This window comes from Mercenaria mercenaria, unplaced genomic scaffold (genome assembly GCF_021730395.1).
Source record: "Mercenaria mercenaria strain notata unplaced genomic scaffold, MADL_Memer_1 contig_4446, whole genome shotgun sequence".
Classification (NCBI taxonomy): domain Eukaryota; kingdom Metazoa; phylum Mollusca; class Bivalvia; order Venerida; family Veneridae; genus Mercenaria; species Mercenaria mercenaria.
This window is the reverse complement of record NW_026462674.1, coordinates 12,117-73,930: the sequence shown is the minus strand read 5'-3', so window position 1 is coordinate 73,930 and position 61,814 is coordinate 12,117. Positions and strand designations below refer to the sequence as shown.

Sequence of the window (61,814 nt, the reverse complement as noted above, 5' to 3'; positions counted from 1 at the left end):
ATTCTTTCCATTACAACGTTAAGAAAACATTCCACGTCCTATATTAGTCCAACCCATGACGTAATTATAACTTTCATTTCATTTCAGTCTGATAAATTACTTCGTGCATGTATCTTATAGGTCAGATTAATCAAAGTGTAAAAGTAAACAAAATGTTGCATCAATTACAAATTAAACAAACACACAATAGCAACCTAAAGAAACGAGATCCGCAATGGACGGACCGTCAGGGGAGGTAACTAGAGTCGCGGATTGGGACTAGTCCGATATGAAAGCGTTCAACGTCATGATATGGAAAATATTGCACGATCGCGGTCCTTTGAAACCCAATGGAAAACAATTTTAGGTATGTAATAATCATTTTTATTTCCTCTCTTGTATGATTTACAATCGTGCATTGTATACTGACTATACTGACATAATGTTTTATATAAAACCTAAATATCTGGAGCAACATTAACGAGTTTTTATATTGTTCACATTGTTTTATCGTTTTATTATTTTTTATTGGTAATCGCTCTAATATGCATGCGATGATTATATTAATTGAAATGTTCTTTTTATTTAATTTTCATTTTTTCATTTTTAAAACCTCGTAAAATTCCTGCCCTTTCGGACAGTTGGTATCAAAATGCACGAAAAAAAAACGATCATAATTACGGATAAATTGAATGAGCGGATTAAAAGAAGTAAGGTTCATTCTAATGTTTGAAATCTCAAGGAATTTTAATCGAACTTCAACTTCGTACGTTAACTTCGCAATAGACGTTGAAGGGGAAGGCGAAGGTTCAAATCTCAAACTCTCTAATTTAAAGCATTAAAACAATAAGAGTATTTATTGTTATCGTTTTTATCTTTTCACAGGTGTTTTAAATAGTTGGCCAAAACTTATATATACTCAATGTTGGTATTAAGGCAGTCTAGTTCTTCACTGTTACTGTCTTATCGGGCACGTTTTAACAAGTCCAACAGATTTTGTCCTACGGCGGACTGTCTCGAATTTCCGTCGATACCAAATGAAATTTAGCCTTAACGAAAATGTTTTATTTTTGCCTCAGATGCCAGTCTAACCCGCCATATCGCAAGTTGATGTTACACTTTAAACTCACACATATTTGTGCCCTTCAAAGTTCTTGTAATTCTCTCCATACAAACATATGAACGTGTAATTTTCTGTTAGCAAAATAATAAGTTATATTTCTTCGTTAATATCAAGTAACTTTAAGATTACTGAAAAAATAATGCGAATACAACTCAAGATTTCAAATACTAAACCTTTGCTCCATTCTTGCAACAGCAACAACATGTTTGCAAGAGTTGAAACAACCCAACGTCTTCTTTGTTTGAAAAATTCATCGAATGACTCTGGACAATGTGTGCTATTCTCAGATGCCGCGCAGTATTCAATACGTCTTCCGGTTTGGACCTTTGTACAAAGGATGTTTTTTACATTATACATTTACTGATATGGTAAATGAAGCTCTTATATTCCTTTTGGAACAAATATTAATTGGTAATCGTGTGGCAAATTGTTACCTATACCGATTTAGAAATATTAATAACTAAACTTTAATATACTTATTGGCTTATACTGAAAGAGAAGAACAACACAAGCGATTTAAAATGAGTGTTAAAGAGGAGACTTAATTGAATATAGATTATAGCTCTACTATTCAAGGAATTGGTAGAGCTATTGGATAAAAAGGATTTAAAATTACCAAGACAACACATTCTTTACTAATTTCGACTTTCATTACTTCGTCGTTGTGTTGTTGTCGGAAAAACAACGTACAATACAAAGCTATTGGTCTCACCTAAGCCTCGGCGTCTGCATCCAAACTTCATACACTGATTCACTGTATTAACTGACACTGCACAGGTATCTCTATTACTTACAAATTTAAGCAACCTTTTTCATCGTTTTTGTATGTAAACTGTAATCTCAGTACACACTGATGGAAAGGATTGAAACTTCTTACACTAGTGTATTGTCATGATGTGACATGCAGTACATTTGTAATTAAGATGCATAACTCTACTATGCACTTTTAAAAAAATGCCCCGTTTTGAATTAGCAGTTTTTGGTTAAGGTTTTTGTATGGAAGCTTATATCTTTTTACCCACTGATGGGAATGAATTGAAACTTCACACAATTGGCGATTGTCAGGAGCTGATATGCGTTGTTCAATAGCCCTGGTTTGCCGTTTTAAAAAAAGTTATGTCTCTTTTTTTACTTTAACATTCATTCAATTGATACGACTGTTGAACAGTCAAGCGTTGCTGTTCTTCGACAGCCCTTGTTTAATAATTAGTGAAACAATTATGCCATCAACTGCATAGTCGTATTGAAAATACTTCAACGCGTTCAGTAAGATTCCGTTAAGTTCTGAACCGGTGTACATTGCTTATCAAGAAAAAGTAAACAAACTGGCACAATCTAATTTAAAGAAACTAGTCTTTGTCTAGACTAAGTACAACAGTAATATCTCGACATTATAACCAACGAAAATTTCCGAAGATGAGCACGATTAATTTGTTACTTGTTTGATATTTGTTTTATTAGATTCAACTAAATTGTTCGAATTCATTTAAGCTTGAATTCACTTGTTTCAGAAATATCCAGTCGGAGTCCCTTACATTTTTTATACAGAACCTTTATTTTCCTACTTGCAAATTTTAAAGGCAAATGAACAAGGTTTCATACCAAACTAATATTTCCAAATATTTATTTTATTCTTGTATGATCTAGACTTTTATCTGCAAGAAAAAATATATTTATGGAGCAAAACATGTGTTTATATTGTGCTCTACATCTTGAAAAGTGCACAGGTCTCAGCAGGAAAGTATATTTGTTTGTATAAAGGGAAGATGATATTTCAAAAAGAAACATAAATCGTAGTGGGTCATTCAGACACATTCTTGTAGATTTTGGTCAAAGTTTATGATTTGGGGCATTTTTTCTATTTTTATTACCTCCCCTTGATGCTCTTCATTAAGGAAATCACAAAGAGCTTATCTAAGTTTACTTCATGGCTTATGCTGAATTCAGATTACTACTCGGATTTTGCAAATGTTTAGTATATTGATACAATGACAGTCAGAGATTTTATGCTAAATGGGCATGTGATGCTTGGATGTGTCCCTTCTAACCAAGTCCACGTTTAAAATTTGCTGAATAGCGACATTGTTTGGGAAAAATACTCTGGCAAAAAAGAGTCAAAGTGTGTATAGACATCAGTCTGACATTCTGTCTGTTTATTTCCATAAGTGAAGTTTGTATCAACTGACTAAAGGATCAGTGTTGAAGGATAACACTACAATGAAAACAGGTGAGTCTCACAATATTTTGTTTTAATATGACATGTAAAAAGTCCAAGCTATACAAGATATGTGCTCACTTCCTTCAACTATTCAACAGATTCAAAGGTCATACAGAGGTTATTTTCTTAAATATTGGACAGACATTTCGTATTATTTTACCAAGATAAAACTTACAGGCATTTTTCCATCATTTTGGGAATACCATGCACCAACAACAGTGGAATTGGGAAAATGCATTCAGAAATTGTCTAATGTGGAAATGTCAAAATTACCAAAATCTATGTAAAGATATTTTTTTTTTGTGTGTAAATTAAGCAACACTATAAATATTGTTGTTATAACCTAAATATAGATATATACAAAATTTCAAAACCATTTTAAAACATCAAACACCCATATAAGGTAACACATTTGGGAATTTCGTATTCAGACTGAGGCAGAAACATACTGTTTTCTTTGGGATTACCTCCTTTTATTGGAGATTGATTTATAATGGAAAAAGCCCTGATTTTAATTGTAAATGACCATTAGAATGCTTTTTATGTTATTTCTAAAAAGCAGATAGCAGATTTCAAAATGTATTATATTTTTGTAAATTTATTTGTTTTGTTTTTCAGCTGTGAGTTGTTTCTCTTGAAAATGACTGCTTGATGATAAAGTTTCAAACAACTATGTTCTGGAGAGGTAATCATAATTTAGTCATTTGCAACAGTGTATGTGTTTGCCAAAGTACCTGCAGAAATATAGACTTACTGAAGTAAAAACTCACTGAATGCTGAAAAATGAAAACATTTAACTGCATCCATTGCTACACATACGTCAGCATGTTTTAATCTGCACATGCCTGTTTTACAAGTACACATTGAATGTAAATGGTTTGTGTCTAAGTTAATGTGTTTTTTATATATATATACACATCAGAGGCCTACATGTATTTAAATAAAGAATAAAGTCCCCCACATGCCCATATTCATACAAGTATGAAATCTTGACCTCTCAGTCTATGATACAAGAATAGCTAGTAGGACTTCATATAACTTAAATTGACATACATTTGTATTGTGACTATAAATATTGATAAGTTTTAAAATTTTAGAATATACCCTTTTTCAGAAAAGGACCCTCTGCACATATATGAGAAACAGATTTTACTTTTAAAGTGGCCCATATAATGTTGAAAAGGATAAAATCCTGTATCTGTCAAAATGTAACAACAGTAACAACCATTTTAGTTTGATTTGTGTTTATTCCAGACTGATTCTTCAAAGAATGAATGATCATCATCATGCTTATATTGGAATAAAAGGAAGGAAGGTACTACATTTTATTTATAGTTTGTCTTAGTGTCTGATCAGGTCTGATTTCAGATCTCTATAAATGCTTGATGGAATGTTATATTTTTGACAGAATATTAATGAACTTTGTTTAGAATTTCATGTATCTTAAATTTAATCAAAGTGTAGCAAAGTCAAAAGTATTTAATGTATTTCATACAATTGTTCCTTTTAAAATCATTTCAAGGAGGGGGAAGTCTATGTGATAAATTATTTCCATGAAAAGAATAAAGGAGAGATGTATATATTATACATTGTCTTATACAAAATTTATTAAATGACTGAAATAGTGTATGTAATTTTTTTTTCATGTACAAATTTGTGAGAAAAAAACTCCAGCTGGCTTGTAGAAGATAAGTAGTTCTACCCAGTAACATGATGTCACAAATATTTTAACTGGAGAGCCCATCCCCATCCCATCACCACCCATAGTCAAATGAAAGACATACAGATTGTTATTCTCTCACATCTCTATTTTTCACTGACAGCTACAGTCAGGGTAAAAGTAAATGCAGTCAGATGTCCTCTGATATCATCTTAAGAGCCAGCCTTCTCAAGATTCTGTATCAAAAAACAATAACAAGGACTACTAAAAAGACATTTTAAAACTTGCAAATGTGCAGTCTGTGACATAACTGTCTGATCAAGGTAGTTCAGTGTTGACAGGATGTCATTTCATCTCTATAGTAGTGGACACAAGTTTGAACTGCAGTATGATATTGTGAAGGCAAAATGTTTATGAAAATAGTGTGTGTGTGTGTTTCCCAAATAGAGAGGCTGAAAGTGGGGAATCATCAATTGGTGTTTTTGAAATAAGTTATGGACATCTGAATAGTAAAGATCTGCCCCTTTTTAGGATTGCCACAAACCAAAATAATGATTGGTGCCTTTGACATAAATAGAAGAACTCATACTAGACACATGGAGATGGAATTACAAGAATGTATATTGTTTGCATTAATGTTTCTTTTTCAGATTTATGGGGGAAAAAATAGAATGTCATTTCTTAAAAATGTTGATAGTTGTTTAACTAAAGGCCCTTTAATTGAACAAATCTTTATTCTTGACTTTATATTAAACTAAAAAAAATCTGATACTGTTTGATTACTTTTGCATGTCTAACATTAAATTTGTTATTATCTTAAATTTGATAAAATTTAATGTATTTTGAAAAAGATGCACTTGAACATATCTAAATGGAATAAACACATGACAGTCTTTGAATATCTGTAAAAAAGCACATGTTTTGCAGGTCTCATCAGGTTTGGTTACCAATTTACAGCATAATTATACAAGAAGGCGTATTACTCAAACATATGCAGATCTAATTGTATATTTTCTACCATAGATAATTTTATTTCATATAGATCTTTTAAATCTTTAAAAAATACTGAGAAAATATAGCAAAACAATGGCTGAATTAGTATACTTGATTTTGTGAGACTGTTGAAATATTACAATTCTTTTTCCCTTTTAAGCATGTATCATAAAATCATATTTACTGATGAAATTTATTTTTAGCTCACCTGTCACAAAGTGACAAGGTGAGCTTTTGTAATTGCGTGGCGTCCGTCGTCCGTGCGTGCGTCCGTCCGTAAACTTTTGCTTGTGACCATTCTAGAGGTCACATTTTTCATTAGATCTTCATGAAAGTTAGCCAGAATGTACACCTTGTTGATATCTAGATCACTTGCCAACAGAAACTAGGTCGGGAGGTCAAATAATAGAAAAACCTTGTGACCTCTCTAGAGGCCATATTTTTCATGGGATCTGCATGAATGTTGGTCTGAATGTTTATCTTGATGATATCTAGGTCAGGTTTGAAACTGAGTCAGCTGCGGTCAAAAACTAGCTCAGTAGGTCTAAAAATAGAAAAACCTTGTGACCTCTCTATGGCCCATAATTTTAAATGGATCTTTATGAAAATTAGCCAGAATGTTCACCTTGATGATATCTAGGTCAAGTTTGAAACTGGGTTACGTGCTGAGAGAAAAACTAGGTCAAATAATAAAAAAACCTTGTGACCACTCTAGACGCCATATTTTTCAATAGATCTTCAAGACAATTGGTCTGAATGTTCATCTTGATGATATCTAGATAAAGTGTGAAACTGGGTCACGTGTGGTCAAAACTAGGTCAGTAGGTATAAAAAAAGAAAAACCTTGTGACCTCTCTAGAAGCCATACTCTTCATGAGATCTCCATGAAAATTGGTGAGAATGTTCACCTTAATGATATCTAGGTCAAGTTCAAAACTGGGTCTTTTGCCTTCAAAAACTAGGACATTAGGTCAGATAAGAGAAAAATCTTGTGACTTCTCTAGAGGCCACATTTTTCAATGGATCATCATAAAAATTGGGTCATGTGGGGACTGGTGAGCGATTCAGGACCATCATGGTCCTCTTGTTTAAGAATGCTACAATGCAGATTTTAATGAAAATTCATACATTTGTAAAGTTATATATATTGTGTTAGGTAATAACTTAAGTCCTATATACTAACTGGCCAATGATTAAAGAGAACATCTGAGTTTCTAGCTGACTTACTTACTAATTTAAGACCTCATTCATGTAACAACATCTATTAATCGTCAGTAATCCAGTAAAATTGTCATCTGTAAAACAGGTTTAATTTTAAGATATACAAGGCATATAACATTCTGTTTTACCAGTATGTATTTACTTTAATAAATAAAGCAGATTTAGTTTTTTGTATTTTGATAAATTTTGGAAAAAGCATCAGGAGATTTTTCTGCAACTGCAGTTTGTACTAACTAAGTATTTACTGGCACTGGAATGTGCATGATCAGGGTTTTTCTGAATAAACTTAGTAAAGTCTTAAATCTACATTATATAAAGCTATTTGTAAAAAGTCTAGCCATTGTCTTGAGAGTTTGAAAGAATTAAATACATTTGAGCCGCATCATGAGAAAACCAACATAGTGGCTTTGCGATCAGTACAGATCCAGAGCAGCCCGCACAGTACGGTCAGGATCCATCCTGTTCGCTTTCAAAGCATATTGCAATTAGAGAAACTGTTAGTGAACAGCATGGATCCTGACCAGGCTGCACTGATGAACAGGCTGGTATGGATCCATTCTGGTCGCAAACGCACTATGTTGGTTCTCTCATGGCGTGGCTCATTTAAAGTTGTATCTAGCAAAATATTGACTGAACTGTTCTGTAGACAATTTGATTTAATTTGATTGTTAAAGGAAGAATGTGCATCATGACTGTTATAACATGAACATACTGTATTATTTTTAAATATCATGATATTTTTCTGTCTTTGATTACACTGTTATTTGTTCATAATTTTGAATTGTATTTAAAATGTATATATTAAATCAAATGGCGAAGTAGACATGATTTTGCTTTTACTACTATTTGTTTCCCTGGTAACAAAATGATTTCCAAAGGTGAAAGGACACTGTTTTTACACAAACACACATAGATATTTTTTATGCCGATTCTTCTCCTTAAATTCCTCGATTTCTCTCTAAATCCTGTGGAGGGAGAAGTCATTTCTCCCTAAAATTTTGACGTAGGATGATCCTTGATTTTAATGCAAAAATAATGTCGTAACCATGGCAACTTGAAAAAAATTGGACAGTCATGATTAGTAACCATACACTACTTTAAAGACCAGTGTCAGTTGGTTATGAGTATTTCCAACTGCTTTGAAACTCAAAATTAGTTTACCCAAAAGAAAAAAAAGTGCATATAATGTAGTAGAGAATTGACCTTGTGACAATGCTATAAGTTTCATAGATCGTGATTATGGTTGTATCCTTCTTAATTCTGCCCAGAATGTGCTTCAGGTGCGTTAGATGCATTGACAGTTTGCACATGAACTTTTTCTCGTTTCATAGAATACAAAATTGATACAGAAAGTGCTTTAAAAAGGTCTGAATTATAGTTTTCAAGTACGTTGCCATGGTAACGGAACATTCTTTTTAATTTCTAGACAAAGTGTTAGACAGTATAACTTTGTAAAATAATTTTACATGAAATACTTATGTTTTGCTACAATTCTGTATCTGGCAATGTAATATTATTTCAGGTTATTCTGTAATTTAGGCATAAATGAGTTTGCTGAAAACTAATTATTTGTCAATTTTCAAATTTCTGTAAAAAGCTCAAATATGAATGACCCACTAAAATTCCTCCTTAAATTAAAATGGGTATCATAGCTGTGCTGAATCCATACAAGTATTATATTCAGATGCGTGCACATTTTTTCCTATTAGAAGTTGAAAAATATACATGCAGACCAATTTTTAAAGATAATGTAAAATCTTAAAAGGTGGTATTTATAAAATTGTTTCTTCTTAAACTGTGAAAATATTGAAAGACAATATTTGTTTTCAATAATTACTTCAGGTATGTATTTCAGGCAAAAAGGAAAATTAGTGCTCTATTACAGACATAGAGACCACTATGTGTAAAGAAAATTGCAATATTTTAGTAAAATTTGACTCTCAGAAATTGCCATTTTTCGCAAAAAGTATAATGTTCCCGTTCCCGTTTCCATGGTAACCAGAACTGATTCATATATTTTCACCCTTGATTCTTCATATATGGCTTGAATACTAAAAAGGGTGCAAATATGAAGTAATTCTGAGACCATGAGTTTACAGAGAATTGGTATCTTAGTACCACGTTTACATTAATTGAGTTTGTATACCCATTTTTATTCCTCATTTCCGCTATTGGTATATACCAATACCCTAAGCAAAGCCTTGAAATATCTGATGGTTGCGGGTTTTTAGTAGATTTTTTTTTCTGTTTTAAATGCCAGTCTATGAATATACATGAATGAGGAACAAACCCAAATTCAATGTGTCTCATATCTAAGATGAACTCTGCTTGACCTCGCATGTGATGTATCCATGGGCTGGAATACCTTATCATTGATAGATCTTATATAATCTAAATGGTCAATGTGAGTGAATACAGGTTGAATAAGAACTGCTTATTCATTGATAATTCATCCGCATTGTTCATGAATGGGACTACTTTGTGTAGCACATGAACATCCTTTGGATGTGATTTGGAATAAAATATAGATGCTGTGATTGTCAGAAATACACTTTAACTTTGGTAGCGGGATCAACCCGCAACCAAAAATGGGAAACGTTGTAATTGAATCGTATAATATCAAATTTTGTGCATACAAATTTAAAACTTAGTACATGAAGGTCATACACTGCAAACAAACTAAACAAAACAAAATCAGTTTCTAAGTCAAACAGAAACGGTAATTTAAATAAAGTTTGCAAACATCATGGTTCTTGAAAGATACTTTTGTGGCTGTTTGCATCGAAATACTTCTTTCATAACTGCGAAAACAATCTCTACGAATAAAAAATGGAAAACGCTCTATCGCTTTCGGTTTAAAAAAAAATGTTTTGAAAAGTAAGAATACAACAATTTTTTTAATCAATAATTCTTTGATGTTTGATGATTCTAGCTAAATGCTTTGGAATTATAACCAATTTCATCTTTTTAAACAAAGCAAAACAATAAAATCTATGCTTTTACTTTAATAGTCCATGGGACTAATACTTCATGTGAGCAAAGACAATGTACTAATTAATAATTATGTGAATTCATGTGAGCAAAGACCATGTACTAATTAATAGTTATGTGAGGTTTTGTGGTTCTAGCTGAATGACTTTTAGAATTATGTGCATTGATAATCGCGGACGGTTATATGCACGGACGCACGCACAGCCGGGCGGGAATCGCCAAATAATATTCCTACGCGTCTGGTGGGAAAAATTAAACACATCTGATGAAAAGACAGTCAAAGTTGACATTAACTTACTACCTTACTTTTTTCTTACTATATATATATATATATATATATATCTATATATCTATATATATCTATATATCTATATATATATATATATATATATATATATATAAGCTGTCTATACCATTAGTGTACAAAGCCATCTATCTTCTCCCATATCCTTTGTAAGAAAGTCAAATGCATGCTCTACATCTGATGCGTAGGCAGGTAGAATTTCCCGTAATGCTTTACATCTATACACGCTAAAACATCCAGGCGAACAAAGAACCGAGCCAATTACATGTTCAGCAGCCTAAAACAGGTTCAGTCAAGTTTGCACTGATTTCCCAATTTTGCCGAAAGTTCGACATCAAATTATACACATAAAACTACACACGTGCACTTTTTATATCAATTTCAGCTTGAATAATGGTCATAATATATAGCAGTACTTGCCTTGGATATTTAAAATCATAGTCAAATTATTCTGAGAATCGTGTTTCCGGTACCGTCCGTGATAAAGCGCATCATAATGTGGTAAACAGTGTACCTAAAATTCTATTGCCTGTACTGTTTTAATACATGTTTAGAAGAAAACATTCTTATACACTGTACTCAATAAACATGTAAATACACGGACAGCTAACAGACATACACGCTTTTATCTTTCTTTTGATGAAATGAAACTATACTCAAAATAAAATAACCTTTTGAAACCAATGACCAATGGCGTACTCAAAGGCTTGATACCAAACGATTGGACCATGCCCTAGAGGATAGGTCCTTGCACAAACTGCACCAACTGTGTCGTCACGTGCCATCAAATCAAGAAGGTATGCGATGGAATCCGGTGTAAACTTTACATCAGCGTCCGTTGTTAGGATGAATACGTCTTCGTCAGTTGCTATAACAAAATTAGGTTCATTATTATTGCATATAAAAAAGTTAGTTTCATATCATCGCATATATAACAAAATCAGTGTGATAATTATTGCATATATAACAAAGTTAGTTTCATAATCTTCGCATATAACAAAGTTAGTTTCATAATTACTAGTATTGCATATCGATAACACACGACATTTTGATTGAAAATTACATCAATAGTCAACAAACTATATACAGGCTGAACAAAAAAACTACCGGTCATCAATAATCCAGCCAAGTAGCTTCCTTACAGAAAGAATTTTACATCCAAGCAAGGTTAGTCAGAAGTTGTTAGAAGACATTGACCTTAACCACTCGGCAACAGAGGTCCCTTGTTAAACAAGAACTGTCCGTAAGACAGCGCGTGATTTTTCTCAGTGCTTGACTCTGAATTTGAGCTTTGCCAGTAAAAAAAAAATCCAAGTTAAAAAGGGGCATAACTCTGTTCAAATTCAAATTATAGTTATGAGAATTGTGTCTCCAGGTGTAGACTTTGATAGTAAATAAATATTTTGAGTTTCAAGTCAAAAGCTTTGATAGTAACAGAGATAATTGATTTTATCAAAAAATTTAACAAAAAAATCTAAGTTAAAAGGGGCATAATTCTGTCAAAATTCAATCAGAGTTATGGGGATTGTTTCTCCTGGTGTACACTTTGATGGTAAATAAGTATTTTAAGTTTCAAGTCAAAAGCTTTGATAGTAACAGAGATATTTGACATTATAAAAAACTTTAACTAAAAATTCTAAGTTATAAAGGGGCATAATTCTGTCCAAATTTAAACCAGAGTTATAAGAATTGTGTCTCCTGGTATAGATTTTGATAGTAAATAACTTTTTTGTGTTTCAAGTCAAAAGCTTTAATAGAAACAGAGATATTTGACTTTATCAAAAAATTTAACAAAATTTATAAGTTAAAAAGGGGCATAATTCTGTCAAAATTCAATCAAGTGTTATGGGGATTGTTTCTCCTGGTGTACACTTTGATGGTAGATAAGTAATTTTAAGTTTCAAGTCAAAAGCTTTGATAGTAACAGAGATATTTGACTTTATCAAAAACTTTAACCAAAAATTCTTAGCTAAAAACGGGCATAATTCTGTCAAAATTCAAATCAGAGTTATGGGGATTATTTCTCCTGGTGTAGACTTTGATAGTAAATAACTATTTTAAGTTTCAATTCAATAGCTTTGATAGTAACAGAGATATTTTACTTTATCAAAAGCTTTAACCAACGGCGACGCCGACGCCGACGCCGGCACCGACGCCGACGGCGACGCTAGGGCGAGTGCAATAGCTCTACATTTTCTTCGAAAAGTCGGGCTAAAAACGTATACTATTTGTTGCCTACGAAATAACATGTAGAAAAGAAGGACAATTATCAAAGAGGAACAATTATATTAAAATTTTTAAGCTTCATGTACACAGAGAATGCTAATTAGATATTTACTGTATCATCATTGCGAACATTTGTAGCTGAATTTGACATATGGTTTTCTTTTATTTTGTCTCATGCTATTGTTTCGAATTAATCACAATAAAAATATTGCTGTTTACCTTTTAGCTCCTTTAGAAGTACATCTAATACATAAGACATATACATCACTTGACTCCATCTTTTTTTGTTTTTTACCTATCCAAAATGAAAGGGTTTTATATATCAAAATATACATATAACGTCCACATGCGGCCTTTATAAATGACAAAAAAACGTAATGCTACGAGAAGTAATATTTACAAAATGTTTTCGTAAATTTACACTGCAGTTACATGTAAAAGATTGCAAGATTGTAACATAGATACTTACCTTCGTGTTGTCTTTCAAGTGAATGGTCAGATCCATTTTATTTTCATCATTTTTTACGTTGTCTTTATAGAGAGTCCATTTCAGAGACTTCCCATATGGTGTCTCAGTCTTGGTACACTCAGCATTGTTAACACGAACTCCTAGAAGCAAAATCAAAAACCCGAATATGTTTCTTTGTAGGAACGGACGTATGCTTAATTAAGATACAAGCACTTTACCAGTTTTAAGAAGCATGTAATGGCAGTTTAGAAAGAATTAAGACCTAAATCAGCTCCTTTTTAACAAATGTTACATCTACAGTGACAGACATATTCCATATGGGATCTATATTTTAAAGAGTAAGGTTTCAGCATGTATAAACTTAGAAGAATATATATAAAGATATATAATTTCAATAAGAGATAATGTATATTCAGATCTATTTATCATTCTGTTAAGTGTTGTTTTGTTTAAAATGAAACACATCTTCTTATACGACTGTAATGAAAATGCACCGTTTGAATATTGAAAGTTTTTTTCAAAAAACATATACATATTAAGCTACCCAAAACATCTTCTACAAGATATAACAGCTGTAAGGCATATTCTGTCGGCTCATTACACTTTACGGCATCGTCAAATATTATATGGGACTCAAAATGTTTCTCCTTTTTGGTTTGTACAACACTGCGTATTGATTCAAGGAGTTGTTTCATTTCGTGTGCATCCTGAAACGTAAACGTTGAATAGGATATGTATTTTTGTAGTTAATAAGGTGTGTTAGAGCGTGTTGTCATTCAAAAACTTCAATGAACGTCATCCATACAAATTACCAACCCACTCATGCAAGATTTCCGTTATCACAAACTTTGTCTTGGGACTAATTCTAATGATCTTTGAAAAATCCAGTATCGGCATAATTTGTGGCCTTCCGTTTCGATTTGATTTTCCTTAATATGCTAAATCAAATTTGTCATATCCATTGTATGATTAATGTATCTTTTGTCCTAACTATGATTAAAAACGAAATTTCCAACTGTATTTGGGAAATAACTAAAACGTTTAATTATAACCCGACCATTTTTGGACACACCGCGTGTTAAGTGATCACCTTTCACATTAGGACCCTTCACTTTTCTCTACGACTGTATGAAGCTCATTCGTCGCCGTTCGCGTCCGTGTCTGCGTCGTAGTTTATGTTGGTGTCCAGATTTGGTCAAATTGTTGTTTGAAAGCTAATATCTCAGTACCCGCTAATGGCAGTAGATTGAAATTTCATTCCAGAAAAAAAAATCATGACAACAAAATTATGTAAAGGGCATATTAGAATCGAAATAATGAATAGCAAAATCGTGTTTTACCTAAACTAATAGCTCAAAATCGGTTATGAGCCGCTAGAATAACTCACTCCATGCCCTTTCGAAATTAACCTGCTGACGTATAACCTCTTTCCGTTTATTAATGACGTTAAAACACTGTTTTTTCTATACATCTTTTTCTTAAATAGAACAAACTGTGCACACTAGTTATGATTTTCAGTATTTAGTGCCTATTTCCAAACATAATAATTGTTTCTTATATAACTTTATTCTAACCTCTGCACGAGTGTTCTTATAAATCAACTGTGAAACAAATTTCATGTCTGGAATTAGTTTGATTTTCATTCATTACTTTCTCGTTATAGTTACCTCTCTGTACATCGTTGTGCAAATAATGACTTTAGCATGATTTGTTTTTATCACTCTCTTGTGATACTCTTTGTCACCAAACTCGCTCCTTCTTATCAACATAAGCCATTGTTCAAGTAATGCTGGTGTATAAACTGGCAGCCAAAACAACTAAGCAGAAAGGAAAAAGGCATTTGATTAACAAAAGTAATAAATATTTCTATGATTTAAATTTCCTTTCAGTCAATATGAAATTAAGGAATAGGGAATGATATTCAGACGGATACAATTTTATATCGCTTTTAACTGCAATATCTTCAACAATAAATTTACTATATCATAATTATTGCTTTGTTAGCATGTATATAGAGGATATTCATATATTTCACAATAATGCCACATTTTCATCAAGGCAAAGGGAGACAACCAATATTGTTTTCGACGCAATAGTTACAGGTCACTTGCTTATCAGCGGAACATAATATAGGTAGGGCAGCAGTGAACAAATTGTATCTATTCTATATCAAAGTATCACTTTTCTGAGATACATAGCTAGGCCATTTTAAAATAGAACAGCTGTATGTTCATGAATGACTCATAAACCTCAAAAATTGCTAAGAAAATTTATTGAAAAAATGTTGTTGTTTTTTACTTTGACATTTGAGGTGCGCACTTTTCATGTTTTTGCTAACCTGACCTACGTTCCTTAAAATGATTTTAACCAAACAATAGAATTACAACAAACTTCTGATAAAAATAAAACACTTTTGTAAGAACGCTCTTTAAATTTTGTAAAAAATAACAGTTGTTTTTATTGTTGCTGAAAGAATCTAGACTTGAATCAGATAAATTTGATTACGTCGTGTGCCAATGTATCAGTTTTAGATATTTTGCAAAATTTGTTTTTAACAAACTTCTCCTTACTTTTATCTCATCACATAATATATTTTGGTTGAAATATGTCGTCTAAACAGTATATATTTACATACTTGTTCAGCCTTCAGCTTGATCAGTGAACCATTCTCCCAGATTTGACGTAAAGAGAACATCACTTGTGCTATCAAAAGGCAGCTTCCAGCAACAATAAGGACCACTTGCTCATCTAAGCTGCTCTGGGTACTGCATATAGGATAATGCGTACCGTTTGTCCCTAAAAGGTTACATGACGTAATTGACATAACTTATCTTGTGAAAATAACTGTTTCATTAAATATTTTGTTTGCAAACCTTAACATTGTTTTTACATATGTTTCATCAAATTAATGGTAAAAAAATATACAGCTTTGGTATTTTGAAGACTGTCATTTATGACTCAATTAAGATAAGTTGACCATGATGGTCACAGATCACTCACTTACTTTCTTGAACAGGTTTGATATATGGTTATATAAGAAAAATGTCTCTGAAACTATAAATAGTCCAGTTGATCTGGCCAAGAACACGCCCCACCCCCTGCTCCCCTGCCAATACCCCGTCCAGTCGTACGGCAATGTATTGACGAATCTTCGTAGAAGGTCATACAAGGTCCATCCGTATGAAAATATTCGAAACCGGGCAAGCAATTTCATACATGTACAAGAATCTTTAAAGGTTCGAACATACCTGATAGGAAAACATGACCACACTCCTGGACTTACACACAAATCATTTACAATTCAGAAAAAATGAACAATTTTCAGAGAGGGTCACCAAATGAACATTAATGTACAATTATTATAAATTTGGGTCTGCTGTTTCTGACAAGGAAATGTCTGAAAATTACTAAATATATATTCCCAAATACATGTAGGAAACCTCTTGCGGCCATTTTGTTCCGGATCGAAATAAAGTGAACATTTTTTTTTAGGTTTAAGGTCACATAAGAACCATTTATATGCCATTATTTTAAAATCGAGCCAGCAGTTTCACGCGTGTATATTTTTAAGCTTCTACTATATACATATTTGGAAAGTGCTATCCTTGAAACAAGAGACGATATCCAGTGTGTGCCACTTTATCATTGTGAAATTTCCAGTGGTTTTGCTTTAACAATTTTCCATCAAGGCTAAACGTTCTTTACGCATCAGCAAGCTTGTTTTGACATCATGCAATCCAGGGTTAGAGGAAGACCAAAGCATTGCTTTAAACTGTTTATATTCATGTCTAAGCTGATACATGTACTAGTATTATTAAAAGGTGGTAACACTCAAATATACTTACTATTAGTATTCAACAGCAATGCTTCGCATGTTTCTGGTACTGTTAAAAGTACCAATGACGGAATCATAGTTGATACCAAGGGTAAGGCAAATGCTCCAATTTGCATACAAGTCGAGCAAGCTATATACCCGATATAATAGCCTATACAAGGAAAAACATATCAGACACGCATTATCTTTTTTGCATATAAAATATGTGAACCGTTCCTTGACAAACAGTAAACCAAAATTAAGATAACAACATATTTATGAAAAAAATAATTCTAATTTTTCTTTTCAATTCTACGAATATTAAGGAATTCCCTTCACTATTATATAGTTACAGTAAATCAACGAAGGCATTTAGGGAAGAAGCGTCATGAAAGTAATGGAAGTAGTATAACGTCGTCGTGCAATGCGTGTATATGTCTTTTCCTAAATATGCGACAAATTATGTATTGCACTTAACTTGTATTTATACATTTGAATATCTAAAGATATGTGAAAACATCTTACGGAATTTCAACTTAACGGTTTACGCTTTATTCCATGATCACAGGTCATTTAGTCAATACCCATGTCTTTTCATGGTACATGTACATTAATGTTTTGTACACACAAAAATGTCGGAAAAGTCTTCCCGTACTTGGATTCAGTGTTGTTGTTTTTTTTCTGGCCCTTTGTGATCATGGAGTCCTTTCAGCATATGTGTGATAGAGTTCCGCTTAAGCCGGCACTAGGGGGCGTGAGAGGTGTTGCACATCTCATTACCTCAAAACGAGTCTGCTATAAATCTTATTGGTTGTATTCTTTACTTCCAAAGGATCTTTTTACAAATTTTATTGTAATTTCGGTTATCGCGGAAACACCCGTTTTAAACATAATAGACTTAACTTGTTTTAGACACTAAATTAAGTCCAAATCACACTGTAAGACAAATAAGGGTTAATTATAGGTGCGTTTCCCACCACTACATACTTCAAAGTTTAGGCCCAATGTATTTACACTATAAGTAAGGAGTTTCATAGATTTCTAGTAAGTTCACATTACGTTTCAAAAAGTATTGCCTAGTCTGGTTACGTTTTACAAAGAATGGCTCAGTCTGGTTACGTTTTAAAAAGTTTTGCCTGGTCTGTTTACGATTTACAAAGTTTTGCTTAGTTTGTTTACGTTTTGCAAAGTATTGCCTAGTCTGGTTACGTTTTACAAAGTATTGCCCAGTCTGGTTACGTTTTACAAAGTTTTGCCTAGTCTTGTTACGTTAAACAAAGTATTGCCTAGGGTATATAACATAGGAGGCATTGAGTGACAAATGTACAACCGGACATAAAACGTTTGTCTTCCAAGAATTGGGATATGATTATATGTATTACTAAATAGAAACACATCCACTCATTAAACTACTGCATATGAACAACGAATGACAGATTGAAAACCGAAGTAAAACAATTTGCCTCCCAAGCATGAGGACATAATGATAAGTAAATAGAATATGTAAATAGAAACACATCTACTTATCAAACTACTGCAGATATGGACACCGAAGTAGTAGAGTTCCTGATGCATCGAATCATCCCAAAATGTCCAGCCACTGGAATAATCATAATCGCCAATACTAACTGAAAACAAGCATAAAATGAAATTAATAAACACATTGAATCAAATTACCGGTCGATAATAGTGTTTTGAATACTTTCTAATTATTTCAAATCATAATCATTTCAATTTGAACTTGATGATTTAAAACATTCGATTCGTTTTCGGAGGTTTAACGCTAATATTTTTTAATATAAGCAAATGTCCAGTTTTTACAGTACTTGTGTAATTTAGGAACAACTAATTTTGAAGGTACAATGTAATGCAAACTATAGACATAGTACTAGAGAACAATCGATGACATATATAATAATCCTAACCTACATTTACATGTACACCTCTATGACACAAGTTAAAAGAAAAAAACGAAGTAAGTATATGGTTAAAAACTTAAAAGATAAGTCATTTTATTGTAATGTTAGATTCCATAGAAATAATTAAAGAGCTTTTTCTTGGTTTTACATACGATGTGTGATATGATACAAATAACATTATAACTAAATTTCAGTTTAAATAGCTGATCTGAAATTATTCTGTTGGACATTTTCTGATTCCATATATCTTAAAGCAAATATCAGGTAAATTGGTGTTTCAATATCTATCAATGACTATAAGGTAAGACAATCTGCAACAGAAGCTACATAGAATAAGAAGTTTCAGAAAATTTGAAAAGAAATGCTTCGAAATTATCAAATTATGATTGGTTTTGAATGTTTAAATGTTACATATACGCAACCAATATTTTTTATTGTTTTCGCTAGTTCAAAACTTGTAGGTACTATCTCCACAGACTATGAATTTTTAATGATTTTAGTCAAATCCAGAAATTAGGCCTAAATTCTTTGTTTCGGGTAACATGCAAACAAAAATAGGGTAGGTAGGTCGAATTGTTTTGTTATTTTGTGAGACTTTACGGAAATTATTTTTGTGTCAGATATGATAACAAATAAAAGGGCTGTTCCTTTAGTGCATCAGTAAGTTGATTTCTAACATCGCTGACGATGTTTAAAGCACAATGGTGCAGTTTTGCAACTTTGTGTTAAAAATACTTCTCAAGGTTCTAATACATTAAGGATCGGGTCAAACTTTAGGGTAGGTCGAGATTCCGGAAACAAGCAGTTTTTACATCTAAAAGAGAAGCCAGAAATATAGCATTTTACTTAAAAGTGGTTGCGTAAAGCAATGGCCGTTGTAGTATATTATGATCTAAACATGCACTGTTTATATCGTTTAATGTATGATTCTTCTTTTCCGTAAGAAGGTGTTCATTAATTCCCTTGGAGAATAAGACGAATGCATTCAAATTGTTTTACAGCATTTGGAAAGCTGTAGTTGTTTCATGTTGCGTATATTATGTGCATCCAGTACTTTGTCCGTGTCCCTTCGGTTTCATGTATTGTACTCTTTGTATGCTATCGTGCAGCGTGTGATTGAACGGATACGAAATTACTTAAAAAATCCGTGTGCCAAAGCTAGGATTAGTCATATAATTTTGCCTAAAGTATAAGTATATGTCATTAAAGCCGAGTAAAACAACTTCGACAACAGGAATGTTTGCACTAATTAGGAAGTTTTTTACTCAGTGTTACATGTGAAGTAGGCCAAATGTGAAATAGTCAAAAATGTAGTACAATTTGTTGATGAAAAACATAATGGGTTATTTAGAGTTGAGGGAGTTATATTTTTGGCTTAGTAAATCTAGAACATTTAGTTGGGAACTTCTATGTTTTAATATTCTTCGTTAAAAGTGTCTACATACGCCTAATTGCTCAACAGCAAATTTCATGGGAGCAGTGTCAGAGATTATTGCATTCAAAACACATTATTTTCTGATATGTAGCATAACATTTCAATGTATATATATTTTAATTTTGGTAGTAAGAAATACTGTAAAATCATTTAATTTCGTCGGCACGATATTTCGTGATTTGGTCAAATCATAATTTCCACAGGAATAGATCTACTAGTACTTCTGTCCTAACATGTGAAACCAACACGTGTCATACAGCGCTACCGTGGTAACCGAATTAGCAATCAACGCCGCGGAATATTAGTGAGTGATCATGTGCCAATTAACGACCACGTTATCTATAATTATACGACCCCCAATTTGCAAAACTTTTTAAAACTGTGAAATATTAAATAAGAAAATTCGGCTTCATTTAAAAAGCGCCAAAACCATAGCACCTTGTACAATTAACATTCATAATCGAAACACATATACAAGTTGATCATTGATTACTTGATCGTGTTCTAAACAAGAACTAGTTATTGTACTGCAAAATAAAACAAACTATTATAGATTTAAATAATGTTGTTTTTATTCTGTACTAGTTTAACCCTAGTAATTCTTATATAAACTATCATTACATACTCGTTTTAGTTCCCCGTTAAGTTACAATGGTACTGGAAACGTCAATATTTTTCCATACACTGACGCCTGAATTTCATATCGGATGCGTGACGTAATTCATTTTTTCTAAATAGGATAATACTTTAAAATATCTATAATATAAAATGAAAATATAACATTATAAAGAGAAATGTGACTGAAAAACCTCTAAGTAGACACGTGCGTTCCAAAAACAAATGTTTCTTATACATTTCAGAATTAATCTATATTTATTACATCAACTTGTTCGTCTGTAGACCAGCTCGTGCTGTTTTTGTTCGTTAAGATGTGGTACATTAAGTATATGGTATATCAAATTGCAAGTATACTCTTGTAAAGTGAAGCGATAACAGATGATGATGATGTCGTAAATTAATGTCATTTATGTACTATGTCTATATGTTTAGCAGAAATGTTTATTATTGTGAATTCAATTGTAGATGCATTGATTAGCATTATATAATAAACATTAGAAATTGTTGCAGTGTTTTACTTTATACTTAATCATTATACATAAATTAATCTTAAAGGTGATAAGCATTACTCTAGTAAGTGCGAGCAAATTGAATATGACAACAATGGAACCTTGGCCTGTTCAAACTACAAGACAAATCAAATTCGAGCGAACGCAGTTAGACTGTAAAAGAATTATATACACAATAGTTTATAGGCCATCGTTGCTTAACGCTTCAACCTCTTTTATTCTAAAACCTAATAATATTTTTTCAGCTAAGACTTGTATTGTTATCATTTTATAATTTTATTTTTATGCCAAAAGTATAATAATCTTCTTACCATTGCTATTAACCGGGAACGGAGAGATATACTCAACATTAAAAATCAACATTGACGTGCCAAACGTTGAAACTATTTTCAAGGCCGACATGATTATTGTTAATTTCCATGTTACTCTTTCTTTGTTGATCCCATTTGGATTGAGGAGGCCAAGTTTCCACTTATCATTCCTTGAATTATTCTGATTGGCGTGACTGTAACCGTCTTTCTGTATGTCCGGATTAGCATTCAAATAAGGAAAGATATTAATAATATCAGTAAAGATTTTAAAACATACACATCCAATATATATCTAAAACATCTGTCCGAAAGGTATGTTGACAAAATCAAATAATTTTACAACGGTAGGAATTTATCTTAATAGCACAAATTCCTCTTTTGATAATCTATAGACTTTGCGATAATTGGCATATTGTGAGGTACATATTCGAGATGACAATATATTTGATGTCAGAAATATCCAGTTTGTGTTGCCTTCATGTGGCTGAAATAAAGGTAAGGGCATCTGTGGTCTTCCTCCACCATTAAATTGGTAAGGATTATTTGACCTGTGGTGGTGTTATTTAGAACCTATAGGCAAACAAAATTCACAGGCTACGATTTGATATATCAGGTGTAGTAAGATATATATATTTGCATACAACTACTTTTTATTAGCTTTGGGTATTTATGAATGGAAGACCACATTACGTTTTTTCCTTTAAACATCCTTTTTGTAGCGTAGCATAAAAGTTGAATTCCAGTCTATACTATGTCTCTACTTTAATTACCCCCGAAACGCACGTGCATATTCCTCATTGATTATTTCCTTTCGAACATGACATCCGAAAAAAAGAAGATTTTTTTTTCACTTTTGTTTTTGCCGTGCTTTTATTGAATTGCACACTACTTGTTCTTTTATAGTAGGTACAATAATGATGGGAAATATAATCGGTTTGTCTTTTTAATTACTCACAAAATGTATATAAATGTTAGAAGTAGGTCATCTCCATTGTACTGAAATAACTTTTCATAAACAGCACATATCGTACAAAACATTGTTACTCTTGAAACTTATTGTGTAACAAATTCTTCAACAATATGCAAATGTACAGCTATGCTAAACTTTCAATATACCCCGTACTATTTCAAAATAAATCGCAAACAACGTCATTGTCTTAGAGCGATAACATTGTTGGTTTTAAGATAAGTCCATAAGTTGGTGAGAACAATTTCCGTTAAACTAGATCAAGAGACCATTATCTTCGGAGACCACTTGTATTAAGAGGCCACATTTTTGTTCTTTTAAAGTTGTTATGATGCATCAGCGGCTCCTTTGTGTCAATAAACCGCTACCTTGTTCTTCCACTTAACAATTTAATTTCATAATGCATAGCTGCACTGTATAGACTTATCAAAAGATGTACAAATTTAAGTTTAACATACCTTATTAACATATGGAGGTTCTGATTGTGTTATTTCCGATCCAAGTAGATATCTATGAACGGATGGTGTCCATGCAAAAGACAGAGCAAAGATTCCAACTATTGGCATCCATATCTTGCGGCCTGTTTTAGAATCACGTGACACGAGATATATAGAGAAACCTACACCAATAGCTTCTAATAGAAGAGCGATGACAAAAGTCACCGTCCATCTGAATTCGTTTGTTTCGGTTCGTTTTCTACAACTTCGAATGATGTTGTCACACAAAGGAACGATGAACACACAGTTCATCAATAAAACATTATGATTTGTCATGATGATACTCGGAATGTTGAATATGAAAATACACATTCCAACAGATTCGAGGAGCGAAATTGGTATTGCCTGAAATAATATAACCATTTATTTGAATTACGCATGGTTAAAATATTTTGTTTACATGTAGCTAATAACAGAAAATTCCCGAGAAATCTTCATTAGTCAGTCAAAATGTTTATTTTAAAGTATGTACAAAATATACATTTTTATTATATTCCTATATAAATTCTGTAAAAATGGCTTGTATTGCACAATTAGATATGAACAGGCAGAAAAAGGTACCTTATTGTACCATTTGAATTCCGTATTGCACATTCCGCATTGTATGCTGCTGAACTACTTTCATTAATGTGCATGACATGACACAGTTCTTCAAATAGCGCACATAGAAATTTCGCTTAGTTCCATTTCAGTATCGATAAACATTGGAGATTACGTTCAATAACAAAACAACATATAAAAGGTATATGATAAAAGGGAGTTTGCAAGGTCCGATCACACTCGGCGCTTGCCAGCCTCGTTAGATTACATCTGGCAAAAATCGACTACAGCATCCCAGATCGAGCTATTGTTACAATGACCCGATTTTACTTTCAAACAGTAAACAACAGATTATTTTGTGGTTATCGTTTTTATCTTAAAACTTATTTGACTATTTTAGGCGAACATCATTCTGTTAGACATAACTTGAAATAATTTGTCAATAATTACATGTTCATGTATTACTTATATATATTTATACATAAATCATAAACAAAACATTTGGGGCCTCCGTGGCCGAGTGGTTAAGGTCGCTGACTTCAAATCACTTGCCCCTCATCGGTGTGGGTTCGAGTCTCACTCGGGGTGTTGAATTCTTCATGTGAGGAAGTCATCAAGCTGACTTACGGAAGGTCGGTGGGTTCTACCCAGGTGCCCGGTCGTGATGAAATAATGCACAGAGGGTCCGTGGCCGAGTGGTTAAGGTCGCTGACTTCAAATCACTTGCCCCTCACCGATGTGGGTTCGAGCCTCACTCGGGGTGTTGAATTCTTCATGTGAGGAAGTCATCCAGCTGGCTTACGGAAGGTCGGTGGTTCTACCCAGGTGCCCGATCGTGATGAAATAATGCACAGAGGGTCACCCTGGGTCTTCCTCCACCATTAAAGCGGGAAAGTTGTCATATGACCTATCCTGTGTCGGTGCGATGTTAAATCCAACCAAAAATATAAAAAATGAACATATATTTCTGCTTCTTATTCTGCTTTTTCAAAATATCAGACATCCCAAAATGATTGTGTTCAATTGGCATTTCGTTGATACAATCATGATCTTCGACAACGATAGAAGAGTTTAGACTGAAAACAGATCACTTATGAACTAAAACCACCATGGGTCAGATCGTTCAGCACGACTTTTATGTAGTGTTATTGGTACTGTTTAGTTTCTCAGCATGATTATTTCGGCCCTTGTGGTTCCAATACTCCCACTTTCTCAGCCTTGGATATTGTATAATCACCCCTTGGATATGGTGCCTGCTTTATAACTCTGTCGTTTGACAGTTCCTGTGATATGCAGGCTCCATATCCCTAGATCCCCTCTCTAAATTCCAGTTTGTTTAGTTCTGCCCATTGTTTTCTCGTTTCGGGCAAACCCATTACCTTATCTTTGGACCAAACGCCGCTTTTCATGGAATTATACGCCACAACACGTGTATCATTGACGGTTCCATGTGCACCGCCGTTTGAAATTATCTGTTTTTTTGTACTTTTAGCATGTGTACATATTGAGTTCTGTTCAACCCTTGGCTAGAGGGCGTGGACGGTAGCATGCATTTTCACTACCGTCCATGAACAGGCTCAATAAAACCGAGCCTGCAAAATTTTTATTTTTGTCGTGTTGAGTGACCTGTGAAGTTTCCACTATTTCAATAATCTCTCATTTAATTCAAATTCAAGAAAAAGCTTCTTGTTTATTTCCATATATTTGCAAATACACCTACCTATCAAGCCATGTTTTATTTGAAGCACAAGTTTTCAATAGTTTTATTTAAATTATTTTTTATTTAATTATGTAACGGTGGATAATTTACTAAGGGAAGAGAACAAACTATGATCGAATTACGCTATAGTGCTTACTTTCAATTCATACTTGAACCACCGTACTGGTATAAAGAATAACCGCATATAGGACTATCGTTTCAAAAACATTATAGCAACTTAATTAAATATTACTCTAATCAGCATTCCTTCTACAAAAATGAAAACAGACATCTTACGCAAAGAATAGTTTTGCCAGACGGCATCGGGAAGTCCTTTCTGAACGCTCCGGCCCACAGACTTTTTAGAAGATTAATAATGTTAGGAACAAGCGTTAGTATTTGTAACTTGACAAACAATCTGCATCTTGAACTGATATCCAAATCTGGGTGGTTTCCCATTGCTTCGGATAAAGCTAGGATCGATGTTTTGCTCACGGTTAGACAGGCTAGAAGAAGAATCCCAAATATTATAGTAAACAACCACTTTATCACAACGGCAAACGTTGATGGTTTATGTCGATCTTTATTGGACATCTTCTCGTGCTGTTTCCTTTCTATCTCAGACATCGACTCGATAGTCAGCTTGGTGTCCTCATTTTGCTGCGTGCTGTCCTCATTTTGCCACGTGCTGTCCTCATATTGCTGCGTGATTTCCTCATCTTGAGCCTCTGAGTTTTTTGCTGCCATGCTGGACTAGAAATATACATTTAACTATATTATACAGATGTCACTATTTACAAATAATGTAACTCTTTATACTATTTCGGTCGTGTAAATAACTGAACATACAAAGATGTTTTTCAAAAGTACATACGTATGTATCGGTAGTTTGACTTTTGTGAAATCGATTTTCAGCAAGTGCCAAACATATGATATATTACAAATAAATATAGTTGTTGTTCAAAGGGGAAAAAATTAACAGTAAATTATAAGACCCATGCAAAGAAATGAAACTTCATCGATAAACGAACGGCTTATGCCTCCTACATTCGGGTAAAGTACGCGATACTATTTCGTGTCAGAATTGTGATATTGATGATTAGATACCTAAAGATACGTTTGTGAATGTGAATAAGATAGAATCTGTAATTCCGTTGAACTATTGTAGGGAGTGGCTTCAATCCATCAATAGTGTCACAGGACCTTCTGAAAATGGCAGTAATAAATTACGCACGTATTGTCTTTTGAAAACAAAATATAATGCGGAAATGTATTATAAAGTGATAACGCCACCGCGACATAGAGCCGCCTCAGTAAATCCCACAGTGGTGTTGCTCCGTTGAGGATAGAAAATGGTCGATACGAAGGCTTGTTCTGTGACAATGTTGAGGATGAGAAGAACGTATTAGTAGACTGTAGCTGATAAAGTGATCTCAGAGAAATACTGTTTAACAAAGTTGTAAGCATTGATAGTAATACAAATATGTCTAAACATGATTATTTGGTATTACTAATACAAACATGATAATGTTGTCTGTCAATATCTGTCGTAACTTTTTACAGCGTCGTGAGTTTTTGCTATGTAAATAATATCCTTGTCATTAACATGGAAACAGTTGCTTCAATTTAATATAAATATTCTATACCCTTTGACTTCATTTAGTGCCTAAAACTGTTTTCCATGTTAATTCTATGTCATTTTAAAAGTTACTTACAAATGCTGTTTTAAGAATACATTTATAATTGTGTTAGGGTGCACATAATATTAAAACAACGGAATATATTATTGTGTTTGTGCCAAACTGTTAATATGCACAGTATTTAAGCTTCCATTAAACAAGCCGATTATTCGAATATATGTACATACATATAATTCAGATAAACCTAACTACCATCGTGAATTTCATTTGTTGGTAAGCAGGGAATAGAAAGTGCCATTAGGTGAGAAAAGAAAAGGAAAGTAAAGACCATCTCCAATAGCGGAAACATTTCTGAGACAATAACGAATGTGTGTGTGTGTGTGTGTGTGTGTGTGTGTGTGTGTGTGTGTGTGTGTGTGCGTATTGTTACGTCTAAGGGTACCGTAGAAGTTGCTGGTTATTTAAAAAATCTTACAGAAAAAACAGCAAATATTAACAATAACACATGTCTCTGCAAAAGTAACAATTTAAATACGGGGGGGGGGGGGGGGGGGGGTAACCTTGAAAATATTAACTAGCCGTTAAGCCCGATTCTAATATGCAAGAACAGCCAAAAATACTGTCCTGGACGAATTAAATCCACTAATATCAATTTAAAAGGTTTCACACATAGTCTAATCTGAACTTAGTATTTCAAAAGAAGTCCTCTTTTACCTTTCAAATCCTGTACGTTAATGTTAATGTAAATCCTTCAAATGATAATTGTCCAAACAAGTAATATTTGCCATTGACCCCTAGCAGCCTGCTCAATTCTACCTGTCTGTCACCTACCTAATTACTAAACTATAAGTCATCGCATATATTCGAAAATGTCGAAATATAAACCTACAAGCTTTAAAATCGACCATAAGCTTATCTATCCGTTTCAAAGTTCAAAGTCAAGATTATAAATGGAGCTCAAATGTCAAATATAATTGTCATGTTCCGTTTTCTCAACATAACATAATAACCATTTCATGTATTAAAGATTACATACAATAAAACATCTTCACAAAAAAGACTCCAACAATAATGTTTCCTGTGGTGGATGCTTTCTGCCATTTCGCGTTTTCGCCCCGCGACCCCGCCGGGTGAAGCACGAGAATAAACATGTTAGAATGGCGGGGGCGGCTGTCGAAAACACGATGATAAGCTAAGCGGAGTCGCAGGGCAAGATTTAGTCCTTAACACCCTGGGGCCAAAATGCGAAAAGGGCTTATATACTCTACCGCTGTAGCGTCGATAACCAGCTATACTCCCGTTATTAGGATCTCCAGGACGGCGATTGACGATTATAGTCGCGACATCGCAATCATGCTGATTGCTTCATATACTTGTTAATTTTTGATAATCTTGACAAAAGTAATATCGATTTGCATACTGGCCAATAGCTAGTGTAATTTCTTTCTTAGATGTTGCAATGATCAACTGTGTTAATAATTATTTCCCTTATCAAAACGAATGTTTGTAACTATGCGGTCATGTAAAAGAAATAAAGAACACGAGCTCCGCTGTTTTGTTCATAATGTATTTCTCTTTTCAAAGGAGTGCAATAACATTTTATGCCTGCGACCTTTCTAAAAAAATAACACCATTATGACATATCGGTACCGTTTGATGATGATTCTAACGATAAAATTCCGTTGACTAAGATAGCTGAACATCGGTGAAATGAATGGTTGAGGTATTCGTACACGTACATCGCATACTACACAACTGATAAAATTAGAACAACAAGTCATGTTTTTTTAAGATAACAATATGTGTGTCAATAAATGCATGTTTTCAAATTTAATACTTCTTCAAAGATGGATGTAAATACCATCCCTTCTCTGTACTTAACACACGGTTTATAGATAAAACATACACCAAAATAAACCAACGATAGTCCGGATGTAACTTTTAAGTAATATTGATGTAAATATTCTTTGTTAATAATGCACGTGAGAAAACAAAGTAAGAAAATCAGAAATGTTCAAACATTTACTCAACGTAAAAGGTGTGTTAAAATTTTGAATATTTCGAAGCAGAAGTATTATTCTATTTAGATTTAAGTTAGGACGAACTTTGATATAAAAAAATTGAAAATTTTGTAAGTTTACTTTGATTTACACCCAAGTTATATTAATGTTTTCTTGCAAGATTTTAATTGACTGCACGCGAATGTGGTTATGATAAGATCAAATAATGTTCTTCGGCGTCAGGTGGTAATTCTTATCTTGCTGCAGCAGGTATGTTACTATATCGGCCTCAGAGATTTAAACATCGAGATTTTGCACCGCGCCCGGTTATTTCATTTACTAAATTTCACCTCGCGACCCAGCTAATTATTGTGGTTTTGCTCCGCGTCCCTGCTAAATAGCGAATTTTTGCCGCGCGAACCCGCCGAAAATTAACAAATTGAAATGGCGGGGCCTCGGAGCGAAAACACGATAAGTAGACGGATCGCAGTTCGTTTAAACTCCGTCCCTTCAAGTACAATTTTTATTCAGGTTGGAAATACATGACCCTACAAATTATTGATATTGAAAAAGAAGGAAAATAAAGATGGATTTTTTCAATGTATTTTGGATTCGCTGTTATCCGTAGAAGTCGGTGTCAGTAATAAGGTTATAGTATGCGCGTTAGTCTAAGCTTTAAATGTATGTCGCGGGCTTCGTGTTTCAATGGTGACGTATTTTTCTCTCAGTTTCAAACAAACATGTATGATAACGAAGATTTTTGACGACTTCACTGCCATTCTGTTAATGACAAACATGGAATATTAGAGTAATATTATTAGCTGATTACCACTTTACGTGGTATTCTATCATAGCGTTTTATGTAACCATTGCAACAGACATGTTTTGAAATATCTTACATATTAAATACTGTTTTTTATCGTTATTTCGAAAAATATCAAATAAAAAAGCGTAGAGATTATAATTTTTGACGCATGAAAAGTGCAAAATTAAACAAGATGTACAGGCAGAAAATATGGATATGCATGCAAGTTTGCATTTTTTTAAGAATGAAACTTCAATAAGTTGAAGTAGGTTGAATTTTAGCAGGTTTGGAGAACTTCAACAACTGTTGAAATATTCTTTATTTGGGTAAAGTAATAGGAAATACATACGATAGAATAGTGATTTTTAAGTTTAATTTGTTTGCAAAGTCAGAATTTTCATGAAAACTATGATATTTCAGCTAACATAAACGAGGTGCGCAACGGGGGAAGAAGTTTGCTTTCGAATTTTCTTGCGATAATTTACTAAATAGTTAAAAGTCAGAATAAATTATTATAGTTTTGGGTAACAAAACTACTAAATATCCTCTATTCAATATGTGCCTTCTGATATTTGATGTCATTTAAATGGTAATAAATGGTTTATCTTTTCAGCGCGCATCTGTTCCGTGCACCGATTACTATAGAATATATGTCAAAATCCATATTAAACAGCTCAAGCAAAATTATTTTTCTTCAAAACATTTTATTCGTAAAGTATGTAAAATGTCCGTGTTATCTGAATTAATTTAAATAACAAAGCTTGAAAGACTTACAGTAGTACCCTACTTGGGACATTTTAATTAAAAAACGCTGTGCTTGGTATTATTATTCTCATGGATAGTGTTCAAATTGCAGCTGTGATCCTTAAATAGACCAGTGTCAACACCTTTGAATTTTACATTCAAATATCATGAGTCATTGGATTCGTTTCCATGGTTACATCAATTCAATTCCAGAAATCACTTTTTTCTCCTGAAATTTGAATAATTTCAGAGCATAGTTTTAGTATCTAAGTATCAAACTATCAATGGAAACAGAAAAACAGTTATAACAAATCAAGCTGCCAATTTGCAATCGAAAATGGCCATAATAAGTAAATTTTCACCCAAACATATTCACAATAACATCAGTTAGGCTTGCCATCATCCATTTTCTTACAGTCCGAAATAACATTTCAATATAACAACATTATCATTATTATTATTTACCAGATTTTTATAGCGCTCTTTTCATCCATAAAATAAACGTTCATAAGCGCTGTACAAACTACATATCACAGAATGATATGGACACACAATACAACACAAACATATATCAGCTATAAAAGGTATTTAGCCATATATAATTTGTTTTCCAGTGCAAATTTAGTTTTGATAGACCTTAAAGAAAAAGTTTGTTTTAATGATCTTTTGAAAGCATCCAAGCATTTTTGCGTCTTTAATGGTAGCAGGAATAGCCGCATAAAGGCCGCAAAATATTTATCAATAACAATAGCGAGACTCGTAAAAATACTTCGACAAAATTTAATAATGGCATTTTGAAAATAGTTCAAATAAAAAAATGCTCTAAATTACGTACTTTCAAGATAAAAGCTTTTGCGCGGTAACTGACACGTAACGTAATGACGTCGATGACGTCTTTGTAAGGCAACAATGTTGTAACCTATTCATTTTTCAGCATTATTACTGTAAATCACTTTATATTCGCGTGATCTTTATTTCGCACCCTGTATTATTTCGCCATTTATGAAATCGCTAGGGGAGGGTCAGAAATATAAATTCGCGAAGGTTCTTATCTCATATTAGTGAAATTCCTATTCCAGAAGTATTAGTAATCGACAAATGGCCTTTGTTCGGCTGAAATTAAGAGGGGTCCTTTTAATCCTTTACGGACGATTTTTGTTATTGCATTTAATTGCCGATAACAGGTAATATTTATGAGCTATTTGTATTATTCAAGGTTTGATTTCTAATGCATCAATTGGTTGTATTAATTCGTCTCTGTTAGAAACGCCACCTATAATCATGGCGGCCATTTTGATTTGATATTTCTAAGCAGAAATAATATACATTGTAGTTTATGAATGTATGGTGACTACAATTATAAACGTATCGGTCTCCTGTGTACAAAAAGAGACACGTTAGTTATATATTTCAATATGTATATATGTTATAACTCATACTGTCTTATACTGCATGAACTGAGTATTGAATTTGAACTTGAAACTTCATAAAATGTTCAAAGTTTGTTACCGTCATTCCATAAATAATTGTACGGTACAAAGTATATAATACAATGGCATGACACATTGTTGCTAATCCCTATTGTAATCTAAACAATATGTGTAACAAATCACGTACACTTCTTGTTTGACATATACCGAGTGCATCAAGTATTTCTTTGAAAAATCCTAAGTCAGATGCTCTGTGCACGTGACGGAAGACCACATTATTTAAATTCCGTACTATATCTCATTGAGTATATACCACATGTTACCGTAGAGGGATCGAAAGCTCCACGACAAAATTGGTAAGATCGATTCCCTTTTATTGTTATCATTATTATTATTATTACACCTGATTTTTTATTATATATATATTTTATATATAAACACGTTTAAAGGCGCTTTACATATAGGAATCGCAGTCACACAGGGCGAGAAATCCTCTGCTAGTACAGCACAGTGCGATCTGACCAGAGGGACAGAATGAGATAAAGCCCATCAGAAAAGACAAAGAGAAATCCTTTTAGACACAAGCCAGTCCGGCTAACTTAATCTAGCTCTTTGCGAATAGACAGTCTGGTTCTTTAAAGTACCCGGTGTATAGCACCGATACACGCAAAGCCGTCTTTCTTGAAAAGGAACCAATACAGGCCTCTTGGTTATGTGGAAGACACTCCGCTCAAGAGCATCTCAGAAGTTTCCAGTGCCTTCACCATGATATATTTGATACATATATATATATATATATATATATATATATATATATATATATATATCAATATATATATATATATATATATATATATATATATATATATATATATATATATATACACTGAGCACTTATATATCGAACTATACAGGCGGTATTTACGCCGTTGCTGTGTTGTTTTGATTAATGCTACCCTTGAAAAAGGCTTTTTTAAAAAGCCGAAAGCGCACGGGTTTATAATTAAACTTTTGACATTGTTTGAACATATATTCTCTCTCTCTCTCTCTCTCTCTCTCTCTCTCTCTCTCTCTCTCTCTATATATATATATATATATATTGCACCAGTATGTATATGCTAAACGCACAGCAAACGTAATATTTACAAATAATTTCTGTTAACTGTGATATGGAAAGTCACAATTCATATAAAGACTCAACAGTTGTAATCATTTTCTTTTTCGATGTGGTTCACCTCTTCTTTTAAAAGTTTTTTTTTTTTTGCCATACACTTTAAGCAGAATCTCTGTTCAGTATTAAAGTGTGTGATTACTTGAAGAAATTCCCATAAGATTTATTTGACGGCCAGTCTCCTCTACCAGAATGTCCAATAGTTTTTTAGCATCCTCAACCATCAGGTTTAAATTTGATCTCAACTGTAAATGATGCCGATGAACCCATTGCACAGCCAACGACAGGAAGTACTTTTTGTGACTGCAGCTTCTATAATTGCAAACATCTTTAAAATGTGGATAAGTTGCACACCAGCTTTGGTTATGTTGTTCGTCAATATTTTGCACCCATCAAAAGATTTAAGTTTGTATTTTCGCTTCAGTTCATCAACACTTGTCTTTGTCTTTTCAGCCAAATCCTTTAGGTCACTGTCAGTTACGCCTAATGTCTTTCAACAGAAGTCCAATTCTATTTCTATCAAAAGTGAGTCGCATCCTAAGCCAACTCCGGGCAGAAGCGCTGCCCTCCAGCGGCGGACTTGAACCCTGTGGTACGAATTCTTTTTTCCAAGGCCTCCCACTTTTCATCAATGAATTTCATTCGTATATGATTCAGAGAAGTATAATAATTATGGTTTTATATGTAATTTTAAAATCTAAATACACTCAGAAAAATAGTTTCAAAATTATTGTATAATTACTGCTAAAACATATTATTTAGAATATTTATAAGACACAATTCAAACCCAGTTATGTGATGTGTATTTAGAGATCCCCAGTATTTGATCTTTTATTTTTGAAGTTTGACTAAAAGGCAATAAATCACAATTGTTGTCACAATAAAACCTGTCATTTGACAGGGATAGGTATCAAAATAACAATGGCGAAAAGTCAAAACAAGTTGCGGAATATAACTACGTTTTAAGTGGAGTATTGAAATATAACAATAGATTGTCACCATATAAACCAAACGTTCCAAACTGTCTGAATACAATTTTTATATTTGAATGTGAAGGAATATGAATGATAAATAATTTGGTATTTTTAATCTTTTATCTTTTGGAAGTATGCTTCGATAAAGTATACCAAAGAACTTACAAAAACCATCTGAAATATAAACCCAGCAATATTAAAATGTTAAAAGAACATATTATATCAAATCTCTTAGAATTATTTAACTAGCTTATGGCAGTATCACTTGTGAAATAAAGTGTTAGTGTTGATATTTGTCCGCTCAATGAAAGATGTTTGCTGGCCGAAAATATTGTTCCCTCGGAGAAAACACAGTTATTCAAGGAAAAAAGTGTTTTCAATTTATTCTTACACTGAAACTAACAAATATTTATGTCCTCTATGTATAAGCTGTTAGATTTCTAGTATTTCGACTTAAGAGTGTGGGTCTTGCGCATGACACGTCATCTCATTTTTTAAAAAAACCTTCGTCAATGATAGAGTTATTGACCGGACAAGAAACAGACAATGTTAACCTTTCACATCTAAGTGTGAAATTGATTTGAGTGAGGGGTCTGGATCTTGCACATGATACGTCAGCTTATTATTGGAACATTTATGCCAAGTATTTTCAAAATCCCTAGATGAATGGCAGAGTTATGAACCGAAAACCTGTTAATATTTGACTTTAAAGTGTGAGCTTGACCTTAAGCTAGGAGTCTTGGACTTGCGCATGATACATTGCCTTATTATGGTAAACATTTATGCCAAGTTATTTTAAAATCTCTTTATGTATGACAGAGTTATAAACCGGATACGAAACAGACCCTGATAACCTTAGGCCTCTAAGTGTGACCTTGACTTTGTAGATAGCAGTCTGGGTCTCGCGTAGGGCACGTCATCTTGTTATGGTGAAAAACTCATGCCAAGTTATTTTGAAATCCCTTTACGAATGGCAGAATTACAGCCCGGACAAGAATTTACACGGACGCATGGACGCACGCACAAACGGATAGAAAGTGCAATTTTAATATGCCCGGTCATCCACATGACTGCAAATTATGCATCTGATGTTCGGTCTTACAAGGAAACAAATCAATATCTTCTAAAATACATATTCGTGACATTTTTAACAAATGAAAGCTGCTAAAACTGCTAAAACTTGGCTTTACATTGCATTCATCATACGGCATGTAGATGTTTTTATTAAGGTGGACGGATAGCTCAGTGGTTTGCACACTGGCCTTCCAATCCTGAGGTCGGGGGTTCGATCCCCGGTAGCTACTCGGGAATTTTCAGAAACGCTTTTCAGTGTTTCCCACCTAACTAGAGGTGTACTGGTCAGGAACCCAGGCAATCCTTGCGTGTATCAGTGCTATACACTGGGCACGTTAAAGAACCAGGCTGTCTATTCGCAACGAGCTAGGCTAAGTTAGCCGGACAAGCCTGTATCTGATTTCTGATCTCTCTGTCGTGGGGGCTTTGTCTCACTCTGTCCCTCTGGTCAGATCGCTCTGTGTCTGTACTAGTAGAGGATGAATTATGCGCCCTGTGTGGCTGCATTTGAACTATGTAAAGCGCCTTTGAACGTGAAATTGATCATGAAAAGGGCGCTATATAAATCTGGTATAATAAATAAATAAATAAATTTTTATCTCAAACAAGGACGTTCTGTGGAGTGCAACAGATCGGCATTAAAATTCAAACGGCTTATTTCACAGTAAGAGGTTGGAAATGCCAGACGCGGTTTAATTTCTTATATTCGGCTCCGCAGTGATTGAATATCCATTATTAATCTATACATAAGCAATACTCTGACATGTTCCCATTGTATCATCATGCGGATTTCTTGTTTATAGTTCATCATAACATTTACTCGTTCATATAAGTGTAAAATAGTAGGAACGCATTACAATGCTATAGCGGGTTAATTCTGCGGGTTTTTATTTTTGCGTATACTGCGGCTCGAGGCTGTCGCGCAGAAATAAATTCCGCACAAGGCATTTAAAATATCAGCAGAATTTTTGACGCAGAAATAACCTTTGATATTTCGCTTAATATAATGACTCGTTATCTTTATCTCACGGGTTTTTCGTATGCTGTCAAGTAGTTCACACAGTATCGATTGTGGTTGATTACTTTTGTTATTGTATCAATCTATTGTCCGCTAATAAAATGGTTACCGTTTCGGGGGTGTAATGTTTACAAGTGTATATCACAAAACACGCTAGGTTTTTAAAAAAATTTACATGGACTGTGAACGGACTAAGTACAAGATTTTGCATATATTTTTTATGTACAAACGTACATGAATATATTTGTAAATAAATCGTATTTTTTTTTCTACCAGCAGTGTTACATTTTATGAAAATGTCTTTCAAAATGAATAACCAGTACTAGACCTACAGTATTTCTTTCTAACTCTGTTCGGTAATGAAAATAAATCAGATTTAAACATAAATCAGCTGCGCCAACTTCATTCGCCTAGATTCCGACCTAGATAATGGAACCAAGGCATAACTGACGAGAACGATATGCATTTGAATCGTTATTTATGACGTAGTAAATGCGGTTGCTATGTCCCATGCGCATAATTTACTTCCGGTTTATGCAAACCGCAAAAATTATTTCCTGCTTTTTTCGAAAGTAGCAGAAATAAAAAACGCAGAAATTCACTAGGCTCATTTTAGGACAAAAGCGAAAAATTTTCTGCCCACAGAATTAACCCGCTATACGATACGTCTTAAAATGGAAAAAAAAACTATCATATTTCATAAAAATATACCTTTGATGTGTCTATGACTCTATTCTACTAAAATTATCTACAAATCGACTGTGTGGAATAGTCGCTTCAAAAATAAAGAAATTATTTCAACAAAAACGTAAGGTTAAAATACATACGCAGAAATACACAATAATTACGCGAAGGGGATTAACGGTGATCGTGACTAAACGTATTTGACATTGAAAATAAATCGCTAAATAAATGGAATAGAACCACGAGGTGTTGACCTATCAATATTTAAAACAATAACAGTTATCGTTAAATATAATTGGGTGCCAAATTTACCTAATTAAATATTGTCTCGATTAAATTTTATATCATAAATATCGTTATGTTATACAATGATCTTTAGTATCGAGCATTATGATTTTGGTAACAAAGTCAGTGAGAAAATCGTTTTTTAGCCTGTTTTACATTTTAAAAACTCCGATATCATAAACAGATAACAACCCCTACCCCACAAAAAATAAATATGATAGCAACGTCTTAGAATTTCATTTCATCATTTTTATTTTCTATTGCTCATTTCAATAACTCGCGATAATTACCTTTTGAACTTTCGGTTTCGGTGCTGTAGTCTTTTGACTTTGAAAATTCACACTCAAAACCGTTTTACCAGCTGTCTGTATTAATGCATTCTTATATCAGTTGCCATTCTCAAATGTTACAAAATACTAAAATCAACATTAAATAACTTCCATCCTCTTACTAGAGTATGATACAAACACATACTAAATGTTTAAAGGTATCAAATATTATGAATATGATAACTAGTTGGTGCGTAGGTATTTATGTTGTTTTCTATGGCTTTAACCAGAGCTGTCGGTTTTAGTATCGTAATATTTTTTTTTTATTTACCATTTGACAATTTACATTGACCAATTAAATATCAAAATAGTTTTAATCAATATTGATATAAAATGTTTAGCTTAAATACTAAATTGTACCTTTTATAATATAGCATATTTTTTTCCGTCTTCTGAATATTGCGTAAAGACAGATTTGTAATATTTGTAAACTTCTGTCTCACACCTCTATTGACTAATATCTGACTGTAATCTTATATAAAGTTAGCTGTGTGTTTAACTTAATCGACGGAATGTTAATTATTATCGTTTTAAAATAACAAAGACTGCAATTATGAGACCACCCTGTTTTATTGCTGTATTTGTACATAGGCAAATAAAACAAGAGCTCGTAGAACACGAGATATCCCCTTGATGGATTCAATAGCTAAAAAAGGAACAGCAACCACTGGACGATTGACGTACTGACCTCAAATTAATAGTTACGGGTTATTTACCAGTCATGTGTGGCCTCCGTATCAAATGGGATCTTAGACCAAAGCATTCTCTAGTTATCTGGCAAAAAAACAACAGTTCTACTGTTCTGGGTCAATATGATTTTGATATTTGATCTACTGAACTCAAAATCAATTAGGGTCATTTGCTGGTCATGCTCAACTTCCCCATTTAGTTTCGTGATTCTAGGCACAAGCGTTCTAAAGTTATCGGCCGGAAACTGTTCACCTGTTCCGGGTCACTGTAACTTTGACCTTTCACTTTTGACCTACTGATCTCAAAATTAGGAAGATTTATCTGCTGATCATTGTCAACTACCCTGTTACGTCTCGTGACCCTAGGTCGAAGCGCTTTCAAATTATCGTCCTGAAACTGTTTAACTGTCCCGGTCATTGTGATCTTGACCTTCGACTTACTAACCTCAAAATCAATAGGGATCATCTGCTGGTCATGGTCAACCGCTCTGTAAGATTTGGTTATCCTATGCCCAAAGCTCGCAATTTATCGTCCAGAAACGTTTTAACTGTTCTTGGTCATTGTGACTATGACCTCAAAATTAATAAGGGTTATCAGCTGGTCATGATCACACTCTGTATTAAGTTTCTTGATCCTAGGCAAAGAGTTTTCAAGTTATCGTCCGGGAACCGTTTAACTGTTCGGGTCACTGTGACCTTGAACTTTGAGCTACTGATCTCAAAATCAATAGGAATCATTTGCTGGTCATGACCAACCTCCCATTCAACGTTCATGATCCTAATCTCAAACGTTCTTGAGTTATCATCCGGAAACCGATTGGTCTACGGGCGGACCGACCGACATCAGCAAAACAATATACCCCTCCTTCTTTGAACGGGGGCTAGGTATGCCGCATTCTAGTATTTCCCTGCGTTGTACACATAAATATTGAAAAGCACAATTTTGGAAAGGAAGATATTTCTTAAAAGATCGAGACTTTTTCTCACAAACACTAGTAACTTAAATCCATGTCGAAACGCATATACCTGTACGTGCTACTAACAATAGAAATCCTCCGCAGGCATAGCCGCAGAAAATAATGCATGTAAATAAATGTATATCATATGAGTTTCTTAGTATTCAGTCTACACCCTCACCCCGCCCCCATCTCCGGAACTCTCATCCGAAATCGTTAAAAAAAACCTAGCATGTGACATCATATATTGTTTTTAGTGTCTTCCCTCACGCCACAATGACATACCAACACTCATCCTTGATTTAGTATTTACATTTCTTACACTAGCATACATGTTATATCTTATATCATGCCTAAGTACCCCCCCCCCCCCCCCCCCCCCACACACACACTTAATTCATACCTAACCTCTCCTAAATAACCCATCTTCCCGAAAAAAATTACGTTTGTCAAACTTACTTATATCGTATATTGTGGCTAAGTTTCCTTGATATCCCATCGTCCCGTTACATTTTCAGTCAATTTTTTGCATTACAAAACATGTATGCATCTCATTTTTGTTCTTCTGTTACTCCCTTTAATATGTAAGTTCTTGTTTGAAATAATGTCTAGAGAACAATCTGGAGTCTTCTTCGCTGGAAAGTCGGCATATGAGTATTTTTGTTTACCGTGAAAGGCCTTTTTTTGCAAAACAATATCCTGAGTATCCAATTCTTTTTTTTTGTTTCGTTTATTTTTGTTGGGTTTAATGTTGCACAGACACAATTACAAGACTGATGGCGTCTTTCCAGTTTTGATGGTAGCGGGATACCTCAAGTGCATTTCCATGCATCACGGGCAGGTACCTGGGTAGAACTAACGGCCTTCAGTTAGCCAGCCACATGAAGGAGTATTCTGTTTCAGAGTTGTTTATCTAACAGTAGCTTTTCAGACGGTTTCTTTTCAATTTATATATAACTGATATAAGAAATGGAAATGCCAAATGATTCTTGAACGAAATAATTATCTTTCTCGCAAGTCTATTGCTTTATACCTGTAAATGGCTACTTATAATTATATTTAAAACAAATATATAAAATGATAATGAGTTCTTCTATTCATATTTTTCATCTCTTTTTAGAAATGAATTTCTGGTATAGAAATGGATAATTAAAAATAAGTAATTTGCAGAAGAGCAAACTACACGTTATTTGAGTCAACGAGAATAGTATAGTGTTTTTATTATTACCTTCATACAACTCGTACCGTTAGAGAAAGAGAATGTGATAAAACTCGAATATTTGAATATTGGAATCTGTGTTTAGGGGTTTATATATCAAAGGGTGATTTGTTTGTACATTGTAGCATAAAACTGCCGTTTTTGTCACTTTTAGGGGGTGTCTTAACAGCATTAAAAACATGTGTTAACGGAGAGATAATCGCTCTCAGGTGATGTTAAACACATTTTGAGTTTTTTTTTATGCGTCCCCTCCTCAAAATAGAAAATAAAACATCACATTTTTACGCTGAGGCTGCTGTGTTATCTTGCATGAGGTTTAAAACGTGCTAATGCGTCTTCCATATCAATACACCAAACAATACCCTGGAATCATCAAGACGCGTGACTTCCTAGGATGATTTATGTTTGTGTCGTTTGTTAATTAATGACCTCCAAATGTTGTTTTCGCATTAATAGGTTCGACTACTTTAGGGCTTTTTTTCTTGTCCGTCTATAAATTCGTAATATAATTTTAACATAAAAAAACTTACATCACCATTCACTATAACACAGCACAATATCCCTAGTACTGACAGATTTAAGTTGCACCAGTTTTGCATTCCGGTCTAGAAAGTCATTTATATGTTCAGGGACATAAACATTATAGCAAGAAGATAAAACCTTCGTTGTGAATAAGAAACTTGATAAAAGGTCATATTTGTTCAAGGATAATATCTCCTTTTATTTCATTAAAATTTACTACGCTGTTAATACAGGGATTTTTATTTTATGTAAAATTAAACAGGAAGCAGATGTCCAAATCAATTTTATGCATAATTACATGATTAGAAAAGCAATATTTTCAATATTGCATATGAATTCATAAAGTTAGAATCATAAAGGAGGTAACTGGAAACAATGAACTTGATATTAATTTCTACTGTGTTAATTAATTTTCAAAGCTTTGACATATTCATAAGACAATTATAATCGGCAACAGGACTGCACAAGAACCTAGTATTTTTTTTTTTTCGTAAAACATGTGGCAGCCACATTATACATTAAACATTAAGGCATTATAAGTCTGTAATTGCTAGTGCGCTCATTTCAAAAATATTTCAGTTTGCTTTAAGTAAACTTCATGGTCTCCACTAGTTTCAAGACGGTATAATCTGTGAGTTGCATCTAAAAGTTTTAATAGATCATTATAATAAAATCTATAACATTGTTTGTGTTCGTTCAAACAAAGGCGAAACGAAGGCCGACATTGGCAGATCACTACATAGTATAAATCATTTGGAACATTTAAATACTTTGGTTTTGTGCATATCATGCTAATATAATTTGTCAACTTTGTATTTAGTTAGTTATGATGAGTTCATGCGTATAGTTATACGTGCAGTTTTACATCACAAGCGGGCACCTGGGTAGAACCACCGACCTTCCTTAAGCCAGCTGAATTACTTCCTCACATGAAGAATTCAACGCCCCGTGTGTTGCTCTAACTCAAATCGATGAGAGGCAAGTGATTTGAAGTCAGAAATATTAACCACTCGGCCACAGAGGCCCCTAATTTGTCATTTAACCAAATAGACTTACAAAGGTTTTTACCAATATCTCAACCGAATGCTCTTGTTTATGTTTACTTTTGCTTTATTCATAAAATATAACGAACTTTTCTCGTGGAAACATGTTTCACGTTAGGGCTTCCGTGGCCGCTGAATTCGGATCAACACTAGGCGTGTAAAATCCCTTCATGTGAGGAAACTATCCAGATAGCATGTAGGAGGTCTGTGATGCTACCCAGACGCCTCTGTGTACCAGAAATAATTCTCGGAGGTACAGCTGTGATCATCTTCACCATGAAAATTTGGAAAGTCGCTGACACATGACTCATAATTGTCTCGGTAGGACGTTCAGCCACACACGCACGAACGCACGCATAAACACACGCACTTACGCACACATACACATTTTAATGTATTGCCACTTAGTTCCTCTATCAAATAGTGAATAATGTTTCGCCCATATAACTATCTCGCCATTTGTTACAGTTGAAAATCGCATATAAAACGAAATATGATGATATTAAAAAAATAAATGAAAGCTCGTGAATTTGCAAGTTAGAAAATATTAAAGGAACATGTAGGCTTTAATATTTTTTAAAGGTTATATTGAAAACAAGGACAAACAGGACAAACTACCAACAGGTAATGCCAAGTTCTAAAAACTTTTTTGTTTCATATCTTATCAAGAAAATCTGGAGTTGGAACGTTGAGTACAATTTTAAGGTAGTTAAATTTAGAACTATTATAGTGTCACTTTGTCGCAGACTATATCTAATCATGGCCCCCCCCCCCACCCCCCACCCTCCCCCGCCCCCACCCCATCCAGATATCAAGCTTTTCCAAGACAAAATTTTGCCAATTTGAAAGCATTACTAATTACAAAATTGATTCTGATTAAGGACACTTTAGATTAATAAATTCAAACTAGATCGTGAATAATTAGTCTTTGAGGATATGGTTCCTACATAAGCTTTTGACGGACAAATAGTAAACATTATAGATCAACATGAGCTGTCGAGTAAGATATATAATTTTGGACATTATACATAACCTAGATGCGTTCACAATCATATGAGACTAAACATTAGATATTATATAGTTCCGTTCACAGCAATATGATACTGAACATATGACATTATCCAGCTACGTTCAATACATTAGAACACTGGATATTATATATAATCTAATCCCACCCACTTCCGCAAAATACAGGAAATAATTATATATATGGCTCATTTCACTACATTATTATTGGATGTAAGACACAATCCAGCTCCGTTCACTACAATATGAGTCTGGACATAACACATTCCATTTTATGCTTACTGATGAAATACTGTTTTATCAGTGAGACATAATCCATATCACTCACTGCAAATAACTCACTGTAAATGCCGACTTGAACATTGTGTATGAATTTTAAATTATTTGCTTCAAACAGGATAAAACTGTAGTCGCACTTTGTTCTTTATTGTATATTTCTCGATTGAAATTATTTTACTTAATGACAATTTCATACCGTTATGCAGCAAAAAATAAAATAAAATGGAACTTTATGTTGTGTGCGTTTTTCTAATGTCACAACACGTCTGACGTCATGTCTGTTTCCCGCGCTGAGATTAAAATTTATTGCAAAATGCACATCTAAACGTAATTAAGCATAAGATAAAAAGAAAATGTGTTTGTTTTGAGTGAACATGGGATATATCTCACTTACGCGCTCAATGAAAACAAACAAACAAATGTCCTCTATATCTAGCTCCGTTCACTTATTTTTACTAATTTAGGATGCTGGACATATACGTTCACTACAACATGAAGCTGAACATTAGGCATTATCTAGCGCCGTACAATACCATATGATACTGGATATAAGACATAACCTAGGTCGTTGATTACATTATGATATTGGACACAAGACATTATATAGCTCCGTTCTCTACATTATGGAGCTGGACATTATATATTACCTAAACGCGTTCATTACAACCGTTCAGCAATTTAGGATACTGGACAGCTCCGTTCACTAAAATTAACAGTAACAGTATTTTCACGTTATTAAGATACGATACACTTTTAACAAGAAATAAAATTAGTTCTATAGATCATGTTTAATAAACCCTTATTTCAGAGAAGTAACACTGGCTTTCTAAATGTGGCCTTGAAATTTTAAGATGTAGAACAGGTATTTTCCTTTAGAAAAGACATGATTTGTCATTTTCACCCTATAAATACGAGGACAGACAGCTCATATTTATTGTTTTCAACGAAACGGTGTATTTATTGAGTGTCGAATAATGACTATATTTAGAAATAATGTTGCAAACTTGTTTAAAGATATTATTTTGGGAAATACTGTAACATAATAAGCGCATTCACAGTGTTTTTGCTAGACGACTTGAAAGTTTAACTGCAATAAGATTTTGTTATACATTGTTAAAATAATGCATCTAGCGGACGCACATAAACATGAATCAGCAGACCTATTGACTTTCAGCCGTTGCCAATTTTTTATATTCGTGTAAAATTGGCACATAATTTTACGGCAATACATTATCAGTTTTTTTTGTTTGTTTCTTTCTGTTTTTGTTTTTGTTGTGAAACAAGTTCTTTCTAAATCTATGCGCAATATAAAAAAAAAAAACCTTTCGATTTATTTTAATTTGTCTTTCAATACTATCCATACATGACACTAATACGTCATTTTGTTAATTGATACTAATTATGTTTAAATAATTACCATAGAGACAACACTATAATTACCGCCTTTTCGATATTATGTGTCTCATTGATATTTAAGGTATGGGCAGACACCTGGGAAGAACTGCCGATCTTCCGTAAACTCGCTGGATGGCTTCCTCGGTCATGAAGAATTCTACAACCATTACGAGGTTTCCAACACGTCGGTAAGGAGCAGAGCAAGTGATTCAAAGTAAGCGATTGTAACTGGAGACCCCCCCCCCCCCCCCCCCCCCCCACCCTCCCCTCTCTTGCATCCCCATTTATATTAAATCTTTATATTTAATAATACCATAAAGTACTATAAATACAGCTTCATTTTTAGAATAATCAAACCTTTGAAAGTTCAGTTAAATGCAAACGTGTTATCAATTCACGGAATATGTTGCTATTTATATATGTGACGTACGTACATAAATATTTCTATTTCTATGCATTGGTTAAAGTTTGATTTCTTTAGAGTTAATACAAAATCTGTATATGATCATATGTGTATTGAAATAGCTCAAGTCAAACCTGTATTAAGCAGCCAGCCAGTCAAGGGAGCGAAACAGTGTGACTGCTTTAGGCAGGTGACTGCATTTCAATTACAAGGCAAGGGTATATTTCATGGACGCACAGAGCACAGCATGCACAGTCAGAGCCATTCATCTAAAAGTAACCCCTCCATATGCATAAAACTCTAGTCATGGTTTGCGTCGAAAATTCACTACAAGTACATTTTAATGTTATGCAAGATGCCCAAAAATTGGGATAGGGTTGAGAAAGTGGTTCGAGTGGTGAAGGAGTAGCTTTAAATGATATCTTATCAGAAACTGACTTATCTTCAAACATAGTGCTTGTTGAAATTAGAACAAAAAATCAATTTGAGAAGTTAGCTGAGTGGCTGCAGGCAAGTAACTGATTAATACAGGTCACCGCTAAGACAGGTTCATCTGTAACATATAAACATTTCCCTTGTTTGTTTAATGTTTGCCATGTTTAAATGCCTAATGCATATACATTTGTATACCTTTACGTTTAAAATTAAATGTTTACTTAAAGCACAAAGCCTTAAATGTAATATCTTAATTTTAGATTAGCTAAAACATTGAAAAAAGTATTCTGTTAACTTAGGTAGATGAGTTGTTTTGATATTCCTTTTTTTGGTCTATGCATGTCACCTAAATTACGTTTCAGATTGTCAAACAACACTGCAGTTCGCAATACAGCATACACCAAATCAACCCGGAAGACATTTAAGTTTGATAAAAAAGGAACATATTCTAAAATCAGTAAAGAAATTTAATCCATTTATTTTTAAAGGTGGTTAATCAGTCTTTTATGGAGTAATGAACTGGACCGAAATGATCCTTAACGCATTTTTTTTTTTTTTGTGTTCACTGAATGTTTAATACATGTGCGAGTTTAGGCGAGGGTGTTTTTAATATTTTGATTTCCCTACCCTGGTTGCCCAACAAACATATTTAGCCTAAGGAATGGTTTGAATATAAGAACGTTAACTTTGTATTATATCTGTCAAGGATTAACATTAACAAATATATATCTAGCCAAAATTCATTTCATAATAAAGGAGGAAAATTACAATGTTCCGTAAAATTGATAAAACATTCATTTCTAATAGGAATCTAACACTATGTAATGGACGATCTGTTTGTTTGTTCATAACGAAATACACTAAAAATGTAAAATGTCATAAATTCATGCTTAAATTGATTTAGCACCTTTAAGATACTGAACATTTTCCTCTATTATACCACAGTCACACATACGACGCGGATAGCTACGTTTAGCCACGGATAGAAACGTGGTAATCCGTATCGATCCGTACCTCAAAGTAGTAATCCGTATCAATCCGTATTAACAATTGGTCGGAACGTAGTCAAGACGTACTCCAAACTTGCAAGTTTCTCCAACTTTTGAATATGCACAAAAGTTTAAGCGATCCGTAGCCATTTGAGCGTGACTTAGTCCAACGTGGTTGAAACTTATGCATCCGTAGTTAAACGTACAAAACGTAGTTATCCGTACTGAAACGTACCTTGCCGTAGTTTGACATGATGTTAAAGCTAATCGTTATGAAAACGCTGGCTACACGTGGCCTATTTATATGAAACTTACCGACCCGTTACTAAACCTTAATGCGAACGTAGTCATGTGTATTGATTCGTAGCTTAACGTTGTGATCCTAGGCTGTACCTTAAGCTAGTTCAACGTAGTTCACCGAAGATCCGTCCACGCGCTGGGCAAGTTGTCAGGAGCAGTAAAACGTAGTTCAACGTAGTACGCCGTACCTATCCGTATTTATTCGCGTCCTGTATCTTTTTGTTCCCCGTTTCTCACCATTTGTCCCATACTAAGACTTCCTGTTCCGTACTTATCCTTGTCCACTCGCCAACAGATCATTCCCATCCGCACCGTACCTCAACGCACGGACATATCCATTTGTTTGACTGTAGCTTAAATCCATGCATTTTACGAAAAATACCTTTAAAACGATTACCTTTCAATGTTAGGAATAAAAGAGTTTAAAGGGAGATAGCAATGATACTATATCTTCTTAATAATAACCTGATTATCTCCTTTTAAACATAATCTTTATTATAGGATCATCACCACGTTTAATGAACATGTCAAAATTTGAAAATATGTGTATAAGAAAGCTTGAGGTAATCTTTCATTGTAATCAGACTCAGATTTAATACCATTCTGTACTTTCAAAACAAATCCATTTCATATTATAAGTTGAAAATAAATCAGTTTCTGATAAATATTATTTAAAGCGACTCACCTAAAATTGGGCTGCCATTTCTAAACATTTTTGGCATTGACGACACAAATATTAAAGTGCGTGAAAGTAGCTGGTGGATACTATTAAAGATAAATGTTGATTTTCTACATTATTTTAGAGGCGTTACAATGGTTTATTCAATTTTACCCAAGATATATTGTAATTTATTAGAATATAGTGCAAAAAATCATACGTAAATAAGATTGTTCCACTGATCAAATTTCATAGTACAGTGTAACTTCCGAAAACCGAACGACCTCCGGACCAGCCTAAAAGTTCGGTTTTTGGAAGTTTCCGGAATTCAGAAGTTTGAAAGTTTGTAGGCAACGTGGACGTGGTGCACAAGAGTTATGTTTTCTTACACGTAGGATGAAGGAGATTTTTATCCTTTTTAACTTTACAATTTCATATTAATTTATAAATTAATTAGATAATTAATTAATTATTTACAAACATTAAGGATAGTAAATACATAAATAACAAATATAAAAAGAAACAACAGAACTTTAATACAATAGCATTTACGCAAACATTTTCCACTTACATTTTACCATCTTTGGACCCGAGTTCGTCAACATTAAATTTTAATTAATGTTGATAATGCATAGTTTAATCGATGTAACTAAATCATTTAAAACATCCATCTTTCTTTCGTTCAGACATTAAGAAAGTTTTTAACACATAAGATATTTAATTCATCACGTTTTCATAAATTGAATACAAATGAAAATAATCGCTAATTACTTCCTCACTTTTGCATCAAATGATCATTGTGATTATATAGCGTGTCAAAATAAACCCGCACCGCTAATAAATAAACAAAAGAACATGTGTACAGCGTTTCTTGATTATCAGGTGATGCTTTTAAACAAACAAATATTTTGCTGTTCGGTTTTCAGAAGTCAATTTTAGTGTTAAAATATAAACGGTGCTTCAAATATCGTCCGGTTTTCAGAATTCGGAAGTTCCGGTTTTCAGAGGTTAAAAATATATAGAAATAAGAACAGAAAAAACGGGACTTTGAGATTCGTGCGGTTTTCAAAGGTTTCCGGTTTTCAGAAGGTCCGGTTTTCGGAAGTTACACTGTACTGATATTTAATGGATTTTTGAGACATAAGTTACCTTAAATCTTGCATCACACACCATCTGAAATGGGTTAATATTGCATGGAACAGAAGTCTTTTTTTTTGAAAATTTACAAAATAACAGAGAACGTTCCGTCATCTTTATGCTATTAAAAAGATTGTATGTCTGTACTGTACTCTGGGATGGGGGAATGAGGCATGACGAAAACTACACCAGACACCATCTCATTAACTAACCTAGTTGCTTCCAGAACTTACACTGACACCCATAGAACTGATACTGACTCGCCCATAACTAACACTGACACCCCCAGAATTAACATCAATTCGCTCACACGTCTGAAACTTATTTCGAAGCCAACCGAAATACTAGTAAGAACTAACACAGACACCCAAAGAATATCTATATCAATGTTGATACTAGCTAATGAAGTTCTGTTCCACTGATATAAAATGCTAAAAGTAAGGCATCCCTGAACCCGCAGTGGAATAGGCAGTCTCCTGCACCCCTCCGTTTCGACTGAAAAAGGCCAACTACGCCAATGTATGGCCAGCTACACCACTGCATGTATTCAATAATAATCCTCCACATAATGCCCGGTCAGTATTGTACATGTGTATAAATACAGTATAGCAATAGATGTATAGAAAACAAACAATAGGATATGATCAAGGCATCAGTGTTATCATGGGCACTCGGGTGGAAATAACTAAAGTACAGTTAGGGACCAAAAGTTTTGTTCCACTTTTATTCTTTCCGTTTCGTTTATTTTCAAAAATGTCAATAAAACTGATAATGTGCATGGTATCTGTTTATTTGTTGTGTTAAAATATTTCATAGTAGACATATCTTAAATACCAATGCTTATTTTAACTAAAAATACACATCTTAAATTTTTCAAAAATATGACCCTTTCTTACAAACTGTTCGAATTTCAAGAAAACGAATATAAAATAAAACTATTTTTTGTGACAGTTTGATAAGAATATAACTTATTTATCAGTATTTGAAGCTGTTATATAAAACTATCAGCTACTGAAGTCAAGAAATAGCATTGAACTTAGGGCAAAATCCCAAGCATAATGTCCGATGTCCTTTGTAAATGCACTTGCAACTATACTTTCTACACCAATACTACGAGGGTCCAGCAAAAAGGTTCTGACACTAGTCTAATGGGCTTCCGTGATTCTATCCCAGGTAGTTTTTTTTAATCTTTTCATGCACTTGAATGATATTTCCAATAGCTAACGATATCCGTTTATTTCGTACAAATTGCTTTTCAAACCACCAAGATATTTCAAATTGAATTACATGCAGTAGAGATAGTACCTATTTTTTTTTAATCACTAGGACAGCGGTATGAACTTAAAAAGCTTTGAAATGAAGGCAAATATCCATATATTTCTCAAAAATAGGTATATTTACAATATTTTAACAGGAAGTGTACGATCATTTTTCATATAAAAGAAAATTTTCTGATCAAGGAAATGTAACTTTTCTTAATCATTGGGAGCAGAAAAATCAAAGGGACATAATACATTGAATATTTTCTATTTAGGTGTATTTAATTTAACACTCAACGGTGATCTGCATAATTGCTAAATAATGATTCATAATATTGTTTGCTAAAAATATAGAACATTTGGAATGATAAACTGCAAAAACATGCTGTAACAGAATGCAAATATTTAAGCTCTGACCGGAACTCGAACCAAGGACCTCTTACTCATAAGGCAGACACTCTACTTCCCACCCCTTTGACAGCAGTAGCTAGTCAGTTTAAGTGCACCCCTATTCTCTCCCCGACTACATTACTGGAACAATTTTGTGACAACAACATAGCAGGATACATATGGTCGTTGTACTGCAGATTATCGGCGAATTGGCTTTGTTAACTTACAGCAAATTTCGTGTAAAGAAAAAGTATAATCTAATTTTGCCTACATTTTAATTGGTCTGCCAAAATTTCTTTGACGTGTTTCTTAGAATATGAACTTACTAACTGGTAGTACCAGTTAAATATAACGGATACAGAATTTTTTATATTTCACCCTTTTAGCAGCAGGCGAAAGGCTAAGACCGGGAACTTTGTCCAAGCTTAAGCAGTAATTTTACAGGCTTCGACCGGATTTCTTTTGATAGGCAATTACAGTTACAAATAAAATAGTTTTCTGCAACACACAAAGTCATTAGCATTTACGGTCAATCAGTTTTATGACTAAGATCGACGGTCATTTAATCATACCAGTGATTCATAGACAGAGTACGTTGGTGCACTTGAAATCAAAGCGCTGAAAGAACAGAAATGTTGAAACCTATCGATATGCTGTTAACAAATTATAATCTGAAGAAATACATGTTGTTCTGGTAGTGTGTATGTAGCCTTCAATTTCACGGGAGTTGGTACTGAAGGCATGAAGGTAGTTATTCGTTGGATATATATATATATATATATATAAATATATATAGTGTAATTTTCCCGACTAGTAAATGTCATTTTCATGTCAAATATCAGCTTTATTGATTGTAAAGAAGAATGTGTGCTGACGTTTTTAAGCTACGTTATATGCTTTAATATGTTAGCCGAAGCTATTTGGTAAAATGAAAGTAAAAGTATGTATTTCCTGATGTCTACCTATACAATATAAGCGTTTCCATCACGTGTATCAGTCTCGTGACCATGACTTTTTCTACACAAAGAGCTAGATTTTTAAAGTAGTAAAATATATCCCTGATATCGATCTAGAATCTGAGCAGACGATTTAATGAGAATAATATTGGGTAAGTCAAGGTCTGTGCACCCTGAACAATGGGAACAATGGAGGGTAGATCAATGCAGCCTAAACAACGGCACTGGTGACGAACTCGCTTAGTCAAGACTAAATCAGTAGCAGTATTAAAGAAAACAAAATCATTGTGTACATAAATGCGCCCTGGGTGTTCTTAAACTGCGCTTATCATTTAAGAAAGATAAAACAAACAAACGGACCATTGTTGTCCTACTGCTCACCAGGGTATCAGACGCTATTCTCCAAGTAATCACATCTCAAACAGTTAAACTCCAATATCATTTATGTTTGCCATGTGTCAAGTTTTTTCTATGATTGTTACTTGAAGCATATTTCAAAGAATGGTGTTAAATTAGTAAATCAAAAGGATTATTTACAAGATGAATATTGGCATTCCATGTAAATCGTAAATGTGTCTCGATTTTAGTGGGACTTGACGATGGCGTTAAACAACGTTATGTCAGTTCTTGATTTGTATTACAAATGTTGTTGAATTAAAATCATGTTATGATGTAGAAATTTACTCGAAATTTGTCATTTTGATAAAGGGCATAAGGCCGAAACAATAATGAAACAGATTGAAAACCACATGGTCTTTACAATAGATCGTTAAGCAAAATAGAATCAAAGCAGTACATAACGAGTGATTAGTTATGTAAAATATCACATGGGGGTGTTTTTCTCGATGTTGGCCTACATATCTGTCCCCGATAATGTTTGATTTCATTTAAGCAAAATAGAATCAAAGCATCATAAGGGGGGGGGGGGGGGGGGGGGGGGGGGGGTGCATTTCAATTCATGTGCCCCGTGAGCGTTTTGCATAGTGACTTGCCGCTATATCAGATCAATATATATCTTCTGAAAAAAAAATAAGCATAGGAAAAATCCCTATTCCTAAATTGTAAAAAAAACATTCATAACACGATTTCCATTCTTTAGTTCTTTTTTATCTGTGCGGAAGTAGAAACAGCAGGGTTTTGGCTTTTGGGGTAGATAGATTAAGTGTCTAGTTTGGTGGACCCCACTGACTTCTTCTTTTGTTTTAGCAGGTTCGGTCGTGTAGAAACGTTTTTTACAAGGTAGCGATTTAAAAAGCAACAACCTTTGAAATAAAGAAGTGGGGTTGCAACACTTTTAATGTATTGTTGTCACTATTAAGCCGTGACATCAATACATTGTATTTCTAGTGTCGGCTAAACTAGAATTTGATTTCGCAGAAATGAGTAGAATTATAAAACCCGTGCTCCAAGAGTTGTGAACTGATACAATAAAGTAATGTAGCAAATATATACTACAACTGTGTTTACATAAATATAGGAAATCTTTAACAAATATTTTGACTCAATTTTATATCAATCGTGAAAAAATATCAAAAGATATAATTAAATATAGGAAATAAATAATACTAATCGGTCATTATAAAAGCTGTACAAATGTTTAAGATAATAAGCAATGGAAGCGAAAAGATAAAAAACGCCCCTGTTTTGCCAAGAGAACCGTAAGTTCGAAAAAGTGATGAACGCAATTTTCTTCCTTCAATTCAAGTGGGGCAGTCGTTCAAGGGCCTTGTCCATCTGGTTAACAGTCACTGGACGTTTCTACAAGAACTCTGTAAAAAATGTGTGTCGGTAAGGAGGAGGTGGGGAATATACTTTAAAAGTTTGTAATGTATATAATTTGAAAAACGTAGTACTTAAGAAATCTGAACACAATGAAAGAAAATTTTGCAGGACCCTTACATAATATTTGATTTTAATATAACTGTCGGCTTAAATACCAAATAGTTATTCAGTTTTGTAATACACGTGTATTTTACATTGTGTGCTCTTGGTGATTAAGTGGAGATTGTACCCGAAAGTTCAAATTGCATCTGATATTATTGTCTGTTGAAAACTTGATACAGGAGTACCTCAGGTATATAATGATTTAACTTTCATTTTTATGCTTAAAGTCAATACTAAATCCGAAATTTTTTGTCCTACTTCGAAAAGTAAGGCAGTGACAGATAACTCTTCTAGGACTTTTTAGTTATATGAACAAAGTGCTTATAAATTCAGATGTGTTTCCCTAAAATATAAGTTACTTCAAGATATATGAATAATCTTTCAAACAAAAAAAAATCAGCATTACCTTTCATTTTCGAACGAAATAATTCAAAGAATTATTTTTATTCTTTACAGCCGATAATATACAGGTATGGCATAATCATAGGAAAGAAAACATAATTCGTGAGAAAAGATATAAATAAACTATAAGAATTTTACGACATCGAATCCCTCAACATTTTACAAAATTCTTTTGCCAAGAATAATCAAGGCCTCAAAATGTATGAGTTAAAAACAGAACGATATAAAAAATTTATATTCTATTTGATGGTCATACCAATAACTGTGCCGAAAGAAATTATTACACTTATTTTATGACACGCACCTTGTGTTTACAAAATTAATGTACCTAATTTGCATATTGAACAAGGCGTGCGGAATCGCATTTACCTTGCGTAATATGCCGTTACAGAAACTTCTGTTAATATAATGCAGTGCAGACGTTCTTTTGTATAAATAAAATAGTTGGGTCTTCCTCCACCATAAAAGCTGGAAAGTCGCCATATGACATATAATTGTGCCGACGCCACGTTTCACCTTGCACAATAAATAAATACAGCTTGGATACCTTTGGTGCGTTAACGCATGATATGATTTATAGCGTCAGTATATGTGTGCCGTACCTTAAATTCACCAGTCGATAAAATGTACAATGATACTGACTGCAGGTGGTTATTACGTTTGTGTTAAACATGTCAGAAGCCAAAATAAAGCTTATTATAAGAATAAATTGGCATCTGTGGTGGCTGATAATCGATTCCAATAAAACTGGCATCAATGCTGAGAAAATTGTCCCCTTCTTTAGCCAAAATCTTAGGATACTAACCATCTGTTTACGTATGGTTAAGGCGAATGTCTCTGAAAAGTGGATGCAACCTTATATTCGATGGCTCTATAATCTGTGACAAAGACAGAAGACACTAATAAAGTGTAATACTCCGTAATTCTTTTCTCCTAAATTCTAAAAGGAGGGAGTGGAATTTGGAATGTAATGTGGAGACTGACATCTCAATTGGTACATGTAGAATTTGTTTCAAGATTCACCTTACATTAATTATTGTGAAAAGTACTTTTGTATCAGATATAGGATGCGATATACAATTTTCATGCTTATTGTACATGTAAAGGGGAGCAATCGCCTAACACGTTGTTATCGGTGAGCGTTGAAAAATATTTCTGAAAAAATATAGCAAATCCTCATATCATATAACTACATTTCTAGAAGTTAAAAACATGTACAAGTAACTATTTTTGCGAAATTAAATTGACAAGCTTGTGAGACAATATGATACGATATTTTTGTGATTTGACAAGAATTCAATGAAATAAAATCACTGTTTTTGTCAGTTTACATTGAGACAACAAAATCTGTCATTTGAAAACGACCGATTTTAAATTAACAGGTGAGAAATAAAAAAATGTTGCCAACTATAATTACATTGTCCGAACTGGCGAACTGAAATATAATAGACTGACTTCAGATAAACCCCGCGTTTCAAAACGTCCAAATATAATACGTTTCTACATTTGAATGCAAAAGCGTATGTTCGAATCATAAGTAGTTTGATATTTTTATCGGGTGTACACTTCAGCAAAGCCAATGATATACCAGAATATCTCCACTAACAAACCAAATCAAATCTATTGATACTTATTATTTGTAAAAAATATACCATGTCTTGTGAAAAAGGTCATTTGAACTTTGTATATGTATATGTATACTTTTCTGTTACTGTAACATGTAACCAGAGTTAAATAAAGTGATGGCATATTATGTCATGTTAGGTTATGCTAAACAACAACAATTGAAACGTACACAGCAATATCGAAATGTAAGAACAACATATATATGTCTTAGAACTACTAGTGTTAACTAAACTCTAAATTTGTACTCGTGGCCATACCACCTGTGAGTGTTGTAATATCTCTCCATGAAAGATATTTGCGCTCTTAAATATTGTTCTCTGGGTATATTGTCTATTCTCAAAGCGAAAAACATTTCGAGTTTACACTGATACAAACAAATATTCCCTATTAGTCAACTGACAGGTTTTTAGTATTTCCATCATTTCACAGATCATGTTTACTAATCTTATCACTAAGATCAAGTAGCAAATCTGAGATCGAAGTCGTTTTACTGATAAGAAGTAATTTCTGCCATTTGAGCGACCAACAGTTACACGCAGAGTAGTAATTCCAGTTCAAAAGCTACTCGCCCAAAGTTTATATGACAATTTGTCACATGTTCATTTCCACCAAGTTTAGAATGTAATGAATATACGACACTAAAAATGTTAAAGTGGGTGGAAATAAGAGTTAGATGCTGACAAAAATGCAAGAAGAATGTATTTTCTGTATTATTTCAAAAGTGTTGCAATGGTTACTACCTTCTGCACATTGTGTTTGTTTTTTATAAGAATATCTTGCAAAAAATCTTATTTCAACTTCACCATCTTCTATTTAAATAAAAAACGGTAATAAAATTGACATATCCGTGTCATTTTAAGATTTCATCAAATTTTATAACAATATACTTTTAATGCGCTTGTTCTCGGACTTCTTTTCACTGTCTCTGTGTGGAATAATAGTTTGTAATATAAAGAAAACATTTCAGTCAAATTAAGTATTATTATATTTGTTTGTTCCTTGGCAATCTACTTAATTCTTATGAAGAAGTGAACAATAATGACTCGGAGATTACAGTATTTGACAACTAATTCAAAGTGAAATAAATATGTTCTTTCTTTATAATTGGTGATAACATTTATTTTACAATGGCGTAATAGGCTACTAAATTATCTGTATTATATTTCAGAAGACCTTCGACAAAATTCTTAAATATTATAAAATTAAGATTTCAGGGTAATACTTAGTTTAAGATGTCGCTGAGATACAATCACAGTCACTCTATGTTTTTAATATTTGTCTTATGGTTCAATATAATTGCTGGTACAATGTCTACACAGTGCTAACGTTAAAGCCTGGTTGTATTAAATTTCTGAAAATGACATTTTGCGCTTGGGTATATGTTATTTCATGTTTATGTATAGGGCGACTTGACACATAAAGTATGTGCTCTTCACCACTGTACCTATGAGTCGTGCAACATCAAGTTGTAATAATGAAATGAATGAACTGGCACGCAGAAAAGTGCCATACAAATATTCCACATGAAAATGCAAACACAACCAGCCGTGTCCAACTGTATAAAAACAGTTTGGTTAATTCCGACTAGATACTGAAACGTAAAATTATTATCACTTCCAAATGTTATGTATCAACACATCCTGACATGTACAACAGTAGCCCGACGAACTCCACGGAAACACTACCAGATAAATTCCCTTGCGAAGAATTAATGGCAAGTTAAGGCCTTTACGCGCGCGCAACGCTCCTTGCCTATCTGGCCCGAATCCGAAGCAACCCCGAAGCAAAACTGTTCACATGTCTTCTTCAAAGTTAATATGGAGATTTTTGTAAACCATTTGTTTTAAATCATTATTCATTTTGTGTAAGAACCTGGCTAGATCCTTATTGAAGGTGGCTACCAGTTTAACCGTGCAATCATTTTGAATATCGTAGATAATAAGACAAAAGTGTTTGTAGTAATTGTGATGATCATCTTATCTGCCTTCTATTCCCAAAAATATTTTATATTATGTGTCATTGGTTACTTGCATTTGATTCAGATCAAAACGGCTGCTGTTTGCCATCCAAAAAACATCTTCTGATTCAACAAACAATCTATCCATCCTAATACCCATGTGATCCTAAAACAATTCAGGCGGCGAGACCACACCTGAAATCCGAAACCACACTAACCTATATCTCAACCCTAAGACAACAACAACAATCCTCTCCAAATTGTGCCAATGCGAGATACTTACCTTTACACAATAAGTGAAACCATTAGGGCACCGCCATAGAACCATGTAAACTAAAATTCCAAGTATGTATCCAATTTTCGTCCGAATCTTGAATAGAAACTCTAATATTTAAACAATTTCAACGACCAAAAGCCTCTAGATCACCCATTCGTCCAGACCCCGGTCAAACCGTACGAACCTCGCCTGCCCGAACTAAACTGAACCAAGCAGAAATGCGCCGAAACTCTCCCCAAAAATGCAGAGATACACCGCAACATAAAATCAAGCAGAACCAATTACCAAAACATGTTCCGGATCTTGGAAAACTATCCCGGCAAAAATATCGTCCAAACAAAATGTTAAGCCATCACCCGCAAAAACTACACGCAACGTAGGTGACCCCCAAAAAAACTCAGACAAGCGTCAAATGTCAGTATCTAATCAAAATTTTTAGTTAATATATTGAGAAATAAAGCATACAGTAAAATCTAATTTGAATCATAGAGTGAACAGGTGCCGGAAACAACCGTACGTTGCATTAAACTTCCATATACCTAAAAATGTAAACATGCCCGCAAGCTCACATTCCCAGTTAATTTATACATAAGCAATGCATTGACCAGTTTCCATTGAAATGTATGTTTTGTATCGTAACACGAGTTCCAGAATAATTTCTTTATTACAATTACTTTTTGCGCGGCTAAGTGAAATAAATATGTTCTTTCTTTATAATTGGTGATAACATTTATTTTACAATGGCGTAACAGGCTACTAAATTATCTGTATTATATTTCAGACGACCTTCGACAAAACTCTTAAATATTATAAAATTAAGATTTCAGGGTAATACTTAGTTTAAGATGTCGCTGAGATACAATCACAGTCACTCTATGTTTTTAATATTTGTCTTATGATTCAATATAATTGCTGGTACAATGTCTACCCAATGCTAACGTTAAAGCCTGGTTGTTTTAAATTTCTGAAAATGACTTTTTGGGTTAGGGTATATGTTATATACAATGAGCATATGGACATGGAAATGTGTCCTTATATAACCAGGTTTGCATTTTATTTTACATAACTCAAAGTAGGGCTAAAAGAGGGACATTTTAAATTTTCTTTATAAGCGAAAATTAACCGAAAATTCTTGTTCGTTACGTTTGAAGTTAAATGCAAAGCGTGAACTTTCGGTTTCGGTGTTATGGTTTTTGGACGTTGACAATTCACACTCAAATCAGGTTTACCAAATGCCTTAATTAAATGAAATTGTTTACCAAACTCCTTTATAAAATGTTACTAAATACTAAAATAAACATTAAATAATCTCGGCCCTCTTACCTCAGTCTGAGTATGATACAAAGATGATTGAATGTCAAAACCGTACCTAATATTTATAGGTGTCAAACTATTTTAATATGGTAAATAGTTGAGTGAGTAGATCTTTATGTTATCATTTAAGAGGACAAACCTTAGGCTCTTACCATTTCGGTTTCGATATTATAATATTTAAAACTGGCAAATAAGGTATCAAAATATTTCTAAGCAGTATAAATATTAAATGTTAAGTTTAATAATTAAATTGTACCTTTCTAAAATATGACTGCCTAGAAAATTAATCCAGTTATTTTCGTTTTTCCAACGTTGCTATAAGCCAGTTTTGTAAAACATTGTAAACTTCTATCAGTAGAAGTTTACGTGACATAAGCACACACCTCGCTGAAAATCTATGGTTAGAGTATACAAAGTTAGTCATGTGTTAAAGCTAGTCAATTGAACCTTTATTCTCATTATATGACGTTACAAAGACTACCCAATTTTATCCTACCTTAATGCGAAATAAAGGGCAAAACGTAGGGGTAGAAAATACTAAATAAACTTTTGCCGGATTTCTTTTGTTTTCTTTTTTCTTTTTTCAAAATAAGGCCTGCTTGTGTTTGAGAATAACTGTTAAAATAGATATTTATGCAATTATTTTTATTAATGCGTTTTTATTATGTACGTGATATTATGCCACTAATGTTTAGCGTATGCATACCGTATTTGCATTTATCACAAAAAGTGTTTCTAACGGAAACGCTCGGAGAAACGGCAATTGACTCATCTATAGCGCATTTTCAGGATTTTAGCTTTATGCACTAAAAATCAAGAAATAATGCATCTGGAATGGAATTTATTGAATAAAATCATCGAGGAAACGGTTCCTACACAATGTATATTGTTTATGCCAGGCACCGTTATGGCGTGTGTAAGTTTAAGTCATGTCTATTGTTTGTTTGGTGAGAATGAGTATCGGACTTGCAACTGGACTTCGGATAAAACTTCACTTGGCAGCAAATTAAAATTATTCGTTTTCATTCAGAAGTATAGACGGGTCGGGTACAAACACAAATTTAGCCTTTGATTTTCTGCTTTTATTCTATAATATTTGGGATTTTAAAGACCAATTTCAATGCAGTATTTGTGTAATTTTGAAGGCGTATTAATTTATAAATACAAAGCAGACAGACATCTAGTTCATGATAAATTTTGAATTTTAATAAAAATTTTTTTAATGATTTTAAATCAGAATGTAGGATAAATAGAATATTAGGTTACTAGAGCAACGACTTTTATATTTTCTCCGACATTACCTGATGAATTTAAATTTATAAGACAGTAACCTAATATTCTCTTTTTATTGCTGTATTTGTCCACAGGCAAGAATTTTTATAAAATCAAGGCAAATCCTATATTTCCTTTCGAACTATACATTTATATTGAAAAGCACATTTCTGTAGAGAAAAATATTTTTGAATGGATAGACAGCCTCAGTAAATTTGTCTCACAAAGACTAGTAACTTAAATTCATGTCAAAACGTATATATATGTACTATAGAAACTTGAAACCCCAAACCCCTTTCATTTAGAAAGAGTCACTTTCAATATTGCAATAGCTTGCAATCGGCTTACCGTTTAGCTTGCCAACATGCCGCTCAGAATGCAACGTAAAGTTCTCCATGGTACTCGTAAGCTTCGCTCTTTTTCGTAGTTCTTAAAGCTACTCGCCCACCGATTGGGTGGAATTTTTCATAATATTCATTTCCAATAATTTTGGCATGATATATATATACCCGAGTGTCTGCGCTGCTTTGGTTTGCGTTGTAGGGTAACTGTGATTAAGGAACGTAGCATTCCCTTTTGAATATTCATCATTGTTCCACGTTCCTCTGCACCCCCTGCCCCCCACCCCACCCCTCTTTTCTACCCCGTTATCCCCCCACCCACCCACCTTTTCTATATTTTGCGTCAAATTTAAATGTAATTGTTGGATTTTTTTAGCAACCCGTTTATAATATTTTTCCGTTACAGCTTCTCTTTGTTGTTGGCCTGCTTTGCAAATGCGTGGCTCTGTGGCTGTGCTTTGTGGTGACAGTGAATGAACTCCTTGGTCCCAACTGTCCGAAACGGCCTGCCAATTGGTTTGACCTCCTATTATTGCCTAAACTAAGACTCATATGGACTTGTTAAATGTCAAAAGCTATAAAAAAGGGACATTTAACATGATTCCTGAATTAGTCTTGTAAAATACAAAACAATAAAGGAAAAGCAATAGCTGAGGCGGAGTTTAAAGATGAACATCGGTATATATGCAAATATTTAACAACGTTTTTATGTCAAAGCTTATCTACATGTACGGACTAGTAATTTGACATGCTGAATGTATCTCTTTTCGATTTTTAATGGACATGTGATCTACACGCGCTGAAATATAACAGCTAGTCCCGAACAACAATATCAAATATCTCGGTTAACATTTTGTTTTGTGACACAATTATCGAATTAAACATCACCATATATGGATATAAAACGAATTATTTCAACAAAAAATGTATCTTTAACTATAAAGCGGATGCTTAAATAACAAATAAGGTTCGCAGCAGGTCTTTATAATTTCAATATTCATATTTAAACCCGGTTTTAAGATTATTTGCAGATATTAAATATATTTGGATGTCAAGTTCAAATATTCTAATGGATCCAATGGATTTCCTCTATCTGTATTTCTGTCCACCTACCGGTTTCATATCATAATCATCAGGGCAGACATATCAAAAATGTGTAGTTGCTACGCAACGTCACATGTGTACACATGTGTACGCAACGTTATTTTATGACGTCATCAATATCTGTTTAGTTTTGGCTTAAATATATCAAAAAAGTAACGTTCCTTAGACAACCTAGCTGAAACATTATTATTATGAAATTTATTAAAAGGAAAAATTAAATACTGTGGGTCCATTTTAGAGCATAGATCTAAATGTTCACTAACAGGCAATTGTCTTGTTGATGGGTCTCTTATTTGCTGATCATGAACTGTTCTTCTGTTTCTTAATTTATCAC

General features: G+C 33.5%; 1 protein-coding gene across 1 annotated transcript; it reads right to left on the bottom strand.

The window, feature by feature from the left end:
* Window positions 1-1,073: 1,073 nt before the first annotated feature.
* LOC123531045 (chitin synthase chs-2-like) lies at window positions 1,074-59,159 on the bottom strand. Its single transcript, XM_053535077.1, has 14 exons — window positions 59,020-59,159; window positions 25,791-26,246; window positions 23,216-23,599; window positions 21,791-21,998; window positions 18,522-18,626; window positions 17,030-17,170; window positions 15,820-15,980; window positions 14,852-15,001; window positions 13,729-13,891; window positions 13,185-13,324; window positions 12,935-13,010; window positions 11,161-11,357; window positions 10,599-10,766; window positions 1,074-1,426 (listed from the first exon to the last, which is right to left on the bottom strand). Exons 2-14 carry the CDS (start codon window positions 26,238-26,240, stop codon window positions 1,193-1,195), a joined length of 2,577 nt encoding a protein of 858 aa, XP_053391052.1. The 5' UTR covers window positions 26,241-26,246; window positions 59,020-59,159; the 3' UTR covers window positions 1,074-1,192.
* Window positions 59,160-61,814: the final 2,655 nt, after the last annotated feature.

What these genes read in the sequence shown, in the direction of transcription:
- LOC123531045 (XM_053535077.1), bottom strand. Translation starts at nt 26,240, where the DNA reads ATGGCAGCAAAAAACTCAGAGGCTCAAGATGAGGAAATCACGCAGCAA. An exon ending in CTGGCAAAACTATTCTTTGC is followed by an intron (nt 23,600 to 25,790) that starts GTAAGATGTCTG and finishes ATATTATTTCAG; the next exon opens with GCAATACCAATTTCGCTCCT. An exon ending in ACTTGAAAGACAACACGAAG is followed by an intron (nt 13,011 to 13,184) that starts GTAAGTATCTAT and finishes CATTTTGGATAG; the next exon opens with GTAAAAAACAAAAAAAGATG.